Genomic DNA, 55,802 nt, shown 5'->3' with positions numbered 1-55,802 from the left:
CAGATCAGGGCACATGTCAAGGCCTGGGTACATTAGATGGTAAGCTAACAGCCAGTTGTCGTAGTCCACATGTCGGATGCCGCAGTACAGACCTGAGCGACTTTGGCAAGGGCCAAATAGTAATGGCCAGACGACTGGGTCCGAGCTTCTCTGAAACGGCAAGGCTCGAGGGTGCTTCCTGTCGGCAGTGGCGAGTACCTATCGACAGTGGTCCGAGGAGGGACGACTCATGAGGGTTTCGGGTGTCCAAAGCTCGTCGATGCACGAGGGAAACAAAGGCTTTCCCGTCTGGTCCGAACTGACAGAGGGTCCACTGTGGCACGAGTCACAGAACATTTTAATGAATGCGTCACAACACACGGTGCATCCCACCCTGCAGACCGGTCCGAGATCAGGCCTACAACGGGCACGCAAGCATCGGAGCCATGGGGGAGGGATGGCGCCGGGCTGCACGGTGGGAAGACGACAAACCGGTGGAGGGAGCGTGATGCTCTGGGAAACCGTGGGTCCAGCCATTCATTTGGCTGTCAATTGGACAACTGCCACCTACCGAGACATGGTTGCAGACCGGGTGCAGCCATCGGTGGATCATGAGACAGTGGGCCCTGACTAAATTCACCTGCACCTGAACAGGATCAACAGAATGACTAAGCCCATTGCCGGGGTCCAGACCTGTGAATCCGCCCACGCCATCGAGTTGACTTATTCTTCTGGTCTGGCCTCATGACATGAAACAGTGGTTTCTCGGTTGAAAAAGTGATTATCCAATGAGCGCCACGGGGGGGTGCTAACGATTAGCCAATCAGTGCCATGGGCGGGACTAACGACGTTGTCAAGCTGTTGTCAAGACAGCATGTCTTCTCAATATTGCGCAACATCAGAGTTTGTTTTGTTTTGTTTTTAGACATTTATTTCTAGTTTTTCCCCTTATCCCACCCGATTAACCCAACGGCATGTGGCCGGAACTCTTGTCGAATAACTCCCCCGGCTCACGTTTCCACAGGAAGGAGATAGTCGTTACACCGGCTTCCTTCAAACTCGTGTCGGCTGCTCTCGCCATTTCACAAGCTGAAGCCTCCTCGCATGGATTGCATCACCTTCAGGCCGCGAAGGAGACGTAGGGAGAACGCTTTCAGTTGCTTGGCTGCAGGCGCCCGAGTCCCCGAACACTACACCGATCTACACCCACTACCCCTCGGGTAAGGGTGGCCTAATAAATGCCTTACCCTGTGGACGCTCTGGCCGTGACCGGTTACGGCGAGTCTGGGATGCGAACCTCCCAGCCACATGACGAGCGGGGTGCAAGAACAGACTACCACATGCTTCCTCCGATACATGTGGCCAGCCGCTTCTTTTCACCTGACAGTGTGGAGTTTCGCCAGGGGGACGCAGCGCATGGGAGGATCACGCTATTCCCTCCCAGTCCCCCCCCCCCAAACAGGCGCCCCCTCCCGACCAGAGGAGGTGCTAGTGCAGCGACTAGGACACACACCCACATCCGGCTTCCCAAACGCGGACACGGCCAATTGGGTCTGTAGGGACGCCCGACCAAGCCAGAGGCAACATGGGGATTCGATCCCGATCCTGGTGTTGGTAGGCAACAGAATAGACTGCCACGCCAACCCAGAAGCCCCGCTCCACTCTTAAAACCCCTGCAAGACCAGTATGTTGGCGTGGCTAGGCATCAGCGTCGACCTAAAAAGACATGAGATGTAGGCAGATACGTTGGTCTCTAGTGACTGGTCGGGGAAAATCGAATCCCCCTCCCCCACAGAATCCAGTTACAGCGGAGGCAATGCCAGACTGAAGATGGAAATGAAGTGTAATGAGTTGATAATGCTGTCTGATATCAGGCAACCAAGCCCTTTGACTGTGCAACAAGGAATACAAAGTTAATAACAGAGGCTTAACGCAGAGGCTCTGGTTTAGGGGGCCCCTGAGCCCTTGGGCCCCTGGGCCTGGTAGATCCGTCCACTAATCCACCCATGGGTACATCTGTCCATGGCAATGGTATTCCCTGATGGCAGTGGCCTCTTTCAGCAGGATAAGGCGCCCTGCCACACTGCACACATTGTTGGGGAATGGTTTGAGGAGAGTTCAGGGTGTTGCCCCGGACTCCAAATGCTCCAGATCTCAAGCCTGCGTCTGTGGGATGCGCTGGACCATCAAGTCTGATCCATCTCGCAACTTAAAGGACTTGAAGGATCTGCGGCTAATGTTTTGGTGCCAGATACCACAGAACACCTTGAGCGGTCTTGTAGAGTCAGCCAAAACATTAAAACCACTGACAGGTAAGGGAATAACCTTGATTTTCTCATTACAGTGGCACCTGTCAAGGGGTGGGATGTATTAGGCAGCAAGTGAACAGTCAGTTCTTGATGTTGATGCGTTGGAAGCAGGGAAAATGGTCAAGCGTAATGATCTGAGCAACTTTGACAAGGGCCAGATTGCTATGGCTAGACAGCTGGGTCAGATCATCTCTAAATCGGCAGGTCTGGTGCGGTGTTCCCAGTATGCATCGGTAGCAGAAGTGGTCCAAGGGAGGACAACTGGTGAACCAGCAACAGGGTCATGGGCGCCCAAGGCTCACTGATGCATGTGGGGCTAGCCCATCTGGTCCCATCCCACAGAAGAGCTACTGTAGCTCCAGTGGCTGGAAAAGTTAATGCTGGCTATGATAGACAGGTGTCAGAAGACACAGTGCGTCGCAGCTTGCTGTGTATGGGGCTGCGTAGCTCCAGATCGGCCAGAGTGCCCATGATGACCCCTGTTCACCACTGAAAGTGCCTACAATGGCTACATGGGTGTCAGAACTGGACCATGGAGCAGTGGAAGAAGGTGGCCTGATCTAATAAATCAGGTTTTCTCTTACCACATGTGGGCGGTCAGGTGCATGTGCTACGTTCACCTGGGGAAGAGATGGCACCAGGAGGCACTATAGGTAGAAGGCAAGCATTTGGAAGCAGTGTGATGCTCTGGTCTGTGTGCTGCTGGGAAACCTTGGACCTTGGACAAACATCATTGCAGACCAAGTACACCTCTTCATGGCAACGGTGTTTCCTGATGCCAGGGGCTTCTTTCAGCAGGATAATGTGCCCTGCCACACAGCAAAAACTGTTCAGGAATGGTTTGAGGAACATGACAAAGAGTTCAAGGTGTTGCCTTGGCCTCCAAATTCCCCAGATCTCAATCTGATTGAGCATCTGTGGGATGTGCTGGAAAAACGAAGTCTGATCCACGGAGGCCCCACCTCGCAACTTACAGGACTTAAAGGATCTGCCGCTAACACCTCGGTGCCAGATACCGGAGGACACCTTCAGAGGTCTTGTGGAGTCCACGCCTCGACGGGTTAGAGCCGTTTTGGTGGCACGAGGGGGACCTACACAATATTAGGCAGGTGGTTTTAATGTTTTGGTGTATACACATGTGCATACCTATGAGCATGCACAGGGGCCACACTAAAATGCATGTCCTGAGAAGTGTCCCAGCTGCAACAACACACTAAACCGATTGAAAACATTGCTCCTTTAAGGATTCTGCACCAATACAAATAAATAAATGTTTAAAAATATTTATATTCAATGTGATATTTCATGCCGGCATGTTTCGCCCAAGCTGTAGCACAACAGTTGTCGTGCCAGAATGGATGGATGCGCACTGTCCTCGTCTGTGTCAGCTTAAACGAGGAACACTGCTGAATTGAAGAAGCCACATTACGATGGCACGAGGCAGCTCCGTTAAAATTCATGGACCTAAGCATTTCCTGTCTAGAAGAGCTGAAACCGAGTTTACTGGCACTTCGCGGCAAGCCATCTCGTGTGTCATAAGGGTTCTATAAGCTAACGCATATGGCAGTTGTGAGAGACAGTCTCTGCAGCTTTCACGTTGGATCTTTGCAGACCAGCACACAGGTACTTACTAAACTCTTGGGCAGCACACTTGTTCAGCGAGTATTTGTGGTCAACTGAATCCGATGAGCGGTCTTCTGGTGAACTTGTGCGGTGAACTGAACTGGTTCAAAAGTCCTGCTCTGTCGGCCATAGTTAAATAACTGTTGCCAAAATCAATCAAAATCAAATTGTCAGTTCAATTTAAACTCCAACATGGCTGCGTACCGGCTCATGTGATCTAGTTCCAGTCTGGCCTCCAGCAAGACTTAAACCAGGTCTCGTCACATCAGACCCAGCCAGGGAGTGAAAGGGGCATTTCTCTACTGGAAAATATAAGTGAGACGTGCTCTCTTTGCCCCTGGCGACGCCTAAGAAATTTTTGGGCTCTCCTTCATCTCCGGTGTATATGCGAGTCTTTTCACCCCTGGCTCACCCTTCCGCCCCCCCCCCCGGCAGACAGTGGCCCCCAGGCCCCCACGCAGCCAGCCGGCGTCTCTGAGGAGAGCAGGGCAAATACAGCACCCGGCTTTTGCAAACATCTCGCCCCAGTGTCTGCATGGGAACATCTGGATCCTTCCAGGCTCACAGAACAGAGTGCACCCCCCCGCCCCGCCCCGCCCCACCCCACCCCACCCCACCCCTCCGGTCAGTCTGACCATCAGCCCACATCACGTTTTCTATCGGTGTGTGTACAGGCAGCACTAAATACACAACCCCTTAATTCGCAATATTCCGTTTCTTTACAAAGTCTGTATCATTCAGACTCAGCTGGCGTCAGGGTAGCGTTGCCTCTGCCCATCTCATGGCATCTTGCTGCCCTCCCATACAGATCTACCCCCCCCCCACCGCCCCCCCGAGCATCCGCTGACTGGAGACTGATGAGCAAAGCTCAGAGGTCTATGCCACCGAACACAACATTAATGCTCCCAGCAGCATATTTTTTGCAGTCGGCCCCGGTTTCCCGCAATGAGGGGAGAGCCATCCATCAGAGGGGAGATAGCCGACACCAGACGTGGGCTGATGAAGTGGGGGGGGGGCTTGGGAGCCAGTGACAAATGGATCTCTCAAACGTGGCCACCGGCTACCATGACCGCCCCGATGCGAACGCTTGGCCTTTTATCACAATCCTTAAACCGCCTATTTGCCATCAGCCCACAATGCAAATATGGGAGCTACGCAGAAGTAAGGTGCTGGTGGTGGTGGTGGTGGTGGTGGTGGGGGGGGGGGACGCGTGGTCAGGTTACAGCGCCGAAAGAAAGGCAAAAAACCCACCTCCGCGCCATCATTCGGACCGCTGCGCCTGGCCCCGCCGCTCCGTTCTCACACTTAACCCTCGGGCCGACCTCCAGGAGGCCCGCTGCGCTCCTGCTAATAGAGGGCTCTAAAGAGCAGAGTCCTTCACCTCCCCGTGGGGGAGGGGGGAGGGGGGGGGGGAGGGAAATAGTAGGGGCCCGTGTCGGCGATTTGCGGGGAACGGGTTGGAAAGGGGCGGACGGAAAGAGCGCAGGAATCGCAGGCGCGTCGTGAGGCGGCGAACAGAAATATACCTGAGCGCCGCTCCACTGTGACAAGCAAACATGCGCGGCGGCGGCGGCGGGGGGGGGCGGGGGGCGGGGGGCTGCGTTTCGCCGCTCGCGATATTATGAACCCTACATAGGCCTCGCCAAAATCCCGTTTCTGGCTTTGTCACGTGTGCGCCACCGTAGCAACGCGAAAATATGTTGTTATGGGGTTAGCGCTCATCAAGGAAACGCTGTACACCCACAATTTAACCTGTCTAAGTTATCCACAATCAACATTAATATAATACCAATAACGTATCCAAGGAGCAGAGGCAGACCTTGTAACCTAAAATTGTTAGGTTAGTCAACTTAAGGCTATTCTTTCCCTCACAATCATAATTTCAACCCCATGGTTCACTTTTTAGACGATTCATAAGTTATGTAACTTAATATTTTGATTATTTTTAATCAAAACCAAAAATAATCTAGACTTCCTGCTTAATTTCGTTTTCAGGGCAAACACTTAAATCATAAGACAAACATCCTAGTCATGTCTTTCACTTCATTTACCAGAAAGTTTACATTTTCTACTATTAGCCTAGGCCTATAGTGTATAGTGCACAGTGTTGTATAAAGAAGGCCTGCTGAAAAGCTATAGGCTACTTGGGTAAAAGTAATGAAGTATCAGACATCGAAACTACTCAAGTTTCAATGAGCAATGAGGATCATGAACAGAGGAGAGCACATAAGACTGCCATTTTAATTATTATTTTGCCACTAGGGGGAGAAATTTACTAACTTTGGCGACCAAAATTGAAGGTAGCTAACGTTAGCTTTGCTTCGCACCGAGTTGATAGTTGATTGTTTCCTTAGCAACGCAGCGGAAATCCGGCGTCCGTTCGCGAGATTTGGGACAGGGTACGGGATTTTGGCGAGGGCTATGTAGGGTTCATAATATCGCTCCCCGCTCGCCTGAGCGGAGACGTCCGACACGTCCTCCTTAATCAGGGCGGGTACGGCGTCTCCTCTTTCTGACGCCTTTGATCAGTGCAGCCATGAAAGACGGGACCCTTTCCACGGAGCGCTCGGACGCCGAGGTGGGAAGAAGACGCGAGAGCAGGCTTCAAGCGAGGAAATCACTCGGAGTGCGGCGGGCCGTATCCATATCTCTAATCATCAATGAATATTTGATGCAACAATAAAAAGGAATCAAGTTCTATTATTGCAGTGAACCGACGCGCACATCTGAGGACAGACGGTAAGAAAGCAATAACGCAGTAACGTGGATTTGTGCAGTCTGTAAATGGGAAACAGGCCGCACAGGCTGGGTAAACACATTTACATGGGGTGAGGTGGTGGTGGTGGTGGTGGTGGGTGGGGGGGTGATGATGCACTGTTTAAGTGCGTGGGGAAGGGGCTGACACAGGTAATTTATCGCGGACTCGGGGCCGGCTGCGGTTGTGCATCGGCGCTGCCGACGCGTCAACATTTCAGGGCCACCGGCGAAGAAGAAGCGGCCGTCTAATCAGCGGGGATGAGAATCTACTGGAACCCGCTCGATAGAAACAACAGGAATCAGACACGTGGTCTCGGGGTAGAAAAGCAAAGCTAATATAAAGTGACCGCCAAGGGCCGGCGGTGAAAAACACACTCGAACGTAAAGGAATGAAAACACAAACGGGGCGAGCCGGGTGGGTCCTAAAGCCGACTCGGCACGGCTCCGGTAGGCTTTGAGAGGCGGAGGACTCGAGAGGAGACGGTCCGGAGCAGGCAGGTCGGCATTTAATTTGCTGATCCGTTAATCTAATTGGGCTCGGCAACACGGATAGAGCGGAGTGGTCAAGCATTCAGAAGCAATGAAGCATGCTGAGGGCTCTGTGCGTGTGAGCGGTGCTGCAGCGGAGCTGGCGAGGCCGCGGCCCCTTGGCCTTGCCAGCCTGGCCGGCACAGAAGCTGAACTGGTTCCGACCACCACGAGCAAGACTAATCCCTTCAAATCCAGGGAATCGTTTAAAGGCAGGCTAAGACTATTTTTTTTTGTTGCCTTAATCTTGCTCACAATGCACTCGATAGGTCGACGCATATGGCAGGGAGATGAACTTTGAACCTATTGGGGGTCGCACAATAGCCTCCCCGTACACTGCGGCCATCTCACGTTTGAAGACCAGGTTCAACCGCACATCCAGGGAGGATTTTCATCATCGCCATCATCAGTTCCGTAACCCAGTGTTTCCCAGCCCGGTCCTCAAGGACCCCCTATCCTGCAGGTTTTATTTGCAACCCGGAATAGGTGCCCGTTTGTAGTTATTCAACCAATCAGCAATGAGCTATGTCAGATGTTGCACACCTTGCATAATTAAGTGCTGTGAGATGATTGGTTGAGTAAGTACAAGCAGGGCTACCTATCCAGGGTTGCAATTAAAATCTGCAGGGGTCCTTGAGGACTGGGTTGCCATAACCTATGGAGGTCATAGGAGCACAGCTGACGCCTCAACAAGTCTCTTCCACCGTCCCCTGTCCGTCACAGCTCCCCCCGCCTCCACTACGCTCGTCTGCAGCCATTCTCCAATGTTGTTGACCCGGGTTTCTCTCCGTCACCCTCTCTTACTAGTCCCTTCTACCAGACCTTGCAGGATGTCCTTTCCATTCGGCAAACGTGCCCCAACTAGTTTAATTTCCTTTTTTTTTACCAGTCAGTAAACTATCATGGTGACCGGTAGCTTCCTTAACTCTGTTCAGCACTTCAGGGTTGGTGATGTGCGCTTGCGTATGGGATTCGCAGCGCTCTTCTACACGCTCGGAGTTCAGAGGCTTGTACTTTATTCTCCGTAGCTTTTGTTAGGGTCCAGGATCCTGCACCGTATAGAAGAGTCGCTATCATGATGGTGCAGAGCAGTTGCACGTTTGACTCCATCTGAGGGACTTTGCATACTGCAAAATACGGCAAGGGGAACAGACTATCTTAACACAGATGAACTACGTGCTACCGAAGGTAGCTGCCTGTAGGTCCAGCGATGGTATGTATGCAAACACAATTCTAACTATCCGTGTACTTGTGGGCCGTTATCAGGAATCGGGAACATTTATTCGTCATTACATTCCATGCACCTGCGCCCGTGAAACGAAACGAAACACCGTTTCCCCCGGCCCACAGCAGTGCAACACAAAGACAAAAACACATCCAAACTACAACAACACACACATCCAACAGATCAAAACTAAATAAATAAATTCACTGCCCAAGACAGCGAACGCCAGGATGGCTGTCAGGGTAACACTTTCTATGAAGCTTGCATCTATAACGCCCTATAAGCATCTATAACGCCCTATAAGCACCTATAACGCCCTATAAGCATCTATAACGCCCTATAAGCATCTATAACGTCCTATAAGCACCTATAACGCCCTATAAGCATCTATAACGCCCTATAAGCGTCTATAACGCCCTACAAGCATCTATAACGCCCTATAAGTGTAGCTATAAGTCATTGTAAGATTCATTATAACCATGTATACACCCTCACAACACCTCACAACCACCTTTATGATACATTGTCAATTTAAGTCTATGCATTATAAATATGTCATCATGAGCCTGTTTATCTGTCAAATGTCATAATGCATCATAGCCAACTGGTTTTGCTGAAGTTTTGTAGAGATGCATAACGAGACTTCAGTGCTATTTCACAGTCTTCAGCCATAGCCGTCAGTCATTGTAATACACATTATAGGAAAGTATGGGCCATATAGATGCAAGAGATGCTTATAGGGTGTTATAGATGCTTATAGGGCGTTATAGACGCAAGCTTCACAGAAAGTGTTACCAAAAAAAAGATTTCAATTTTGACTTTATGAAAGACTCAATCGTTGACTCAAAAAGTTGATTCAACTGTCCACTCTTAACGAAAACTTGCTGATGAAAATTGCATTTGACAGAAGCATAGCCTGTGTATGATGACCACCCCCACCACCACCACCACCATCCAGGGCTATTGCACAACAGCTGGCCAGTGTGGACACTGGCTACCATTGCGCCACATCCCCGGAGCTAGACACTTTCCCCATTAACTGTAAGTAGCCCCAGTAGTCGCCATCTGCTCTGCTCTAGTTCCCACTCACTTGACATTACTTTAGGGTATAGGTACCATCTGTCATTGACTGTAAATTACAGTAGCATTGCTTTTCCCCTTGGCGCTAGTATGGTTGTGTTTTGGTACGTAAAACGATACGCTGTTCGCTCCGCTGGAGAGCACATATGCAATGTTGTCTGCAAGGAGGGAAGATGGATAATGGGTGACGCAAAGACAAGCTCTGCTTTTTGTTTTTATTTAGATTGTGGATTCATTTGTGGCCCTGGAGGGCCACACTTTTAACCATTTTTGACCGATTAACCCAAACCGCCTGGCTCAAATCAGCTGTCTCTCACCATGCTGCACTGTGAGGACGGTCGGTAGGGCAAAACCATGCTGCACTGTGAGGATGGTCGGTAGGGCTGAACCATGCTGCACTGTGAGGATGGTAGGCAGGGCAGAACCATGCTGCACTGTGAGGATGGTCGGTAGGGCTGAACCATGCTGCACTGTGAGGATGGTCGGTAGGGCTGAACTATGCTGCACTGTGAGGATGGTAGGCAGGGCTGAACCATGCTGCACTGTGAGGATGGTAGGCAGGGCAGAACCATGCTGCACTGTGAGGGGGTTGGTAGGGCAAAACCATGCTGCACTGTGAGGATGGTAGGCAGGGCTGAACCATGCTGCACTGTGAGGATGGTAGGCAGGGCTTAACCATGCTGCACTGTGAGGATGGTAGGTAGGGCTGAACCATGCTGCACTGTGAGGATGGTAGGTAGGGCTGAACTATGCTGCACTGTGAGGATGGTAGGTAGGGCTGAACTATGCTGCACTGTGAGGATGGTAGGCAGGGCTGAACCATGCTGCACTGTGAGGATGGTAGGCAGGGCAGAACCATGCTGCACTGTGAGGGCGGTTGGTAGGGCAAAACCATGCTGCACTGTGAAGATGGTAGGTAGGGCAGAACCATGCTGCACTGTGAGGATGGTAGGCAGGGCAGAACCATGCTGCACTGTGAGGATGGTAGGTAGGGCTGAACCATGCTGCACTGTGAGGATGGTAGGTAGGGCTGAACCATGCTGCACTGTGAGGATGGTAGGCAGGGCTGAACCATGCTGCACTGTGAGGATGGTAGGCAGGGCTTAACCATGCTGCACTGTGAGGATGGTAGGTAGGGCTGAACTATGCTGCACTGTGAGGATGGTAGGCAGGGCTGAACCATGCTGCACTGTGAGGATGGTAGGCAGGGCAGAACCATGCTGCACTGTGAGGGCGGTTGGTAGGGCAAAACCATGCTGCACTGTGAAGATGGTAGGTAGGGCAGAACCATGCTGCACTGTGAGGATGGTAGGCAGGGCAAAACCATGCTGCACTGTGAGGACGGTAGGTAGGGCTGAACCATGCTGCACTGTGAGGATGGTAGGTAGGGCTGAACCATGCTGCACTGTGAGGATGGTAGGTAGGGCTGAACCATGCTGCACTGTGAGGATGGTAGGCAGGGCTGAACCATACTGCACTGTGAGGATGGTAGGTAGGGCTGAACCATACTGCACTGTGAGGATAGTAGGTAGGGCTGAACCATGCTGCACTGTGAGGATGGTAGGTAGGGCTGAACCATACTGCACTGTGAGGATAGTAGGTAGGGCTGTACCATGCTGCACTGTGAGGATGGTAGGCAGGGCTGAACCATGCTGCACTGTGAGGATGGTAGGTAGGGCAGAACCATGCTGCACTGTGAGGATGGTAGGTAGGGCAGAACCATGCTGCACTGTGAGGATGGTAGGTAGGACTGAACCATGCTGCACTGTGAGGATGGTAGGCAGGGCTGAACCATGCTGCACTGTGAGGATGGTAGGTAGGGCTGAACCATGCTGCACTGTGAGGACGGTAGGTAGGGCAAAACCATGCTGCACTGTGAGGATAGTAGGTAGGGCAGAACCATGCTGCACTGTGAGGACGGTAGGCAGGGCTGAACCATGCTGCACTGTGAGGACGGTAGGTAGGGCTGAACCATGCTGCACTGTGAGGATGGTAGGCAGGGCTGAACCATGCTGCACTGTGAAGATGGTAGGTAGGGCTGTACCATGCTGCACTGTGAGGACGGTAGGTAGGGCTGAACCATGCTGCACTGTGAGGACGGTAGGTAGGGCTGAACCATGCTGCACTGTGAGGATGGTAGGCAGGGCTGAACCATGCTGCACTGTGAGGACGGTAGGCAGGGCTGAACCATGCTGCACTGTGAGGACGGTAGGCAGGGCTGTACCATGCTGCACTGTGAGGATGGTAGGTAGGGCTGAATCATGCTGCACTGTGAGGATGGTAGGCAGGGCTGAACCATGCTGCACTGTGAGGATGGTAGGTAGGGCTGAACCATGCTGCACTGTGAGGATGGTAGGGCTGAACCATGCTGCACTGTGAGGATGGTAGGCAGGGCTGAACCATGCTGCACTGTGAGGATGGTAGGGCTGAACCATGCTGCACTGTGAGGATGGTAGGCAGGGCAGAACCATACCGGGGAAAAAAATCAATAAATCATCATCGCAATTTTCTTTGCAATATGTATTTTAATATCAAAGAATGAAAGAGGCGTTACATAACTGCACCAGATATACGCTTTTATTTTTCAAAAGCTCCATCAGCAAAGGAATTTATAACCCCAGCAAGAATCCATGTTACTTTAGAGGGGGAAAGTAAGGCAGTTGTCCAAGAAGTCGTTAAATCAGACCAAATTTTATTATTTGTCAGACGCAACGAAATAATTTTCTCCAGCAGCGGTTATAAAAAAAAAAAAAGTGGACCTTGCTCGATTTCCTTTTCAATCAAGCGGTAAAATTTGAGCCTGGCCGTGATTGACGGGCCCCGGGTTTGGCTTACCCTGCATCCTCCTCGACGCGACCGTCTCACGTGCAGGGATTACGAGACGACGCATCGTTCAGCCCCGGCGAGGTGGAGAGAAGAAAGGAACAGGAGACAAGACCGTAATGAAAAAAAAAAAAAAAAATGAGTGGCAGAAAGATAACGACGGAGCTGTCAAACGATCGGCTCGGAAAAGTCCAAAAAGAGCTGTTTTTGGTACACGCTGCCGAGCCCGAAACGCAGCAGTTCTCGCACATCAGCTGTCGCTAACATTCAAAGGTCAGTGAGCTCGTCTTGCCTCCAGGGAATTCCAACAGACAGTGCAGAACGTCAGCACTACCTCTCTCTCTGTGTGTGTGTGTGTGTGTCTGTTTGTGTGTCTGTGTGTGTGTGTGTGTGTGTGTTAGCATACCACAGGGGTATGTTTTCCACCAGCTTGCATGGGAGCAAGAAATTTAAGGCACTTCTCTCCCCGTGTGGAAAAGTGGTTGCCAGGAAGATTAACCCAGCTTCCTTTTATAGCCTCCGACAAGAGTTTAAATCACACAATAAACCGCCTGAAATGCCTCCCAGTAATTAGATCAAGAATATTACTCCCCCCCCACCACCCCCACCCCCACCCCGCGGACTGCGTCTGATCAAAGCCTAATGACGGTGTCAGTGCCATGGGCATTGCTGGCTGAGTAAATCTCCCCGCCGGGTTAGCAATCTGTCAGGCCCGCTCGCCTGGCTAAACGGCGCGGGACAAGAGGAGCGCAACGGCGCGGGACACACGGGGTGGACTAACTGCACCAAATGTTAAGCCTCCCGAGCTCTCCGTCACCCGCGCGCCGCCGGAGTCTCTATGAAATATTAAAAATCACGCTAATCGTTCAACGCCGGTCCTGCTCTGGGACGGCGCGTCCTACACGGTTCGTGCGCACACGGTCAGCCGGTCTTTGCCCACGTCTTAAGTTTGCGTTCGTTTGATGGCTGGGAGAGCTGAGGGGGGGGGGGGGGGCCTGGTCTGCCGGGTCCCGTGGGCCCCGGGGGACCGCGGCCCTGACCGGAGCTGCACCCGGAGGGGAAACCCCGAGGGCGGTCTGACGGGACGCGGAAGCGGGGGCAGGCTAAGCTAACTGCTAGCCCACGCAGACCGGCAGTTCCGACGGTCGTCCCGGCGTTCGCCCATTTGGACCGTGATCTTTATTTATTTATTTATTTTCCGTTACTTTGGATCTGTGTGTCCTTGTGGTTCGGGGTGTGTTTTCGTCTTTGTGTTGCACCGCTGTGGGCCGGGGGACGCCGCGCTTTGTTGCACCGCACGTGCGGAGGTGCATGAAATGAAACGACTAATAAAGCGTGTCTGGTTCTGGTTCTGGTTCTGCGGGCTTACAGTGCGGGGGAGATTCCGGTCGCATTCCCGAGAGCCGGGGCCCCGCAACATCGGCTCTCGGCGCCGAGCTAGATGCGAGGGGGACCCGGCCCTCTGATGGGACGAGGGGGCCCATCGGCTAGTAATTACAGAGAGCCGGCACGCCGCACGGGCCCGGCCCCGCAGCGACACCCTGAGACGCCACAAGGGGCGTGAACGCTTTCAAGTCACACAGCAAACATGACCCGCCTCAGGACTCAGCACACACACACACACACACACACACACACACACACACACACACACACACACACACACACTTTCAAGTGTGCCTTTCAAATTCTGGCCCCACCCCTTTTCCTCCGGCCCCGACCCCGTCTCCCCCCTCCGCCGCAATCACACTCGGCGGAGGTTACGCCGCTTTAAGGGACGTTTTCTGAGCCATGCAAAATGGTTGTGCGGCAGCAATGATAAAAGCTGACATTTTCCTTTTCTAATTCAACGCTTCCTTTGTAAACAACCTCCCATTTTATGCGAACACGCACACACACGCACAGACACACACAACTTAATGGACAATTTCATCATCCGCTCCGGAGCTCGGCAGGCGCGGACAAAGCAGGGAAGTGGCGGGAGATACGCCAGTCATTGATTGTTGAAAGATGCCTTGACCAAGGTCCCCTCCCCCCCCCCCCCCGACCACGCCGGACAGCTTCTCGCCCCCTGCAGCCCGTTTCCATGTCGCTCCTCGGCAGCGGTGACAGGCTCCCACGTCGAGGTTTGGCCTCATCTTAACCCGACGCGGGTGGGAACGCCACTAGAACAGGAAGCCGGAGGAGAAGCTACTCGCAGAAACGCCGTTTCTAAAAACGTCGCCCTCGGCGGAAACCAGATGCGCTTGGCGAGCGCCGCGTGAAGCCCGGCCTACGCAGGGAGCGCTCGTGGCGAGAGGCTCTCCCGTAAAGTGGACTCCGAGGCCCCGCCGACACGCAGATCCACTTGCACACTTCAGCGCTCCTCTTTCTTTGCGAGAGACCGAAACGGGCCCCTGTTTGCGGGTCAGAGCCGCAGCCGCGGCGGCGTTGCACCGATGGCACTTCACATGAGCGGCTCTCGGTCGAGAGGTGGTACAGGAACCTGCCGACCCTTCTGGTGCAAGTTCTGAAGAGCGGTTGCGTAACCGCCTCGACAATAAAACCTCAGCGCCCAAAAATATAATCTACAACTTTCCACGGTCTACGTAAACCACCACCCCCTCGCCCTCCCCCCAGAGGTGCTCCAGACCAGCTGCCCTTCAGCAATGTCTCCTACAGAGCTCAGCTGTGAGCCGCGGTTAGCCTGCAAGCCGACATCCCCTCAAGCGAGCGACGACCGCGCACGTGGTCCAGGAAAGACGGCGAGCACACCGGAGCCAGAAGGAGACGTAAACAACGTGAGCCGGTCTGAGCACGGCGCCCTTGTTTCACCGCTTCGCTAAAGTGCGCTTCATCGCAGCGCCTGTGCAGGGCGGCGGCGTGTCAGCACGCAGCACAGAGGGGCTGCTGAGGCCGGGGGCCTGTGCACAGAGGGCTCAGTCACGGCCGGGGCAGAATGTTTGGACAACGTAGGTGTCGGACACACCGCCTGGCCAGAATAACAATTCAGCTCAGAGATCGCCTCTGTCGTGGAGGTTGAACAGAAAAACAACTGTTGTGCGTTCCCGGACTGCAACGGTTCCTACTTGGGAGGGAGGAAGCGCCGGTCTGCTTCGGTCTCCGCGTCCCTATCAGTGAAAAAGGGGCCTGCGTTCCCTCCAAACGGCCACCGAATGACATGGCAGAGATTAGCCTTTGAACGTCACGCGGCGCTCGCCTCGCCTCGCCTCGCCTCTCAGCCGCTTTGCACAACACCCCCCCCCCCCCCAGCCCTTTCGCACAACAGGAAGAATTTCATCCGGGTACTTTTCAAGGGCCCGCAGATCCCATTTACCGCGGCCAACAATGGCCGCTAACAGAAGCCGAGGGCTGAGAGGTTACAGAAGGGCCCCCCCCCCCGTTTCAAATGCCGCTCGCTCTCCAAACCCACACCGGGGAAGAAAAGACACCCACACGCCGAGGCCGCCAGAGGTGGTGCAGTCGATGAGGAACTGAAGTAGGTCACGGCAAAGTGCTAAGGCCCCGGCCGCTCACCTAGCAAGCCTCTTCCCTCCCGCCCGCGTTGCTCCCGAGCACAGCACTTAGCACCCGCGGCACGGCCCCGAGCCCGGCCCGGCCCGGCACGGCCCCGAGCCCGGCCCGGCCCGGCCCGGCCCGGCGGGAGGTGAGCGCATAACTTCATCACTTAAGAAGGATGACGGTGGATATACTTAATGCCCTCCTCCAGTTACTATGTCCAGAATAACACCATGAAGGCCTTGGAAGTCCTTCTCGAAACTCTAATCTCCGTGGTTTTTCCTCCGAGTGAAACGACAACACACAAAAGCGGGCGGTTTCAAAGTGCCAAGGACACAAGCTTCACATCACCATGAGCAGTGAGGATGTGGGATGATTTAACCTACAACGAGGCAGGACTCGTCAAATACGGGCTAACGAAGAGCGCGGTCCTGGGACGGCACATCGGGACGGGCGCTCCGACGCGTCAAGGATGGGGCGTGTGACCGAGAGTAACGTTAAGGTTGGGCGAACAAAATGCCCTCGACTCCACCGCGGCCACAGCCGAGATCTGTTGCAGAGCGTCCGTCCGTCGCGAGTAGCGCCGTGCAATGCTGCAAACGAAACCCAATTAACCGACGGCGGTTTACATCGCCTCCCTCCCCTAATCCTCCGGTGGATCGGCCTCGAGGACGACAATTTCCGCTCGCTCCATTTCCATCTCCGCCACTCGATCTCCCCGAGAGCATTACCGATGCTTTGTCGGGGCCATCTTTCTGGCCAGATCTAGCTCTAAGCCTCCCTGATGGCAGGTAAATGCTGACCGGCTAAGTACAGTTGGCACAGATGTCGGAAAAAAAAATGTGCAGCAATAACTGTGGTCTCGCTAATGGCGTCTGTTGGGATTACTCGTGATATGTGACTTGCCCCGCAACCTCTCGTTACAGAGTGCCTGGCGAAGGGCTGCAGAAGGAGTGGTAGTCGGCGATCCGACCGGGGCCGCCTTATCTTTCGCCACAAACAGATAACAATATCTACCCTGCTCCTCTTGTTCTTGCTATGACATGGAGGCGCATAAACAAACCCCGTTGCCTCACAGTGCCTCAAACTGTTCCAGACCAGACCTCATTCCTGCTGCTGCTGACTTCAGTCGTTGCTTTGTTGAACATCGCTGGGAGGGTGAGATTTTTTTGCAAGATTGCCCTCCAGCTGAAGACACAACAATTTCATCAAGCCTTGTGGTCTTGTGGTTTGTAACTGAGTTGCAGCACTCCTCAGCTTGAGGCCTCTGGTTTGCTGATTACACAGACTTCTCAGCAAAAAGCAGGCCTTTACGCCCTAATTGGACCTGCTGGCTAACATGCAAATCAATGCAACAAAAAAAAAAACTTTAAATGTCTTGCAGAACACAAAAACACGGCAAAGTAAGTTACAAACGGGTTACTTCGGATCAGGCCTAATCCCTGTGGTCCACGAGGAAACCATAGCACAATTCACATGGACCAGACTAAGCAGTATGTCACACCCGAAGCCTCGGCCGTGCAGGGTCGATCCCCTGCTCTTAAACGGCACCCAGAAGTGGCCCACGCCGCAGACACCTGATTGGATGTTACGCTAAGCCGCAATTTTTTACCCCGAGCTCGACGGTTGTTTTTGACCCTTACGCTGCCTGATGACATACCCCGGCCACCCTAGGGCTACCTAACACCTGCTCTCCCTCTGAAAAACAGACTCGTACAGCTGAGAGGACACAGCATGGGCTGCCAGCTAGTCTTTCAGAGCGCTGGCTAGCTGTGTGGGAGAGTGTGGGCTGACAGCTGCACTGGTGACTGGAGGACTGAAAAGGTGGGGTTTGGCAGACAGAGAGTCTGTACCTAATAAATCCCCATCCTGCGGCCCAGCACATGGCACAGCCTCATCCTGCGAATGGCCGGTAGTCCAAAAAAATGCTCGTCGCGTGAAACAACCGGGGTGAGGCGAATAGATAAATCTGCTAGGTATACGTCAAACTCAGAAACAACACCTGCGAGACACTGAACGTCCGCGGGCGCTAGGGCGCGAAATGGTGAAACGCGCCGCGCTGGTGGGACTACATCATAGAAGAAATTCCTAAATCAAGTGACGTCTCTAAAACGCAGCATCAAGTCGCTGCCAGCCGGGTAGTTTACTCCAGCACAGACATGATGATAACCTCAAAAATATGCTGTTTAGCCACGCCGCTGAACGGGTACACAACCAATGAATCATGGTTGCTACTAACCAGTATAACTCGGGCGTTCCCAGTGAACCCCGGGGGACGGGAAGGCCGGGAAATGTAGCTCCAGCCGTCCTCGCCGTTCATTCCTGGTACCTTGTGATCTGTTATTCACAGCCTCGCTCAGAAGCCTCGGCGAAATAACACGGCGCTTTGATGTCCCCCCCGATTTTATTATTGCTGTTTGATATCGGCCTGTTAGAATCCAGCACATTTGGATGCTACACGCGGCCTCGTCTGACAACGCTGAACATCTGGGCTGCAGCGTGGGCTGCTCCGACTGACGCCCCGGGTCTCTCGAGGCCCGGTCATTATTTGCCCCTATCTGTTAATCCCACATGTCTACTACAGGCAAGTCTCACACGGCAAAGTTAGCGTCACGCGAACAGAGAAGCAATACCCTACTCCTATTTTCCTCCTTCCACTCAAATCACTGTAACCATGTAGGCTTTTACACATATCTATATATATCTATATATATATAGATATATATAGATATATTCTCTGTGCTCCATTGGACATACTTCCTGTGATGAAACCGACCGATCTTTGTGCAGCTGCTCCAACAGGCTTTACCAGTCAAGTTGCTTCACATAATGTGGCTTTTGGTGAAAACGAGACTCTTTCGCCCTGATCATACATCAACACATTCTGATATATTTGCCGGTGGTAGGCTGAAAAGCCACGACAAACACTCTTCCCTCTCGATTTGCCCCACAGCGAGAGTCTTACTCAGCAGCGATGATGCATAAATCAATCGACACATTACTCTTGAGCATAGAGGGGGAACGGGTTTCACGCCCGCGTGACGTGGCGCACAAGTCCAATTAACACAGCGGCGTCTCACTTTGACGGGACGTTTTCTATTTCTGGGCTGCCGACCAACAGCGGTGTAGAACGGACGGGGCGGAGCCACTTCCGACACCATCGTCCACTCCTGAGAACGCGCCCCGCTTCCCTGACCTTCATCAATAAAGTTTCTAGCCCAGCAGGGGCAAAACAAACACTCATGCACAAACAGGGGGTCAGTGCACAGGAAACTACCAGTGTCGCACCACACAACCCTGCACACTCACTGACGGCTTGTTTAAAATCACTGATGGCTTGTTTAAAATCACTGACGGCTTGTTTAAAATCACTGACGGCACGTTTAAAATCACTGACGGCTTGTTTAAAATCACTGATGGCACGTTTAAAATCACTGACGGCTTGTTTAAAATCACTGACGGCTTGTTTAAAATCACTGATGGCTTGTTTAAAATCACTGATGGCTTGTTTAAAATCACTGATGGCACGTTTAAAATCACTGACGGCTTGTTTAAAATCACTGATGGCACGTTTAAAATCACTGACGGCTTGTTTAAAATCACTGACGGCTTGTTTAAAATCACTGATGGCACGTTTAAAATCACTGACGGCTGTTTAAAATCACTGATGGCACGTTTAAAATCACTGACGGCTTGTTTAAAATCACTGACGGCACGTTTAAAATCACTGACGGCTTGTTTAAAATCACTGACGGCTTGTTTAAAATCACTGACGGCTTGTTTAAAATCACTGATGGCTTGTTTAAAATCACTGATGGCACGTTTAAAATCACTGACGGCTTGTTTAAAATCACTGATGGCACGTTTAAAATCACTGACGGCTTGTTTAAAATCACTGACGGCTTGTTTAAAATCACTGACGGCTTGTTTAAAATCACTGATGGCTTGTTTAAAATCACTGACGGCTTGTTTAAAATCACTGATGGCTGTTTAAAATCACTGATGGCACGTTTAAAATCACTGACGGCTTGTTTAAAATCACTGACGGCTGTTTAAAATCACTGATGGCACGTTTAAAATCACTGACGGCTTGTTTAAAATCACTGATGGCTTGTTTAAAATCACTGATGGCTTGTTTAAAATCACTGACGGCTTGTTTAAAATCACTGACGGCTTGTTTAAAATCACTGATGGCACGTTTAAAATCACTGACGGCTTGTTTAAAATCACTGATGGCACGTTTAAAATCACTGACGGCTTGTTTAAAATCACTGACGGCTTGTTTAAAATCACTGACGGCTTGTTTAAAATCACTGATGGCTCGCGTGACCGGTCCGCGTGTCGTGACTGAGGTACTACTGGCTCTTCAGCACAGTGCGTCGCCCATATCACCTACAACCACTCCATTACACACGCCGGCCTTATGTTTCCCCAGAGTATCTGAAGGACTTTCACCCATAACACTTTACAAATCTCACTGACAGCACCAGACACATCCTTGCTGTGCTCAGGGACCAACGGCAGCCAAGTGCAGACGGGCTCCCTGCCACGGAGCGAAGGAGCCTTGCGTCGCCCCACTCGCCCACATCTGAAAGGTAATCATCCACTCTGGCGACAATGGCCCATCAGTTCGGGCTAAACTAACGGCCAGCCTGTTGTTCAGACGGAGTCAGCGGTTCCCCCTGAGCACATCCAGCTGCAGCCGGAGACCTCCTCCTCCTCCTCCTTCTCCTCTCCACCTCCTCTCTCCTCCCTCCCCGCTGTCATCAGCCAAACACTCCAACACCTCGGTCGCGGTCCGCAATCTTAGCTCAGAGAAATATGCAGAGTTGAATACACCGGTGTGAATAGAGTCCGACTTCTCTCTTCTTCCCCCCTACCTTGCCCGCCGGAGTTACGACCAGTTCCATGGTCCAGTGAGAAAATGACGGCTATGCGGCGGGGCGGCCGGTAAATCACGTCCTTCGGGCGAGGTGTCCCACCAACTAACCCTGACACTACTACAGCCGAGACGACGGAGCAAGCCTGGGCTAAAACCAAACTCATCGTTCTCTAATAAGGTTAACACTGGAATGAGAGGGGGGAGAGAGGGGGGGGGGAGGGGGACAGAGAGAGACAGAGAGAGAGAGGGGAGGGGGAGAGACAGAGAGAGGGGGGGGACAGAGAGAGAGAGAGAGGGGGGGGGAGACAGAGAGAGAGGGAGACAAAGAGAGAGAGAGAGAGAGAGAGAGAGAGGGGGGGGGGGGGGAGACAGAGAGAGAGGGGGAGAGAGAGAGACAGAGAGGGGGCGACAGAGAGAGGGGGGGACAGAGAGAGGGGGGGGGGAGACAGACAGAGAGAGGGAGAGAGAGGGGGGACAGAGAGAGAGGGAGAGACAGAGAGAGGGGGGGAGAGAGAGAGAGAGAGAGACAGAGAGAGAGACAGAGGGGGGGGGAGAGAGAGAGAGAGAGGGAGAGAGAGAGGGGGGGGAGAGAGAGAGAGAGAGGAGGGGGGCAGAGAGGGAGAGACAGAGAGCGAGAGAGACACAGAGAGGGGGAGGAGGGGGGGCAGAGAGAGAGAGAGAGAGACAGAGAGCGAGAGAGAGACAGAGAGAGGGGGGGAGAGAGAGAGACAGAGAGAGGGGGGGGGCAGAGAGAGAGAGAGGGAGAGAGAGGGGGGGGAGAGAGTGACAGTGAGAGAGGGGGGGGAGGGAGCAGAGAGGGAGAGAGAGAGAGAGAGAGGGAGAGAGAGAGAGAGAGCGAGAGGATGGGAGGCGTCAATAAGATCCCATTAGTTAGGATGGATTTCCGAAAACTGGATCAGAGAGAGATGCCTCCCCCCAACCCCCACCCCCCCCGCCCCCAGACGGCGACACACTAAACGTTACGACAAAACCACGTCCCCGTCCCCCCAAGTCCTGCGCTCCACGCTGGCGGAGGGTGGTGCGGCAGCATGCGCGCGGTGACGTCACCTTTTGTTACCTTTTGCCACTTGCTGCTGCTGCAAGGTGGCCCTTTGCCTGCGGGAACCCCGGCATGACGCAGCACGCGGCGACATCGTGTGATTTACTCGATGAGCATAACTCATTAACGGGCGTATCGCGTGCCAAAAAAACAAAAACAAAGAAGAAGAAGAGAAAGATCACTGGACGCAACTTTGACGCCAGCCACAACCGTCTCCGGGGAGCGCGAGGTGAGCGCGAGGCTCCGCCTCACGCCGAGCCCACTTCGCCCGGCTTCCCAACTCCGGGCGCAACAACTCGCAGCCCCGCTGACAGGAGGCGGCGCTGGCGGCGCAGCCGCTTAACTACGCGCAGGATTGTGACGGTGGTGAGGGTGATTATGTGGCCCGATTCAGCCGGCTAGACGGACCCCCCCCCCCCCACCCCCCCAGCAAAACCCCGAAGGTGGCGGATGGCAATAAACACACACGCAAGACCAAACAACTTCAAGCAGCACGGAGTCAGACCTGCCAGATACACGTTAGATGCTGCCGGTGTGTGTGTGTGTGTGTGTGTGTGTGTGTGTGTGTGTGTGTGTGTGTGTGTGTGTGTGTGACAAAATCTATCCCAACAACAAGACACGCACTCACACGCCAGCACGCTCGCTTTGCAGAAGAGTGCATTATCGCGGGCGCCGTCATGACGCCAGCGCGCCCCGGGCTCGAGCTACCTGGCTCGGGCCGGGCACGCTGGCCAGGCTTTAGCCCCCGCTCTAACTCGCGTCTGTAACGCACACAGCGCTCCATTGTTGCCATTACAGCCGTCCGCGTGAGCTCAGGCGAGATGCGCGGAAACACCGTCGACCACCTGGAGCCTCGCGCGGAAATGCGGGGGAAATGTCCACTTACCCCTCCCTTTCCCTCTGCGGCACGCATCGCTCAGAACATCGCCATGGTTTGAAATGAACAGGTTTTCTTCCCAGCGCGCTGCGTCGCCGAATCACTGCTGCTGTCTGCGGCAGCAACGTCCGGCGCATGCGCACGGCTTGGGCGCGTTCCAGACCGGGGAGTGGGATCTGCGCTATGCTGCGCGGACAGCTCGCTGGGGCTGAAAGAGACAGTGTCACATTTAGCCGACGGCCCCGAGTTACAGCGGCGGCTGGTGCGCCCTTTGCAAACCTTGGGAGAAACCAAGACATCATCTAGAACAATCATGATTATGGGACTAGACATCAGAACATCACATATATATATATATATATATATATATGTGTGTGTGTGTGTGTGTGTGTGTGTGTGTGTGTGTGTGTGTGTGTGTGTGTGTGTGTGTCGTGGCTAGAAAAGGCGTGGACTAATAAAGGACAGCACAGAGACAAAGTCTTTATATACATAATCCTGGATTATTTTGCTCCTTATTTGTTGAGCACTTTCCCTACCGTTGAGTGTTTCTTTCAACAAAGTTTATATACACACACACACACACACACACACACACACACACACACACACACATATATATATATATGTATATGATGTTCTGATGTCTAGTCAGAAAGAGCCCCCCCCCCCACCAGGATGAACTGCTGAGTGAGTAGCTCAGGCAGCAGAAGACAGAGAACAGGGAGGAAGAAGAAGAGGAGGAGGAGGTATCATGGAAGATGAAGCCCCTCCATGGGACGTACCATCGACAGACAGAAGACGTGGCTGGTATAGAGAAATCCTACCAGGGCGAGAAAAGCCTGGACTGAAGGACAGCACAGAGGCTCTGACCATAGCAGCACAAGCACTCAGGACCAGATCGGTTGAGGCAGGGGTCTACCACACCAGACAAGACCCACGATGCAGGGCAGTGCAAGAGACGCCCTGAGACAGTCCAGCACCGAGTAGCAGGGTGTAAATGCTAGCTGGGAAAGCGTACACTGGAAGGCATAACCAAGTGGCTGGGAGAGTGTCCCAGGAACATCTGTACTGAATACAGACTGGGGGTCCCCAAGTCCAAATGGGAGACCCTGCCAGAGGTGGCTGAGAAGGGCACAGCTAAGGCCCCGTGGGAGTTCAAGTTCCAGACTGACCAGCGGGTGCTGGCTAACCAACCAGACACTGTGGTGGTCAACAAGGACCAGAAGACAGCAGCAGTGATCGATGTAGCGATCCCGAGCAACAACAACATCAGGAAGAAAGAAACACCGAGGGCTGAGGGAAGAACTAGACCGGATGTGGAAGGTGAAACCCACAGTAGCCCCAGTGCTAATAGGAGCACTAGGGGCTGTGACCCCCAAACTGGGAGAGTGGCTCCAGCAGAGTCCAGGAACATCTGAGGTCTCCGTCAAGAAGAGTTCGGTCCTAGGAACAGCTAAGATGCTGTGCAGAACCCTCAAACTCCCAAGCCTCTGGTAGAGGACCAGGGCTTGAGGATATATGGTGAGCGAGTGAGAGAGAGAGAGAGAGAGAGAGAGAGAGAGAGAGAGAGAGAGAGAGAGAGAGAGAGAGAGAGAGAGAGAGAGAGAGAGGGATGTTTAACCCTTAAAAATACAAAAATAAATACCAAAGCTCGTGTTTAGCTGCCTCACCCTGTCAATATACCAAGAGCTCAGACTTTTGAATGAAACCTGTGTCATTCAGCCGTTGATCTGCTATGTAATCAAAACCAATGTATAGTCAAAAACCTTTCAGTAGGGGGCGCCATATTATATTCAATATGATTGTATTCATGAAGCCACCAACTGAGTAAAAATAACGCTGAACCGGGTCAGCCACCAACCTCTTAACTGTGAAGATACATGCATGCATACATACATACATTATCCAAGCCGGTTATACCAACTGGGGTCGCGGGGATGCCTACCCCATCACAGGGCTGACACACACAAACTCACACACACATTCACACACACACACACATTCACACCTAGAGACAATTTAGTACTGCTGATTCACCTGACCTAGATGTCTTTGGACCGTGGGAGGAGACCAGAGCCCCCCCAGAGAGCAAAATTGCTGTGGCCCGGACCCGCCCCACACCAACACTTTCATCCGGCCCACATACCGCGTGGAACGATGGCACTTGGGCGGTCCGCTTCTTTTTGCCAGATCTGGGCCAGAACCAAGCCATAGCAATGGCGCATGTGGCCCATGTTTGTGTTGTGATATTTGGGCCATATTCACCATTTACCACACGGGCCACTTCAGGGTCACATCCAGATCACATGTTGCCCAGAGCACTGCATCTTTGCCAAAAAAGGCCCACATTTGATGTGGCATATTTGGGCCATATTTGCTATTAAACATGTCGGCCACTTCAGGCTCACATCCATCTTGTCAGGGCCAGAAGAAGGCCACCAGTGCTGCATCATTGCCTGAAGTGGCCCACATCCGGATGCTGTCTGGGCCCAGAGGAAACCCACACAGACACGGGGAGAACATGCAAACGCCACACAGAGGACGACCCGGGATGACCCCCAAGGTTGGACTACCCCGGGATTCGAACCCAGGACCTTCTTGCTGGGAGGCGACCGCGCTAACCACTGCGCCATCCACCCATCCATATGGCCGGCGGCCATTCCAACATGGACTCTGGCTTTGCTAAATGACGGAAGCTAAGCAGGTACCGGCTTGGCTAGTACTTGGATGGAAGACTTCCCGGGAAAACTGAGTTGCTGCCGGAAGTGGTGTTGGTGGGCCAGTAGGGGGCAGTCTTCCCTCTGGTCCTAATACAAACGACAAATATCAAATCCCAATGCCCCAGTGCAGTGACGGGGGACTGTAGGAGAAGCCGTCCTCCGGATGAGACCTGACTCACTGTGGTCATTAAAGATCCCATGGCACTTATCGCAAAGAGTAGGGGGATCCCCGGTGTCCTGGCAGAACCCCCAACCTGACTCTCTCCATCTGGCCACCTCATCACCCCCCCCCCTCCACCTCAAGCTGATGTGTGGCGAGCGTTCTGGTGCAAAATGGCTGCCGTGCACCACCCAGGTGGTGCTGCACATTGGTGGTGGTTAAAGTGAGTTACCCCCTTCAATGTGAAGTGCTTTGGATGTCTAGAAAAGGGATATATAAATTTAATGATGATGATGATGATGATGATGACATACATATTCGTTAATGCTCCTTTCAAAAACAAAACATACTCATGTGGCCGAATGACGTCAGTGCAGTACTTATCTGGTAGACTGGTAAAGGATCTGCCTTATACTGGGAAACTGTTGTGCATACGGCGTTGTATTGTCCTCGTCCTCTATTGTGTTACGGTCACGTGGGAATAGCTGAGATCTACTGAGCAGGATCACGGTCAATACTGCCACATGCTCTGTGATTTGATGAAAGGTTTTATTTGTGCAGTCTGCTGTGTATAGCTCTCTAATCAAAGAGTGATATTTCTGTGACAACTGAAATGAATTACTCCATTACAACCACCCACCTGCCCTCTCCACGGTATTGATAACATTTTATAACTAGAGGAAGATAAATAGAGGATGAAAGATTGCCAGAGATGGAAAATGCTTGAAAATGCCACATGGTGCCCCATGCTTTCATAGAAGCAATAACACAGGCAAAGCGAATAACATAAACATAACAGAGAGGCACGCTTGATGACGGCATAATCGCAAATGTGCAATCACACACACATCGTTCTCAATAAAATCAACTGGAGCAAAAACGACCATGGGCGGTCAAAATGACCGCCGGTTGTTAAACTCTACATTCTGTCAAGATAAAGATCCAACTGAGTTATAAATGCATTCAATACGTTAGTATGTCAGTTATGAAACTAACTGACACCAAAATGAACATTTTAACAACTATAATACTATTTTTAAACAATTTAAACTTCAGAGAGACATGGTAGAACTTGAATAGCAAAATTGAAAAAGTGAAAATATTACCTGAAAACAAGACGGAAAACACATATTGTCACAGCCTCTCGCCCTTGACATAAGCGATCGCCCTTGACACCTGCTACGCCAGCTGACACCTGCTGACCCCCCCCCTTCACCCCGGCAATCGCCCTCACCCTTAAAAGGCCTCCACTATGGACCAGTCTTCGCTGGAACGTCGCCATTCATGGACTTCTGCCTGCCTGTCTACCTGCAGCAGAGCCACCTCCCGCTCTACCCCTGAGATCGGTCACTTCAATAAAGACTGGATTCTTCCCTTACCTGGTTGTCCCGTCTGCTTTGGGGTTCTTTCCCGATACGTGACAGTACGTTCCAGCCACTATGGACCCAGCAGACCGTTCCACCACAGACCTGGCCACGGTCTGCCAGGCTGTAGCCAACCAGGAATCGGTCCTCGGCCAGCACGGCCAGGTGCTACAGGGGATGGCTGACGCCCTCCGTGGGCTCAGCTCAAAGATCTCCGGAATCCAGACCCAACTTAGTGCCTCTGCTAGCCCGGGATCCGCCCCTCCAGCTCCGCCACCCCCAGCGCCATCAACTTCGGCTAAGGAACCATGGGTTGGCCCGCCCGATAAGTATGATGGAGATTTTGGACTTTGTCGCCCTTTTTTGATGCAGTGTGAGATTGTGTTTAACCAGCAGCCCCAGTAATATTCCACGGATGGAGCCAAAGTCGCTTACATCATGGGTCTTCTCCGGGGAAGCGCCCTGGATTGGGCTACAGCGGTGTGGGAGATGCGGGCCTCCACTTCCTCATCCTACGCTGAGTTCACCACTGCTTTTCGCCAGGTTTTTGATCATCCCGTGCGGGGAAAGGACGCTTCAAAAAGACTGATCTCTCTCCGCCAGGGTTCCCGCAGCGTCGCTGACTACTCAGTTGAGTTCTGTACGCTATCATCGGAGGGCGGATGGAACAACGAGTCCCTCCAGGCCGGCTTTTCCAACGGGCTAAGCGAATCCATAAAGGACGAATTGGTTTCCTACCCCGAGCCTGGAGGGTTGGAGGAATTGGTTACCCTGGCCATTCGTGTGGACAACCGTCTCCGGGAGCAGAGGCGAGAGAGGACGCGCCGCTTTCCTGGTCACAACAACTTTCCACGGGCCACACCTCCAAACTCTGGGGGCCGAGCTCGCTCGACTGAGGTTGCCGTCCTCCGAGAAAGCTCGAGGCGTGACTCTTCCCCAGCTTCGGAGCCGATGCAACTCGGCCGCTTCCGGCTCAACCCGGAGGAGCGTCAACACCGCATCACCGAGAACAGCTGCTTGTATTGCGGTCAGCCTGGTCACTTTCTCGCCTCCTGCCCTCACCGTTCCGTCAAACTAGCAGGCTCACGAGGGAGGGGGAGGATCCTCGTGAGCCCAACTGTCTGCCCTCTGTCTCCTCGTCCACGTGCCCAGTTGCAAGCTACCATCAGTTTTAAAGGTCAGTCCACTAAACTGTTGGCTTTAATTGACTCTGGAGCTGATGAAAGCTTTTTGGATGCAAGTGTTGTGAAGCAGTTAGGTCTTGCCACTGTGAGTCTGGACCAGCCTCTTGAAGCTAATGCCCTGGATGGACGTCTCCTGGCCCGGATAACCTCTAAGACCGAGCCTGTGCGCCTCCTGTTGTCGGGAAACCATCAAGAGGAGTTAAGTTTTTTCGTTATCAATTCTCCCCTTGTTCCCATTATACTTGGTCATCCCTGGCTGGTTAAGCATAGTCCCCATATTGATTGGTCATCGGCCAGAATTTCAAGTTGGAGTCCCGTCTGTCATGCCATATGCCTCCAGTCTGCTCTGCCTCAGTCTGTCCCCTGTCAGGTGTCAAGCTCTGAGACCTCTGACCTGTCACTGGTGCCTCCAGAGTACCATGACCTCCAAGCCGTGTTCAACAAGCAGCAAGCTCTCTCCCTGCTTCCTCATCGCCCCTATGATTGCGCTATTGACCCGCTGCCGGGCGCTCCCCTCCCCAGCAGCCGCCTATATAGCCTCTCCAAGCCTGAGCGGGAGTCCATGGAGAGGTACATCAAGGACTCCTTGGCGGCTGGTCTTATTCGCCCGTCATCATCACCCCTTGGTGCGGGGTTCCTTTTTGTGGCCAAGAAGGACAAGACCCTCCGGCCGTGTATTGACTATAGAGGCCTCAATAACATCACAGTCAAGAATAAGTACCCTCTGCCCCTCATGACTTCCGCTTTTGATTCTCTCCAGGGAGCCACAGTGTTCACTAAACTAGACCTCCACAATGCTTACCACCTGGTCCGGGTTCGAGACGGAGATGAATGGAAGACTGCCTTCAACACCCCCCTGGGGCATTTTGAATATCTGGTGATGCCGTTTGGTCTCACTAATGCCCCAGCTGTCTTCCAGAGTCTGGTCAATGACGTCCTACGTGACATGTTGGATCGTTTCGTTTTTGTTTACCAGGATAATATCCGGATTTTTTCCAGAGACCTGTCAGAGCATACCATGCACGTCCGCCAAGTCCTTCAACAGCTTCTGGAGAACCGCCTTTTCGTAAAAGCAGAGAAGTCCGAACTCCATGCCCCTTCAGTCACCTTCCTGGGCTATATCGTGGCCGATGGGCAGGTGAGAATGGACCCCGCCAAGGTCAGAGCGGTTCTTGAGTGGCCAAGCCCGACCAGCCGTAAGCAGCTTCAGAGGTTCCTCGGGTTTGCCAACTTCTACAGACGGTTCATCCGCAACTACAGCCGCGTTGCGGCCCCACTAACTGCTCTTACCTCCACCTCCAGACCGTTCCTGTGGACCCCTGTAGCAGAGGCAGCTTTCCAAGCTCTCAAGCACTGCTTCACCACAGCTCCTATCCTCATCCAGCCAGACCCAACCAAGCAGTTCGTTGTAGAAGTGGACGCCCCTGAGATTGGGGTGGGGGCGGTCCTTTCTCAGCGCTCCAGTGAGGATGGCAAGACACACCCCTGTGCCTTCCTGTCTCGCCGTCTCTCCCCAGCTGAAAGGAACTATGATGTGGGGAATCGTGAGCTCCTGGCGGTGAAATTGGCACTGGAGGAATGGCGACATTTTCTGGAGGGGTCTGAGCTTCCTTTTATATTGTGGACTGACCATAAGAACCTGGAATACATCCAGTCAGCAAAGCGACTCACCACGCGCCAAGCCAGGTGGGCGCTCTTTTTTGGTCGTTTTAATTTTTCTTTGACGTGCAGACCTGGCTCCAGGAATGCCAAGCCCGATGCTCTGTCTCGTGTGCATGGGGAGGAGTCTGAGCCCAAGCTCCAACCTGACACCACCGTTCCCTCTGCCTGTGTGGCTGCGGCTGCGGCTGTCACCTGGAACATTGAAAGGGAGGTCATGGCAGCACAACAGACTCAGCCTGAGCCAGGTAACGGTCCCCCCGGGCGCTTGTTTGTTCCAGACGGTGTTAGATCTAGCGTGTTGCAGTGGGCTCACTCTTCCAAACTTACCTGCCATCCTGGAGTAACCCGTACCCTAGCCTTCCTCCGCAGGCGGTTCTGGTGGCCTTCCATGACGGAGGATACTGGGTCTTTTGTTTCTGCCTGTCCTGTTTGTGCCCAGAATAAGCCCTCCACTCGGGCCAGTGCCGGTCTGCTGCGCCCCCTGCCTGTTCCACACCGTCCCTGGTCGCATCTGTCCTTGGATTTCGTCTCTGGTCTGCCCGCCTCCGACGGTAACACCGTTGTACTGACTGTTGTTGATCGCTTCAGTAAATTTGCTCACTTTTTGCCCTTGTCTAAACTGCCTTCGGCCCGAGAGACTGCGGATATGCTGGTCAGGGAGGTTTTCTGGGTCCACGGTCTTCCCCGTGATATAGTGTCTGACCGTGGCCCCCAGTTCACTTCTGCTGTCTGGAAGGCTTTCTGCTCTGCCATCGGTGCCACAGTCAGCCTATCATCGGGGTTCCATCCTCAGACCAACGGCCAGGCCGAGAGGGCCAACCAGGCATTGGAGACTGTCCTCCGCTGTCTGGTGTCTGCCAACCCATCCTCTTGGTCCTCATAGCTTCCCTGGGTAGAATATGCCCATAACACCCTGCCATCGTCTGCTACTGGGTTGTCCCCTTTTCAATGCCTTTACGGCTATCAGCCCCCCCTTTTTCCTTCTCAAGAGGTAGACATTCCGGTTCCGTCTGTCCAGGCCCATGTCCGTCGGTGCTGTCGGACCTGGCGGCGAGCCCGTGCTGCACTGCTCAGGGCCTCCGGCCGTTACCAGTGCTTGGCGGATCGTCATCGCACCCCTGCTCTGGACTACTCCCCCGGTGACCAGGTATGGCTCTCTACCAAGGATCTACCCTTGAGATCGGATGCTAAAAAACTGTCCCCCAGGTATATTGGTCCCTTTCCCGTTGTCAAAGTCATTAACCCCTCTGTGATCCGTCTGAAGCTGCCCCGCACTCTCCGGGTTCACCCTTCCTTCCATGTGTCCTGCCTCAAACCTGTCTCTACCAGCCCTCTAGTTCCTCCGGCCCCCCCGCCCCCACCTCCTCGTACACCGTTCGTCGTCTCCTAGACTCTCGTTACCGCGGTCTTGGCCTGCAGTATCTCGTGGACTGGGAGGGATATGGCCCGGAGGAGAGGTGTTGGGTCCCTCGTCGCCTTGTCCTGGATGCGAACCTCATCCAGGACTTCCACAGGACGCACCCTGACGGGCCTGGTAGGTCGCCCAGTGGCGCCCCTCGGAGGGGGGGTACTGTCACAGCCTCTCGCCCTTGACATCAAAGTGATCGCCCTTGACACCTGCTACACCAGCTGACACTTGCTACGCCAGCTGACACCTGCTGACCCCCCCTTCACCCCGGCAATCGCCCTCACCCTTAAAAGGCCTCCACTATGGACCAGTCTTCGCTGGAACGTCGCCATTCATGGACTTCTGCCTGCCTGCCTCCCTGCAGCAGAGCCACCTCCTGCTCTACCCCCGAGATCGGTCACTTCAATAAAGACTGGATTCTTCCCTTACCTGGTTGTCCCGTCTGCTTTTGGGTTCTTTCCCGATACGTGACACATATTGCTAATCTAACAAACGCAACAAGGCCTATAAAACGTGACATGTAAAAAAAGAACTGAAAGTAAATACCGAAACAGTCCCGAACAGCGACCGGAACTTAAAACTACTAGAACGACCGTGGGCGGTCATTTTGACTGCCACGGTTTTTAAACTCTAAACTGTCAAGATAAATACCCAACTGAGATATTAATGCGTTACTTATGTTAGTATGTCTGTTAAGAAACTAACTGACACCAAAATTAACATTTTAACAACTTTAGTACTATTTGTCAAACAATTTAAAATGGCCGCTGTCCAACGCCTGTAAATACTGCAACGCCTCGGTGGTAGTCATGGTGCGTCTGTAACGGCGTCTGTAACCAGACGTGTTGGCAGTAATCAAAAATCACTTTAGAGTATTTCTCTCCACTGGAGGACGCTAGTGTGCTACTAGGACAGAGCAACGCACTTCACGAAGGAAATGACGCCACCAACACGCGTCATCAATAGTGACATGGCGCGCAAATTACGAGACGGTCAGTTTGACCGCTCATGGTCGTTTTAGGTAGAACTAATCGTAACTTTTGTATGTAATGCAAATATATATAATTTTAGGAGAATTCAGGGAGCAGCAGGTCTGAACCCCCCCCCCCTCCTCACCCCCACAAAGTTATTAAACTTTGAAAATCCAAAACGGTCATCATGACCGTGTTGGTCGTTCTGGTGTTTTAAGAAGGGTGATTTAATGGCATGTGTATTTCAAACCTGGGTTGCAGTCCAGACTAGGCTTACCACAATACCGTGGCCAAATTGGGCTCACAGCCCCTCCCCCACCCCAGACCCCATGACCAAGTGAAGAGGGGAGCTCAGTTTGAAAGCCCCATCACACGCAGCACCGTGACGTCACCAGGTGGTGGTGGGGGGCGGCACCAGCAGCTCCAGCAGGCAATAATCAAAAGTTAATGATGCAGCATGGCGCCTTTCTCCATACCAAAGAAGATGTCAATACGGGATTTTGAAGGACACGGTTATTAATTAGGCTTTTCAAATTCACCGGCTGACATGATTGATGACTTCAAAGGGGGGCATTATTGATCCGCTTCACAGACAAGTCCTATCGATTTCAGGACCAGAGTGGATACATTTGTTTTCTTTTGTCTCCCACGCGGATGGAGGGGTTGTACAGTCAGAGCAGCAGCGTGACCTGTGAGGGTGGTGTGGAGCTACGTCACCTCCTTTCAAAAAAAAAGAGAAGAAAAGCAAAGCGGATCAAGGCCTTCTAGAGCAAAGGCTGATCGGGCGGGACTCTGGCAACCCTAGCAGTGCTTCTTTGCCAATGCCTCATTTATAAATTACATGGGTGAATCTCTCTATCCAATATCCTCTTTTCAGAACTTCAAATATGATCTTTACACGCTTGCTTTCAAGTTTTTACATGCTGTATATATGTGTGTTTATATGTTTATTATTATTATTATTATTATTATCATTATCCACGGGCTGTCTAGGACTGGATTTCACATGAATTGGCCCTTGGACACAAGACACAGAGAGTGGTATTATTTAAGGCACAGCAGGGATGGGCTGCTGGGCTTGATGTGTGTGTGTTCCTGTGTGATGCTCATGGCAACGGTGGGGTGGGGGCAACACACAAGTCAGCATCCAACAGCAACGAGTACTGTAAAGTTTAATGTAGGTTTTTGCTATTTTTGTTTTTGTTTTTCTCTGTCTCGTTTTTAAATGTATTTATTAAACGTGTTGCTTTCATGTGGACCCCAGTAAGACCAGCGGTGTTTTAGGGCAGTGGTTCTCCACCTTTTTGGGGTCCTGGACCCCCTGCGTATTTTTGATCTACCCTGAGGACCCCTCCACCTGATCTTGGGGGAGGGGGGTTGCAATTTGATAGAAACAGTAGAAACTGCATTTTAAGTTGCATTATAGCATTTATTCACTCTTTGGGGCAAAAATAAGAGCTTTCAGTTGTAACTTAGATATAGTTAACAAAACAGAATTCTTATGCAGTAACTTTCAGATATATGTAACAAAACAGAATATGTATTCAGTAACTTTCAGATATATGTAACAACAGAATTCTTATGCAGTAACTTTCAGATATATGTAACTAAACAGAATATGTATTCAGTAACTTTCAGATATATGTAACAAAACAGAATATGTATTCAGTAACTTTCAGATATATGTAACAACAGAATTCTTATGCAGTAACTTTCAGATATATGTAACAAAACAGAATATGTATTCAGTAACTTTCAGATATATGTAACAACAGAATTCTTATGCAGTAACTTTTAACAATGCAAACGGGAGCGAGATCTCTTATTAAAATACAATAAATTACACTTGTGAAACAGATGTAATTAGAGAAAAAAGTCCTGTTACCCTTTATAGTTTAGGGAGATAAAGGTCTCGGTCACATTTGAGTAAAATAATCCTGTTTCTATAAATGTCATAGGATCTTTTTTTTAAGATATTTTATTTTCACGGACCCCTTGCAATTACACCACGGACCACTAGGGGTCCGCGGACCCCCGGTTGAGAACCACTGCTTTAGGGCACCGCTAATGGGGATCCCGATAAATAAACAAACACCCCCACTCCCCGTGGGTGTCCTGCTTGGTGAGGGCCTTCAACTGCAAGGTGCCTCTGGGCAGAGCATCGTGCTCGCTTCTGCCTGGCTTCCGCACCTTCCTCCGTGGGATGTTGGGAAAGGGGTCTCCCTCAGCCTCACAGGGGGGGACCTGCTCTCTCCCAGCCTCCTGCCTGTACTCCTCTCCCAGAACCACTGGGAATTTCGGAGGGTCCTTTAGCACCGGGGGGGGGGGGGGGGCTGGAGTGGACCATCCCATGGAGCCCAGGGCATTGTGAGACATGCGGGTGTAGGTACCGAGAGAGTTCCCTGTCACCTCTGCCGCATGGATGCTCCCATCGCCCATTTAGCTCCAGCCAGGGAGGGCCGCACACGGAGGCCATCTTTCTTCTACTTAACAGGTGTCGCGGGGGGAGTGGCATCTACGGGACATCGGCTGAAGCCGGTCAGGCCTATGGCCACATAGATGACAGGCGGCATGTTTAGCAGGGTATTGCACCGACAGGTGGGCAGAGGCGGTCCGGGGTCGAACCGGGCTGTTGCCCGGGCTGCGGGTGTATTTTCCAGCATCCTCAGGCTTGACCTGAGTGACGACGAGGGACCCATCGATGAGAATACGGACTCTGCACTCGAGGTCATTCTTGAAGAAGACGTTGCCCTCCTCCCTGCACCAGGTGGAGGTTAGGCTCCTGGGGTAGGCTTGCCGGTGAAGAAGGCGTCCTGCGAGTATATACGTATATGGATGTATGGATGGATGGATGGATGGATGGATGGATGGATGGATGTATTGATAGATAGATAGATGGATGGATGGAGAGAGAGAGCGAGAGCGAGAGAGAGAGAGAGCGAGAGTTATATTGTTTTAGCCTCATGTTCATGTTTTTGAACACTAGAACCTAAACGACTCCTACCTAAAACGACCACGGGCAGTCATTTTGACCTCTCATCGCCATTTTAGGTAGCTCTTATAACTCTTTTTTCTTTTTGTAATTCATCTAAAACTAATTTTAATGCCACTATATGCAATTTTAGGAGCATCCAAGGGGCGGCAGGTCTGTGTCTTTGTTCTTCTTCTTCCAAAAGTTATTCAGCTTTGAAAATCCAGCAACGTCAAAACGGCGGCCGCAGTGGTTTTTGTTGCGACCGCTCATTGACTCAACTTTTTATTAAAGTAACACCACTCCGATGCTACGGTGGTTTTCTTCATCACAACAAGTTTTGCTCGTTGGAGACACCGACCGTCGTTCTTTCATATTCAGGGAGGAGGCCCGTTGCCCTTTTCATTCTTTCTCGGGGGCATCGGGGGGCAGGAACGTTACAGCTGTATGTGGCTGCAAGGCCAAACGAAGGCCGGACGAGTCAGCAGTCCAACACAGGCCTGACAACACAAGCACACAACCTCTCACACTTGCTCATACCTACGGGCAACTCGGAGTCTAATTGCAAACACACCGGACGAATCAAGTATCAATCAAACGCTGCGCCGAGGGAGCCGCCAGGCTTTCCGTCATCACACTGAATCTCACTGACGAGTGCACTTCAAATGGCAAAGTGGGCTGCAGTTTAGGATTAAACGGTGTGCAGGAAAAGGGCCTCCTCGTCTTCCTTTTTAGAGAGAGCTCCTTCTGAAGGCCGAAGTTAATGTAGTCATAGGAAGAAGTGGTGCACTCCCACGTGAAGCGGCCATGTGAGGGAAGCCCTGAAGGACAGAGGGCCTTGAATGAATCTGTGTTTGTGTGTAAAAGAGAGAGAGAGAGAGTTCAGACATAGCCGATCCTCAGACATCCTTTGGTTTCTAGTAGCGGCTCGAGTTCTGCAGCCAGCATCTGCGGAAAGCCGGTGTTTTCCTTGCTCGGAGTTGGAGGTTGACAGATTGCGAGCTACCTGACATCCTTCATCGCCCTCCCCCGTTGGAGGTGTTTGTTCCGCCCCGGGCGAGTCCTGGAGGAACAACGAGCAGCCAGCACGTTTGATAGACTATGGGGAGACATCTGTTCTCTCTGGCTTCGCCGTGGAGAGGGAAACCAGCGCCGAGCTGCGATCGGTCAAAGTAGAAACGCTCGCTCTCGTACTCTGACGGTTAACCTTTCGAGCTTGGGGGCATCAGCTCGTTTTTCCTCACACGCCGTCCAAGAGGCATTTTCACCGATGAAGAAGCGTGCTGTTTGGAAATGACAGCCTGACTTGGCAAGGGTGATGGACGCATCTCTCCGGATCACACTAGCGACGTTAACAGCCCCTAGTCACGGAACTGGGTTTAGGCACAGGTGTGAAACATCCTCAGCATCCAAGCCCCCCCCCCCTTGTGATGTGCAGGCGTGTACCCAAGGGAGAAGAGGAATGAAACTACCTATGCAGAGCAATATCTGACTCGACCTGCATAGTACACACGGTGCAGTCCTCCAACAACATAAGCTGGGGGGGGGGGGGATCCCTTAAAATAGAGATCCTGTTCACGCGTTTGAAAATGATGGCGTGCCGTGGCACGTGTCAGCCATCAGCAGATGTGTTTGTACTCAATGTTTAACATGAATGGCTGATACTTTAAAGGGGTAACTGAGATTGAAGGATTTTGTGGTTTATATCTGTCAAGAGATTACAAATACCACCAGAATGTGACGGCAGCCACTTGGAATGTGAGGCAACGTGTTCATCTTCATCTGTTTTACTCAGAAATAAGGTCTCAGATTGTTCTGGAGTACCCTGGCTGAATCAGCATTGACATCAGTGTCGCCCTGTGACACTGCTGGCATTGAAGTGTTGGAGATGTGTCTTCTTCTGTGTCTTCTCAGGGATCGCTGCCTGCCGCCAAGGGAGGAATGGCTTCAGCTTCACCCCTGCCTGCTTTATTACATCGGATGCATTTCTCAATAGACTGATGCATAGGCGTTTCTAGCCCATTTTTGGGGGTGCTGCAGCACCCCTAAATTGAACCCCAGCACCCCTAAAATTGAAGAGTTTTTTTTATTTTTACTGTATGCCCATGTTTAATAAGCTGAAGAAATGTCAAAACCATATCCAGTATATGGTTTAAACGTAATATTTTAACAACAAAAATACAGCACCCCCCATGCTTCGAAAATGGTTTGATCCACCCCCCCCCCAAATTTATCTTGCCTGGCCGGCCAGCGCTCTGGCTGCTCAGCACCCCTAAAGCTCTGATCCTAGAATCGCCCCTGGCATAGGCGTTTCTAGCCCATTTTCGGGGGTGCCGCAGCACCCCTAAATTGAACCCCAGCACCCCTAAAATTGAAGAGATTTTTTTTTTTTACTGTATGTCCATGTTTAATAAGCTGAAGAAATGTCAAAACCATATCCAGTATATGGTTTAAACGTAATATTTTAACAACAAAAATACAGCACCCCCCCCATGCTTCCAAAATGGTTTGATCCACCCCCCCAAATTTATCTTGCCTGGCCGGCCAGCACTCTGGCTGCTCAGCACCCCTAAAGCTCTGATCCTAGTATCGCCCCTGGACTGATGAAAGGCAGACCAGAGGAGACAGATGGCAGCTTTTATAGTCTTTATAGCTTGTGCACGGTAAAGACGTGACGCGATATTGATTTTCAGTCACAGCTTTTTTTCCTTCATGCCTCCACACAGGGATGAGTGCTTGTACTAAGGTCAAGAGCAAATCAGGTTGAGTCGACAAAGCGTTGGGACGTTTCAGCCCCATGCTGCGCGGCGAATGAAAGCGGCGGTAGTGAAGTCCTCCCGCAGCTAGGGGGCGATAGAACGCCCAGCCAACGACCCTCTCCGCGGACGCGCTTGCGGCGAACAAACACTTCCGCGGTCAAACGTGAGCGTAAACAAGCATGGCCGCTCCAACCTTATAAATACGAAAGTCACTCGACCGAAGCCCGAAGCCGTTTTAAAAGACTCTGCGTGTTATCGAAACCAGATGGCTCTCCGGGCGTGTAAGTGGCTTTTCGGGAAGCCGACCTCCGTCTCCAGAGCGTTCGTGGTGTCTGCCGGGCGCGAAGAGGCGTCGTCGTTGCTCGGACGGGGTCAGTTGACAGTGGCCATTAGTGAGGAATATTGGTTCGTTTTGCGGAGAACACGTTTGGGTGGGGTAACCCGTCTGTTCAGTGTGTGGAGTAATGTTATTGTTTGTCTTACTGAGGTTTTATCTGCCGGGTGATGGTGCTGGTGCTGGGCTTAGGAGTGTCACTACTTCATGTTTAACATGAATGGCTGATCCTGTAAAGGGGTCACTGAAATTGAATGAACCACCAGTTGTGGTTTATGTCTGTCAAGAGATTACAAATACCACCAGAATGTGACGGCAGCAACTTGGCATGTGAGACAACGTGTTCATCTTCATCTGTTTTCCCAGAAATAAGGCCACCGGTGGTCTCAGATTGTTCTGGAGTACCCTGGCTGAATTAGCATTAACACCGGTGTTGCCCTATGGCAGTGTTTCTCAACCCAGTCCTCGAGGACCCCCCTATCCTGCAGATTTTCATTGTAACCCTGCATAGGTAGCCCCGCTTGTACTGACTCGACCAATCATCTCGCAGCACTTAATTATGCAAGGTGTGCAACGTCTGACAAAATTCATTGCTGATTGGTTGAATAACTATAAACAGGTACCTATTCAGGGTTGCAAAGGAAATATGCAGGATAGGGGGTCCTTGAGGACTGGGTTGAGAAACACTGCCCTACGGCACTTCTGGCATTGAAGTGTTGGAGATGTGTCTTCTTCTGTGTCTTCTCAGGGATCGCTGCCTGCCGCCAAGGGAGGAATGGCTTCAGCTTCACCCCTGCCTGCTTTGTTTCATCGGATGCGTTTTTCAATAGACTGATGAAAGGCAGACCAGAGGAGACGGATGGCAGTTTTTCTCACCTCCGAACTTCAGTCCCATCCGACGCTGGTAAGCCAACCCCAGCCCCGGAGATTTTTGCCTGATAATTCACCTGGTCATCATGGTTCTTTAAGATCACCATGATCCAAAAGGCACATGCATAGCAATTACTTGCATCTGTGGTGTGATCTTCTGTTGGGTGATTTATTTTACCCTCTCCAATGTTTCTTTCTCTTTTTTTTTTTTTGCAGGTGAACAACTCTCACTCTTAGTGAAACATCCAGATCAGCCTGAAAATCCAAAGGTTTTGAAAGTGGCCATAGTAGGTGCCCCAAATGCAGGAAAGTCCACATTGTCCAACCAGCTCCTTGGTAAAAAGGTATTCCAACCTTAGATCTGTTTTTTTTCTCCTTTACCTGTAAACTATTACTTGTTTCTCTTCATTGCAGTGGATATTCTCATTTATGATGGCAGTGCTCTCTTCCCATAGGTGTTTGCTGTGTCCAAAAAAGTTCATACTACACGGTCACAAACTCTGGGTGTCCTAACAGAGGCTGATACACAGATAGTAAGAACATTTTAAGGTGTCCTTCTGTAAGTTTGATGAATCATTTCACTCAAGACTGATACTCATGTCAGTTTTCCTCTCTGTAGATTTTACTGGACACTCCTGGTCTCACCACACCATCAAAAGTTAAAAGGTGATTTCTTCCGATTTTTGATTCATGAGAAATCTGTTGACCACAAGCGATCTTTGTTTAATATTAAACTGAAATCCCACAAATCTCATGACAGACACCATCTGGAGAAGTCCTTGCTTGTGGATCCCTGGAACACAGTCAAAGAAGCTGATCTAAGTAAGATATGACCTTACTGTGAGCATCTTATCGAGTAAACCTGAGCTCTTGTTTCATTTCTGATTCATGTAAGAGACTGAATGTTTAGAATAACTGCTCACAATTTGCATTGAGTGGCCTTGGCCCGGGTCATAGAGCCTAAAATGGGGCATTTGTTCATTCACAGTGGTTGTCATGGTGGATGTGTCAGACAAGTGGACCTGTAACAAGCTTGACTTGGAGGTGCTCAAATGCCTTGCCCAGCACCCCAACATCCCAGCAGTTCTGATCCTCAATAAGGTATTTTATACCCCCAGCATGTACCAATAGCATTTCTGTCAACCATCTTCCATTTCAGCTGTGAACATCTGTGGGAATCATTCTCATGTTATTAATCTTAAGATTACAATTTCATGTTACAGTTAAAACCTACTTTGGTTCACCAATACACAGAGGCCCGGATAATTATCCCTACTGTTCAAAAGCTTGGCTTGGATGGTAGAAGAAATGTGGGAAGGAAGTGAACGGATTCGTCACTCAAGTTAAAAATGGTGGGCTGGCCCCATAATTAGTATTTCTTTGAATTATTCTCGTTGACACCTAAAGAACAGTGAATAAGAAGCTCTGACATCCCAGAATCATCCCCTCCTCACCAGCACTTAAAACAAATTAAGCCTATACTCATTTACCCGTGTTAGTCTGACACTGCACCAACAACTAGGCTTATGCCGAGCCAAAAAATGCCTCCGACACTATGGATGAGTGTTTCTCTCAGATGTCTTTGCTTATATCCTGCTGTCTTTCAGGTGGACCTGCTGAAAAACAAGAGCAAGTTGCTGGATATTACGGCAGCGCTTACCTGTGGAGTGGTGAATGGGCAGAGAATGCGGGTCAGGCCGGTGATCAAGCCTCCATGGGCTGAAAAGAAGCCAGACAGCAATATGGGTCCTACAGCTATACCGTTTGAGAGGGATGGCACGGTACCCAATGGCAGTACTGGGAGCTCCTCTGTGCTGAGCAAGGAGCAGCTGAGGGCTCTGAGGGCCCAGAAAGGCTGGCCACGTTTCAAAGATCTCTTCATGCTCTCCTCTGTGGATTCGGAGGATGTGGGGACGCTGAAGGTACACGTTTGATTGTGTTTTCAGTAAGGAAAACTAGGCGATTGTAAGATTTTCAAATTAACAAGACTATCAAATCAATTCAATCAGTTTGTTTTATTATTCAAATGCAGATCAATACAGCATGGCAAGCATTGCTTGCAATGAGATGCTTTGGCATCGGTTAAAGCATTTCACACTACACACACTTAAAGTTATAGTTAATTTAAATTAAGCCTGCATTGTTTGACAAAATGCAGTGAAAAAGCACATCACCTGAAAACAATAAGAAATACTAAAACTAGAAGAATTAGAAGGAAATTAAAATTTTGTATACGTTGCTTGTTGCCAGATCAGTTTGCTCCCTGGTACAACAACGTCGTTTTATCTGTTATGTCAGATTTTCCACACAAAAGACAGTTGAAATATCCATCCCAGCGATTTCAATTCATTTCAAAATTTAAGGAAAAATCCTTAAATGTGTAACAAATCAACAATACACGCCTTAACTGTTTCAGTTGTATATAAACTTTACAAACCAGTGATTTCACCACGTCCTGCTGTGCTCTTGAAATGTCGACATTTCTATTTTTTTAAAGCAGAGTTTTGATTGGCAAGTCAAATACTTGAGGGAAACACATTTACACAGATTTATTAAAATACTGATGTCAATATACGGCAATATCGTGGCGAAGAAATATCAGCTTGACAACACAGACTTGTGGTGGGGTCCTACAATACAATACAAACAACTTTATTAATCCCACTAGGGGCAATTTGTTTGGAGAAGTTTATGAATGCAAAACACAGAAACAAACAAACAAATAACACAAACAATAAATAATAACACCCTAGGGAGCTAAATGTGGAATAAAATCTGTAAAAGTACACAATCAGAAACACAGTAAGATAAACTTGATAAAGACATTAAAATAATCTGATAGAAAACACTGTGGAGCATTTCATGATCGCGTTGCAACAGGCGTGAATGATTTAGAATAGCGGCTGGTTTTACAAGCAGGTAGAACATGACGACGGCCCGATGGCAACAGAGAAAATTCACTTGTGAGAACATGTCCAGAAGAAGCCAAAATACCTGCTGCTTTCTGGAGGATTTGTTGGTTGCGAAAATAATTCAGATCACTTTGTTCTAAGATCCGGTGATCTTTGAACAGATTTTTTTTTTTCCCCCTCAACTGTATCCGGCCGATTACCCCACTCTTCCAAGCTTTACCGGTCTCTGCTCCACCCCCGCTGCTGGTGCCTCCTCCCATACATGTGGAGTCGCCAACCGCTTCTTCTCACCTGACAGTGAGGAGTTTCGCCAGGGGGACATAGCGCGTGGGAGTATCACACTATTCCCCCCAGTTCGCCCTCCCCCCTGAACAGGGGCCCCGACCACCCAGAGGAGGCGCTAGTGCAGCGACCAGGACACACCCACATCCGGCTTCCCACCCGCAGACACGGCCAATTGTGTCTGTAGGGACGCCCGACCAAGCCGGAGGTAACACGGGGATTCGATCTGGCAGTCTCCGTGTTGGTAGTTGGTAGGCAACGGAATAGACCGCTATGCTACCTGGACGCCCCTTTAGAACAGACTGTGAAACCAGCAGATAAAAGAAAAACTTAGAAGACTCTCAATAAAAGATTGATAAAAGGGACAGAGGATGACAGGACTGACAGAAAAGGAATTTAGTTTACGCAGAAGGCGAATTCTCTGTTGCCCCCCCGTTTGCCCCCCCCCCCCCCCCCGCCTCAGTGTGTGATCAAATTTAAGGTGATCATCGATGATGGTGCCGGAATATTTGTATAATTTAACCATGTCCACACTTTCATTATGTATGATGCACTCTGGCTGCATCTCTGTTACATCTAAAATCAACAATCAGTTCCTTGGTTTTAGAAACATTTAAGTCCAAGAAGTTGGTAACACACCAAGAAATAAAATCAGTGAGAGCATTCCCATGGACTGATTCTGAACCTCGGCGGAGGATCAGCAATGCAGTGTTGTCAGAAAATTGACCAAATAGCTGCCCTCCTGAGTGCTCCTGCATCCATCAGTGCACATAATAAAAAGGAAGGGTGAAAGGACACATCCTTATGGTGAGCCTGTGGATATAGCTACAGAGTCTGAGAGACAGCCATTTACAGGCACCTTCTGCTCTCTGTCAGTCACCAAGTCCACGATCCATAACACAAGCTGGTGTGGCAAATTAGAATCCCATAGCAACCTATCTATTAAAAGATGCGGCTGCGTCATATTGAATGCCGATGAAAAGTCAGCAAACAAAAGCCTGGCATGGGCATGCAGCTTTTCCAAGTGCTTATACAGGTTATGAAGTATAAAAAGTTTTGCGTCCTCCATACTGCTCCCTGGCTGGTAAGCAAATTGCAGTGAATCAAGATTTCCATCCACTGTTAACAAAACAAGGTTCTTAACAATTTTCTCAAAGATTTTCATTATTAACGATGCTGGCACAACTGGTCTAAAACCATTAAGTTGCCTGGGATCGGTGTTCTTTGGGACAGGTATCACAGTAGAGGATTTCCAGATAGCAGGGATTTGGTTACAGTCAAGTGACATCTGGAAGATATGGTGGAGGACACCGCTAAGCTGGTCAGCACAGTATCGCAATGTGCATCCACAAATGTGATCTGGACCAGGGGCCTTCCTGATGTTTACCCATTTTAAAGGATCTCTAACACATTCCTGACTGATGACAATATCACAGTCAGGAGAGAGAGACTCTGTAAGGCCAGAGGTGTTTTCAGAAAAGTCACGTTTTTCAAAGCGGGTACAAAAGTCATTTTAAAATATTTGGGATAAAAGTATCATTTACTCCCACAACCACATGCCTCCTCCGGTACATGTGGAGTCGCCAGCTACTTCTTTTCATCTGACAGTGAGGAGTTTCACCAGGGGGCGTAGTGCATGGAAGGATCACACTATTCCCCCCCAGTTCCCCCTCCCCCCTGAACAGGCGCCCCGACCAACCAGAGGAGGCGCTAGTGCAGCGACCAGGACACATACCCACATCCGGCTTCCCACCCACAGACGCGGCCAATTGTGTCTGTAGGGACGCCCGACCAAGCCGGAGGTAACACGGGGACTCGAACCGGGATCCCCGTGCTGGTAGGCAACAGAATAGACCGCTACGCTACTCGGATGCCCCACTCGCTCAATTTTAAGAGGTCTCCTGTCACTGTTTCTCTGTATGACTGAAGACATAGATTTGATTCCCCTCCAAGCTGCCCGCAGATCACCGTGGCTATATTTATGCCCCATCCTATCCTTATACATTCTTTTAGCTTTTCTTATCTCGTTCCTTACTAATTTCCTTCTTTTCCTGGCTAGTCCCTGTTTAAAAAAAATGCATTCCTTCTTGTTTATGACATGTTTAAGTTCTTTAGTAACCCATGGTTTGTTATTAGGGAAGACTGTGATGTTTTTACAAGGAGTATTGGAGTCCACACAGAAGGATGTGTAGGAAGAAACAGTTTGGGGCCGTTCATGTAAGTCGGAGCAGGAGCTGTAGAAGACATCCCAGTCTGTACAGTCAAGGCAAGCTTGTATGCTGGCAATGCTGTTTTCCGTCCTGCATTTCACTGTTTTTACTATTTGCTCTCGGCGTTTACAGATGGGCTTGTAGATCGGCAGAAGAAGTACACTGTTGTGGTGGGATGCTCCAAAGGGAGGCCTAGAAAGGGATCTGAGAGCGCCAGGCACTGAGCCGTAGCACAGGTCGTTAGTGGAGATCTTCTTATTAGTTGCACATGTGAGATGCTGTTCATATGTTTTCAGTGCCTTATGTACCTGGCAGTAATTGAAATCTCCTAAGATACATTTTGGCGCATCGGGTGAAAGAACTTCCAGTCAGGGGCGTCCGGGTGGCGTGGCGGTCTATTCCGTTGCCTACCAACACGGGGATCGCCGGTTCGAATCCCCGTGTTACCTCCGGCTTGGTCGGGCGTCCCTGCAGACACAATTGGCCATGTCTGCAGGTGGGAAGCCAGATGTGGGTGTATGTCCTGTTCGCTGCACTAGCGCCTCCTCTGCTCAGTCAGGGCACCTGTTTGGGGGGAATAGCGTGATAACATAGTGATGGCCACTATGTGAGGAATACGGGGTCTTTCTCAAACAGAGTAATGTGGTCACAGTGGTTCACCCTTTTAGGGTAGGTTGACTGCCAGGTGTCACTCAGCAATGGACATCAGCTATCACCAAAGATAATACAGTGGATATGAAAAGTTTACACGCCCCTGTTAAAATAGCCCAGCGAAGGCAATCATCAACAGTTGGAGAAAATATGGTACAACAGCGACATTACCAAGAACAGGACGTCCCTCCAAACTTGACCTCTATTGTTCAGCTTTGTGAATAACAACTGCAGGCCTGGCACCTCCTGAAGAGTACCGTCCAATAAAAACACGGGTTTGGGTTGATATGAAACTTTTATTTTGTTTCGGTCACAGCTACTCGACAACCCTTGTTGATATTTAATTTTATACTTCAGGAAAGCAAAAACATTACACACTCTTAACGTCAGCAGTATGCATAGTAAATGCTACATTTCTGGCAATGACGGTCTCCAAAGTGGAATAACAAACATGTCATTTTGTATTGATTGCATTTATTTTGTCACACATTGACTTTTTTAGAGAAAGTTATTTTTGAAATGCTTGATATATTTGCTGTGTGTTGGCTATACCTTAAATATGTGTTATTAATAATTATTCCCTTTTGGCATTTGCTTCCCTTGTGTAAATGTGTAATTTATGGTTCCTTGGGATTGAACCTCCAACATGAATATTTAAGACAACCCTACAGATAATTGTCCTTATTTATGGCTACTTTTTTACCTGTGCTACAGCTGAGTGGCATTAGCTCCAAAACATCTTTTAGTTCTTTGATATACCATGTGGTGCAACCTGGACACATCATGAGACTTGTTTCCAGGTAGTGCATTACACCACGTCTTACCCCTCTTCATTCAGAGCCAATGGGAAGCCTTTTAAGTGGCTTCCAAGATGTTCCTAATGGCTCTTTTTCTTTGCCGCCCACAAATCCCCAAGAGTCCCAGGACCCGGTGTGGAGACTGGTCTGCAAAGCCCCTGCAGCCTTCCACCCATTCCTCTGGCACTCGGCTACCTGATCTGCATACCTGGCTTTCTTCCTTCCTTGCGCCTCTTCCATCCAGTCTTCTCAGGGGACAGTTAGCTCTAGCAAAACCACTTGCTTGGTTGCCATGGACATCAGGACCATGTCTGGCCTGATGTGGTAGCTGTGATGGTGTCCGGGACCTCAGTTGTCTCCCTAGGTCGACCAGGAACAGCCAGTCCCTTGCTGTTGTGAGCAGCCCACCCTGGGGCTGGGGCTTCTCCCCTGCTTGAACAATGGCGATGATGCATTTTGTTTGGTGTAGCTGTTTGCTGTAGCTGATCCCAGGGCAGATGGTGTCTGCTACTGCCCGCAGAACTTGGTCATGGCGCCAACGATACCGCCCCTCTCCCAAGGCCCTTGGACAGCAGCTCAGGATGTGCTCCAAGGATCCCCTTTTTTGGCATTGTTGGTAAGCAGGTGAGTCCACCAGGCCCCAGCTGAAGAGGTTGGATGGGCTCAGGACATCATACACTGACTGGACCCAAAACTTGAGTCGGTGTGATTCCGCCTTCCAGAATTCTGCCCAGGTGGTCTTTTGGCCAGTTGTATGCTCCCACTTGGTCCAGGCCCCCTACTTGCACATACCCACCATTCTGCTGTAGCGAGCTTCCTCCACCTCTGCACGTACCTCCTCTTAGATCAGCTTTTGTCTCACCTTTCCTCAGGCTTTACTGTAGCAAGGTCTTGAGTTGCTTCAGAGCCCGGCCCGGCCAGTTGCACAGTGCTCATCAGGATGCTGTGTCGCAACCTTGCCTCAGCCCACTCAAATGCCTCCTGCGCGTGCCACTTCCTTCCTTTTCTGACCTCAATACCTGCAGAGGAGACCTTAGTGTCGGCTGAATCTCAGAAGAGCAGGACTTCTCTGGCTCAGGTTCTCTTCTCTGAACTCATCTACCAGACTGCTGAGAGGAAGCTGAAGATGTTGTGGCCAACTTGATGACTTCCTTGAATTCTTTCTGTGTGGGTTCGTTGATGTTGAACAGGAGGCTGTGTTCGGGTGGGGATATAAGGGCTTGCGCAATGGCCAAGGTCTTGCTCCCTCACGCGCTCACTGTAGGTGTTACTAATGTGGCAGTCGATCTCCTCCTCAGGACATGACAGGTGACCACTGCATTTCTGCCCTAGTAGCTTCTTCATAAATCCAAATGGATTTGCAATAGTGGCACTGTGCTTGCGGGCCTTTTTCTTGCCCCTCTCCCTGTTCCACTCAGCGTGCCGAAGGGTGGTTAGCCTTTCCCTTACCATGCTTCGAAGTTCTGACAAGGTTGCCTTCTTTTCCTCATTTGCCTTCCTGTACTGGCTCTTGAGTGTCCTCAGCTCTTGTCTAAGTTGGGCGATCTTAACTTCACGTCAGTTTGGATTTGCAGTAAGTAGTCTTGGTGGTCCGTTGTTCCTTGATGCTGAAACTCTCCAAAGTGATGCTCATTATTAAGGTATTCATTGTCTTGAAGCCCCTGGTCTGCACCACCCTTGGCTGTTGCTTCAAGGACTGCATCCACATCTTCATAAAACTGGTGCCACTCTGACTCTTTGTTGGCAGAAGGCCACAAAACCCAATGATGTTCTGATGGTCTACTTTGGGGTGTAGCTCGTGGTGCTTGGAGGTTCTGGGCAGTATGGGGTGTCTCCTCCTCCGTCTCATCAGGTGCTGTGTCAGGTACTTGCACCGTGCATTGCAGCACTTTCTCCTTCCTCAAGCAGCCCATCTTGGTCTGGTGGATCTTTAGATCTCTTGGGTTTTTGCAGATCTTGCCGCATCTGCAGACCACACTTGTAGTCATTAGCAGATTAGCTTTTTTTACAGTGAGGTGCAATGCATATTATATAACACATAACAATAGTAAACAAGACCTTTCTATTTGTAATACAGGAGTCATGTTGGGGTGAGTTTACCCCCTTCTCTGTGGAGCGCTTTGGGTGTCTAGGTAAAGTGCTATATAAATGTAATCCATTATTATTATTATTATTATTATTATTATTTAGGTATTGTTAAATAATTGAGTTGGGTATAGTTCGAAGCCTGACAGTTGACCCAGAAGGATGTAACCCATTATTTGTATGTGTTTTATCTGTTCTTAGGCGTACTTGATGCTTGAAGCCAAGCCGGGGACCTGGCTGTACCATAGTGAGGTTCTGACTGACCAGACTCCTGAGGTTATCTGTGCCAGTGTAGTCAGAGAGAAGCTTCTGGAGTATTTACCTCAGGAGGTACCCTACACAGTGTCACAGGTAACTTCAGAACATATAAGACCAATGATTGTTATGTCCAAAAGCCTATAAACACTATTTCAAGATGTGGTCATGTCGCATTTCATAGTCAAGACTTCGAAATATAAATACATTTAAGAGATCACCTGAGAAGGACATTTGCATGGGGCTTACAGGTTGCCCGTTAGTTAATTACTGAAGTGGCTGTAAATGTTAGAAACCCCTTAAATTTGATTCAGTAGTTCAGTGGTTCTCAAACTTTTTCTGTCATGCCTGCCTTTGGAGGAAGGATCATTTTCATGCCCCCCCGCCCCAACAAAATGGGCCAATTTTAACTTTATCTAAATAACATCAAGAGCATTAACATTCCTTTCACTTTTCTTTCAGTATTTTCTGTTGTGCAAATAACAAACGCAAGTTCCACTTGTGACATTTGTCACTAGATTGCTCCATCAGTCTGTGTGCTTTTTCAAAAACAGAAAAATGAAATAAAATTCAAAAATCCCTTTGCTAGAACAATAACAATAAAATTCAATTTGTGCACAAAAAAAACAAATGCAGATATTTGAAAAAACAATGAGCAAGTCAATTTGTGAGAGCTCAAGTCTTATCACTGCATTATTGGCTGAAATGAACCTGTTTTGCACTGCACATCTTTTCAAAATGGGGTTGCAGGCTTGATACTGCCGCTCTCAAGTTATGCTCAATGTTGAGCTTAGATCTGTACTTTGTTTTAAGTGAGGCCCCGCCTGCTGCCCAATGACTGCTGGGATAGGCTCCACAATCCCCGTGACCCTGAGAGCAGGATAGGCAGTTTGGGCAACGGATGGATGGAACAGCAGAAAAGCCCATCTCACAGAGATAGGATGTGGCGAAGGGTAGCAGAATGCCCTCTGTCCTATGAGTGGATACTCCCTCTCCACACCAAGCCAGAATTCACTCAGTGTCTGAGCTGTAAAGCTCAGCCTCAGGGTGGAGTCAGATGTCATCTTGATGAACTGGTCCTCTTCAGCAGAACTGGAATCAGCAAGTGCTGCTGCATTGAATGGATCTGTCACCCAGTCATACTGAGCACTGTTGTTTGGGAGGTATTTTTGAAAGAATCCTCTCAGGGAAGAGATGTGCTCCTTAAGACATGAAATTACTGTGGTGGCTCCAGAATCACTGGTTCCAACAAATTCACTCAGATTCTCAAAGGAAATCAGTATTTACTCCACATCTCAAGCTTTTGAGTGAATGCACTGATCTTGTCTGCCACGTGAGGAAGGCGCTTGTCTCTACCTTGAAGCTGAGGATTTAATTCATTCAGCTTTCCATATAGTATATCACTAAGATAGGCCAGTTTCATCAGACATTGTTCATCACTAAACTTGCTTGCAACTTCATGCATACGCTGTTCCTCCAGAAACACCAGAATTTCCTCTCTGAGCTCGAAGACTCTTGACGACACTTTACCTCACGAGAGCCACCTAGCCTCGCTGTGAAACAACACAGCTGAATGTTCAGCTCCCATCTCCTCGCAAAGTGCAGAGAACAGCCACGGTCTCAGGGGTCTTGTTTTGATGAAAATGACCATGCTAACAACATTGGCCAAAACCTCGTTTAGGTCAGGGCTAATCTGTCTTGATGCTAGCGCTTCTGTGTATGACACAGTGCGTCCATTACGCATTTGGCGAGACCCTCTTGATTAGTGCCTGCAATCTCTTTGTTTTCCCTGCCATGGTCTGTTCACCATCCGTGCAAACACCCGCCCAGTTCTCCCATTTCAGCCCATGTTGTGTCAGGTAACAGTCAAGAAGCCTACCTCACACAATGACTGATGGGACAAAGCGAACATAAGCAATAAACAAGCAGTCTTTATTGCTGTCAGTAGCCTCGTTCACTTGTAAGGCGAAATGTTTGTCTTTCAGTTGTTCAGTGAGTTGTTCTTCAAGGTCATTTGAAATGTTGCATATACGTCTTGCAACTGTATCATTGGACAGAGGGACAGCCTTCAATTTTGCGGCACGTGTCTCATCAAACATAGTTGACACCATATCTAAAGCCGCGGGAAGTTTGAGCTCCTCTGCTGTTGTGTGTGTGGTTTCTTGCACTGGGCAATTCTGTATGTGACTTTGTATGATGCCATTAAGTGCTTTGTTGTTCACTGATGCAGCTTTCACAAAGCAATGTTCCTGCTGGCGGTATGCACCACGTTTTCTCTGAAAGAGCTCGAGTGGCTTATTGACGTGACTGGGGTGTAATGTCTCTGAATGTCCTCTTAATTTGTTTGGTCTCATACTAGCAGCTGCCAGAGTTTTCAGACATAAAATACCCCCTGGTCTCTCCTCATCTCCCACCACATTCACTGTGAACCCAAGAGCAAGACAGGCTTCGTCGTATTTTCTTGACTTGGTTCTTGGTTGATTACCGTCAGCTAAGCACTTTGTCTTGTTTGTCTCGGAAGCGTCGCCTGTCTTTCTTTTCTCCCTGTCAAATATCTCTCCATTCTGTGAACCCACAGACTCTCTGTCTCATGAAAGCACGTTTTGTTGATTGTTCTGCCATGAAAAAGAGGTTACAGTGGTTACCGCTATTGCAAACATAACGGTCCTAATGAATCAGTGTTGTGCTAATGGTTAGGTGTCTTTCTCCTCAGTCCATTGAACTCTGGCAAGATGGTGAAAATGGGGAGCTGGACATTGTCATGAAACTGTATGTCAAGAAAGACAGTCACATGGTAAGTAAATACTCTACAGTTATTTGTCTCCCAATCTGCAGACAGCAGTAGGCCTGCCTCTGTGTGGTCAAAAGTTGTTAAAATGGGAGTTTTATGTTGAGAGGACACTGTTTGGATGAGAGACGGCATAAAGAAGACTGCAGGGACACTGGGTGCCGGGTTTCACCTGCTTACATGTGATCGATACATAACTTTGCTAGGTCAGTAGCGGCCATAGCAGTTCATTTGAATGGTGTCACACCGCTCTTTTCAGCGTTGCATTTTTCTCCAATTACTGTGTTTGCACTCATTATGTAAGTTAACCTGCACGTCTGGTTTGGTTGCATAAGGGGATTTGAGTCACTCACTTGTTAGAGTGACTTGACTTAGGGGCATCCGGGGTAGCATGGCGGTCTATTCTGTTACCTACCAACACGGGGATTGCCACTTCGAATCCCCGTGTCACCTCCAGCTTGGTCAGGCGTCCCCTACAGACACAATGGGCCGTGTCTGCGGGTGGGAAACCGGATGTGGGTATGTGCCCTGGTCGTTACACTAGCGCCTCCTGTGGTCGGTCGGGGCGCCTGTTCAGGGGGCCGGGGGAACGGGGGGGAATAGCGTGATCCTCCCACGTGCTACGTCCCCCCGGTGAAACTCCTCACTGTCAGGTGAAAAGAAGCGGCCGGTGACTCCACATGTGTTAGAGGATGCATGTGGTAGTCTGCAGCCCTCCCCGGATCGGCAGAGGGGGTGGAGCGGCTTGGAAAAAAGGGTAATTGGCCGGATACAATTGGGGAGAAAAAGGGGGAAACCCCCCCCCCCCTGAAAAAAAGAACAATTGGACTTTTTGATGCAGCTTAAAACTTCTCTATCAGCATAACTGAAGGCACAGTGATGGAATATGCTACAAGGTGCAGGATAACAGGGGCTTTAGACAGGAGAGGGACACTCTCCCTCCAAAGGAAGCTATATTCTTGCTACCTCGAAGGACACCAGTGAACACGCATGCTTTTATATTTATTACCTATCTCCCATATCTCAGGTCTCCATTTTGGGACGAGAGGCCTTATTTCTGTTGTTCCTTGTAAATATTTGAGCAGCCTTTCAGGACTGTGCATATTTGATGTCAGAAATATTTAGAAGAACATCTCCACCATTGAACTGCTGTGTACCCTCATAGCTGCTTTGGGAAAGTGACTCATGTTAGCCCGTAACCCGGACCCATTTTTAGCTGTCGCACCAGAAACGATGACGGCAGATACAACTTCTTTTGACGGGCTGCTTGGGCTCCTTCAAATTTCGGTTTTCAAAATCCAGTTAATCCTCAAAAGCCAACATAATCCATTTCTGATACTGCGTTCATTTATTGTTTACGTGTCTCTCTATCTGCAAGTTTATCGGACAGTCTGTCATGTGTTTTGGTGCGCACACTTGCTGTGTTTCTCTGCTGAAAGAAACCTACACCGATCAGCCAAAACATTAAAACCACCTGCCTAATATTGTGTAGGCCCCTCTCGTGCAGACAAAACAGCTCTGACCCGTCGAGGCATGGACTCCACAAGACCTCTGAAAGTGTCCTCTGGTATCTGGTGCCAAGACGTTAGCAGCAGATCTTTTAAGTCCTGTAAGTTGCGACGTGGGGCCTCCATGGATCGGACTTGTTTTTCCAGCACGTCTGACAGATACTCAATCGGATTGAGATCAGGAGAATTTGGAGGCCAAGGCAACACCTTGAACTCTTTGTCATGTTCTTCAAACCATTCCTGAATAATGTTTGCAGCATAGGAGGGTACATTATCCTGCTGAAAGAGGCCCCTGCCATTAGGGAATACCATTGCCATGAAGAGGTGTACCTGGTCTGCAACGTTTAGGTAGGTGGTACGTGTCAAAGTAACATCCAGGACCTAAGGTTTCCCAGCAGAACATAGACTAGATCATCACACTGCTTCCGCCGGCTTGCCTTCTTCCCATAGTGCATCCCGGTGCCATCTCTTCTGTGGGTAAACGACTTACACGGACCCGGCCGTCCACATGATGTAAAAGAAAACCTGATTCATCAGACCAGGCCACCTTCTTCCATTGCTCCGTGGTCCAGTTCTGAGGCTCACGTGCCCATTGTAGGCACTTTCGACAGTGGACAGGGGTCATCATGGGCACTCTGACCGGTCTGCAGCTACACAGCCCCATACACAGCAAGCTGCAATGCACTGTGTTCAGACACCTGTCTATCATAGCCTGCATTCACTTTTTTAGCAGTTTGTGCTACAGTAGCTCTACTGTGAGATCAGACCAGATGGGCTAGCCTTCGCTCCCCACGCACATCAATGAGCCTTGGGCACCCATGACCCTGTCGGTGGTTCACCAGTTGTCCATCCTTGGACCACTTTTGGTAGGTCCTGACCACTGCATACCGGGAACACCCCACAAGACCTGCTGTTTTGGAGATGCTCTGACCCAGTGGTCTAGCCATCACAATTTGGCCCTTGTCAGAGTCGCTCAGATCCTTGTATTGCCCGTTTTCCTCCTTCCAACACATCAGCTTCGAGAACTGACCGTTCCCTTGCTGCCTAATACATCCCACCCTTTGACAGGTGCCACTGTAACAAGTTCTTCTTTCGGCTTGTTCCCTGTTTCCCAGGGGTCACCACAGCGGGTTTGATCGTTTCCATCGATACCCTGTGAGGGCACAGCGCCGATGGCGGTCTTGTCAATCTGCATAAGGATTTGGCAAAATGTGTAGTTCGGATGCCCTCCCTGACACAACCACTAACCCTATGGACGGGGGCGCTGGATGCCATCCCAATATTCACGGACTTGTGGCCATGCCTGTCGCCATATGCCGTTGTAACGAGATAATCAGTTTGACTGACTGACCTGTCAGTGGTTTTAATGTTTTGGCTGATGGGGGTATACAATCACATTTCTTGTTTGAATTAATGTAAGGTGTGTTTGAATCTACTACTACTACTACTAGTAGTAGTAAAGTAGTAGTAGTAGTGTTTGAATGCCATATGAATACCTAACTCTTTTATTCGACCACACACTGGTCATTGCACGCCCCGGCGTTGTGAGACCTGTGAATTTGCATTTTAATCTTATCAGCCAGACGCATACAAACACGTGGCCCCGCCTGGCTCCTGATACGCCATTTCAGAAGAACTTTAGCTTGTTTTTATTCCTTTCGTGTCACCAAGGATTTCATTGCTAAATATTTTACCATTTAAGCCCAAGGCAAAACTACATTTATTAAAATAGACTGATTTCTAAAAAGTCGGGGGGTGGTGATGGTGGTGGGGTCGTCACCGGTGATCTAAGTTTATTACTACCTCTACTTACTACTTTCTTTTGTTTCTTGGGGTCAGGTAACACAGTTTAAGAACAAGTTGTTATTTTTACTGTGTCAAATGACGCCTCTCTGTGTTTGTAGAAAATGGTTATTGGCAGCGCCGGGCAAATGGTGGCGAGGATAGCCCTGGAGGCCAGCGAAGACCTGAGCCGCCTTTTCTTGAGGGAAGTGAGGATGAAGCTGACGGTCAAACTAAGGAGCTAAGGAGGACGGAGGGATCGTAACGACGAAGGCCTCGAGAGGTACGGGCGAAACGGACCCGGTCGGGGAGGGCTTTCCTCGTTGGTCGCTGCGAGGGACAGATACCGGTGGCGGGGATCTGTGCACCGGTCATTATCACGTATCAGACAGAAAGACCTGACGGTGGCAAATTCCTCACCAGCCCACCAAAAGAAACTGCTCTCTGTCACATGTTCACATGGGAAAAGAGGACTGCAACTTTCGCACTTGTTCATACGACCCAGTAACTCGGATGCTGAAGACAACCTGTAAAACGTGCTTGTGAGTGTACTGTAAAACTGCAGTGATGTCTTGTCGTGTTACCAAAACTCCCAACTCTGGCTCACCGTATTGCTTCTGTGTAGCTTGACTTCTCAGCTGTGACGCTCGACGGCGTCTTGTGAAGGCCGTAGTCTGTGTTTGAAATGTATCGAAAGCAGTGCAGTACCCAACAAAAACGCAACTCGTTCAATAAAACACACCAAGACCCAAGTGTGAGGCGTTCCCCTTCCTCCCGACTCGGCGGCAGCATGCGTTTTCTAAAACGACACGAGCTCGTGACATCTTGAAACTGTCTGTCGCGCAAGCGGGACGGTTCGACACCAGTAGAAGCCCGCGTGCCCGGCCGCGTGCCCGAGGCAGCCTGCGAGGAGGCTGATGGTTTATCTTGGGCCCTCAGAGCTTTTGCTCGTCGGGAGCCCGAGTCGGACCGCAGATAAGTGAGGGAGGATCTGCACCGTCATGTTCACTCAGATGTCCCTGAAGTACCGCATCGCCCCGTTCCCTCCACTCCCTCCTCGCTTTACTCTCCGTCCGTCGCCTTTGAAGCATCCCTTCCCTTTTTATTTCACTCCTCTCTGCCCCCCCCCACCCCCACCCCACCCCGAGGACTGAATTGTCTCCGTAATGGAAAGGCAGAATGGAGTGCTAACCTGATGCTAAAACGGGTCAGATGGTGGCGATTAGATTCATTCCTGTTCCCTTTTTGAACGAACCCGGCGGTTATGTAGCCAGGGCGACGTGATGGAAACCAGCCAGCGGTCTGACGGAGGGAGGGAGGGAGGGAGGGAGGGAGGGAGGGAGAGCGAGAAAGCAGGAGAGGGAGGGAGGGAGGATAAGAAGTCTGGCTTTGCGTGTCTCTCAGAGGCCACGGCGGCCCCTGGGGCTCTCTGGGCTCTCTGTGTATGTGCGCGCCGGCTGCTCCCCGGTGATTAGGCCGGCGGTTGTG

General features: G+C 50.5%; 1 protein-coding gene across 2 annotated transcripts; it reads left to right on the top strand.

Moving 5' to 3' along the window:
* Window positions 1-38,014: 38,014 nt before the first annotated feature.
* Window positions 38,015-55,480, top strand: eral1 (Era-like 12S mitochondrial rRNA chaperone 1). 2 transcript variants are annotated; one of them, XM_056285041.1, is made up of 11 exons: window positions 38,015-38,211; window positions 38,923-39,078; window positions 39,261-39,388; window positions 39,500-39,577; window positions 39,664-39,710; window positions 39,805-39,866; window positions 40,033-40,145; window positions 40,652-40,966; window positions 48,183-48,332; window positions 50,950-51,030; window positions 54,437-55,480. In XM_056285041.1, the coding sequence occupies exons 1-11, from the start codon at window positions 38,106-38,108 to the stop codon at window positions 54,557-54,559; spliced, it is 1,359 nt and encodes a 452-aa protein (XP_056141016.1). In that variant the 5' UTR covers window positions 38,015-38,105; the 3' UTR covers window positions 54,560-55,480. The 2 variants fall into 2 exon arrangements, with proteins under 2 accessions (XP_056141016.1, XP_056141017.1); XM_056285042.1 differs by lacking the exon at window positions 48,183-48,332.
* Window positions 55,481-55,802: the final 322 nt, after the last annotated feature.

Source organism: Lampris incognitus, chromosome 8, assembly GCF_029633865.1.
Source record: "Lampris incognitus isolate fLamInc1 chromosome 8, fLamInc1.hap2, whole genome shotgun sequence".
In the NCBI taxonomy this organism is placed as follows: Eukaryota; Metazoa; Chordata; class Actinopteri; order Lampriformes; family Lampridae; genus Lampris; species Lampris incognitus.
Note: the sequence above shows the minus strand (reverse complement) of the source record. Positions and strands in the feature narration are given on the sequence as shown.

Excerpts from the sequence above, each read along its gene's own strand:
- eral1 (XM_056285041.1), top strand. The coding sequence starts at position 38,106 with ATGGCTCTCCGGGCGTGTAAGTGGCTTTTCGGGAAGCCGACCTCCGTC. Across the intron at positions 39,389-39,499 it reads ACCAGCTCCTTGGTAAAAAG|GTGTTTGCTGTGTCCAAAAA; the intron begins GTATTCCAACCT and ends CTCTTCCCATAG. Across the intron at positions 39,867-40,032 it reads AGTCAAAGAAGCTGATCTAA|TGGTTGTCATGGTGGATGTG; the intron begins GTAAGATATGAC and ends GTTCATTCACAG.